The sequence below is a fragment of the Amblyomma americanum genome, chromosome 2 (genome assembly GCF_052857255.1).
Source record: "Amblyomma americanum isolate KBUSLIRL-KWMA chromosome 2, ASM5285725v1, whole genome shotgun sequence".
NCBI lineage: Eukaryota > Metazoa > Arthropoda > Arachnida > Ixodida > Ixodidae > Amblyomma > Amblyomma americanum.
Window position 1 is genome coordinate 205,755,114 of NC_135498.1, and position 71,820 is coordinate 205,826,933.

At 50.7% G+C, this 71,820-nt stretch overlaps 1 protein-coding gene across 1 annotated transcript; it reads right to left on the reverse strand.

Moving 5' to 3' along the window:
- Positions 1-19,426: 19,426 nt before the first annotated feature.
- Positions 19,427-58,523, reverse strand: LOC144120341 (uncharacterized). The gene is made up of 6 exons (XM_077652712.1): positions 58,492-58,523; positions 52,588-52,707; positions 52,240-52,517; positions 52,115-52,187; positions 39,148-41,603; positions 19,427-19,431 (listed from the first exon to the last, which is right to left on the reverse strand). Exons 1-6 carry the CDS (start codon positions 58,521-58,523, stop codon positions 19,427-19,429), a joined length of 2,964 nt encoding a protein of 987 aa, XP_077508838.1.
- Positions 58,524-71,820: the final 13,297 nt, after the last annotated feature.

Genomic DNA, 71,820 nt, shown 5'->3' on the forward strand with positions numbered 1-71,820 from the left:
CGTTTCTTCACACTTCTTTTTCCAGCTGGAATTCATATTGTCCTACAGTTTTCTTAACTGTACTACACACACACTACTTGTGCCAGCCAAGCTATTATAATCTTGCAAAGCTGAGACCAGGCTTCGTCTTTTGCCTTTTTTGACCTATTGTCCGTTCACTTGTTTTCAGTAACTTCACGATAATTCACCATAGTGTTTCTAAAAACGTGGCGTTCATCTTCGGTGAGGATGAACCGCGGAAATGCGGGTCGTTTCTTGGTGCGCTGGGACCCGTCCGAAGCTGATGCCGACGGTGTCGTGCTGAAGTGTGAAATGTCGTGGAGGTCGGACGGACATAGTGCACGCAAAAAAAAAAGGGTCAGACACGAAAACCCGCGCACACACACACACACACACACACACACACACACACACACACACACACACACACACACACACACACACACACACACACACACACACACACACACACACACACACACACACACACACACACACACACACACACACACACACACACACACACACACACACACACACACACACACACACACACACACACACACACACACACACACACACACACACACGAACAATCGAACACGAGCAAGCACGGAAACTACAACTGGGGAACAAAGCTGGACGAAGCGAGACAGGAGCGCAGCAAAAAGACGAGAAACACACGGCAAGGAAGCAGAAAAAGGAAAGAGGCACCGTGAAAAAAATGCCGCGCCGGTCAACTGCGACTGCTTCTGTTGCCAGACGGGAAAGAAAACTGGTTACTTCTTCTTAAAGTACGCGTTTTTTATTGCGGAAAGCAAGAATGAGCATTTTAATTGCTTTTACCTCGCAGCTAACCGCTAAAATAGCGAAATTTTCCTATATTACCAAATCGGTGGTGTTTTAATTGCATGAATTTACGAAACTTGTCATAACCCCTTTATTTCTCTTCCTTGAAAGCATTGGAGTGAAGGAGGGCTATTCGGCCAGCTCCTCGGTGGTGTAATTTCCCCAGTGTGTTCAAGAAGCGCGATTGCTCCACGGGCCGAGGACGACTGCTCTCCTCCACTCCCAGGAGTGGAGCGCAGCATCGAGTGGAGATTTGTTTGTGAATACGGCGGTTACTAGGCCTCATTCTCAAAGCCGGCCTCCTCTACTGCGCGGCGGTGACGGAGGCGAAAACCCCGGCAGCAACGGAGCGGCGCGGTGTTCTAACCGAAAGAGGCACCGGACTAGAGTGTAGTAGAGTGTTTTGAGTGGCACGACCAGCCGCCGCGGAGAGGGCCGGTGAGCGGCGTGGAAGTTGGCGGTGGCGCTGCAGTCGACCGGACTTGAATGAGTCTACGCGGTTAGTCTGCCGCTTTTGCTGCGGCGCGCGGCAGTCGCTGCAAAGGCGCGGCAGTAGCTGCAAAGGCGCGCTCACATTAGCGGGAAAACGCGCAATGCAGGATGTTTTCCGCGTGCCGCTTCCCGCACAAGCGGGTTTTTCTCCCGCGGACAGCCTGCTGTGCCGTCCCGCAGAGCGATGGGTCCGGTACCTATTTTTCCCGTGCCGCTGACGAGAACAGCTAATGGGCGCCGACCGTGAACCGTGACGTCAGTCCCAGTTCAGTGACCCCGTCGGCGGAGGCTGCGCGCGTCCGGTCGGCCGGGCACTCGGCGGCTGCTTTGCCAGCATGGACATGCGACTTGAGACGGTGCAGAAGCAACGGTGCAGAAGCAGCGAACAAACAAGTATAAGTACGGTTACCGTAGCCAACAGCTCATCGTTCGAACCACTCATCCTCGAGACAAAAAGGGCGACGGGAGGAGAGCTAGCAGACGATCAAGACGACGACGCGAGAAAGGGGTGCGCTTTCCAGTCTTCTCTGGTTTCACGTGACTATCCCCTACTCTTTCGGCTCGCTCGGGTCCTCCCTCAGCGCCTCCTCTCTCTACATTCCAAGACAACCGCAGCGAGAAAACGCGCGCAGTGTGAGCGTCATTCCGAGGAGCTGCGAGGCAGTGTCGACGTTGACGCTTTGCCGCTGCGGGAAGCTTCCCGCTAGTGTGAGCGCGCCTTAATGCCCGAGTGATGTTCAAATTAATGTATCATTGGTCCTTAGTAAAATGAATTATGGAAATGCTCCGTGACCTCACGCACCCCATAAAAAATCCAAAACAATGCGTAGCAGTAAGTGAAATCCCATGAAATTTACACAAGAGCTCCCTCACCCGTGCACATCCGCGATCTTGTTTACTTTGCACGACGCTGCGGCGCGGGATTACGTAACAGCCTAGCGGAATGCAGTGACTGCGATGGTGTTGCCTTAATGACATGAAACACACCCACGACGGGGTTCGGAGAGGAGCGTGACGCGGTCGCATGGAACGCTTCAGTCATCGTCTTTTAGCGCACGCAGTTCTTTAGAAAGGCGAGCTAGTGGACTTGCTTGCAGCATCAGTGCAACTGGAGCCTTTGTAAAAAATTTAGTGCCGACGGGGTTCGCTTCCGAGGCACACCGCATAGCGCGTAATTCTTTTCCAGAGTTCCATATCTCCTGAAGGTAAGATTTTTGGTCCCGTTACCTCCAATGGGCTGATCGGCCAAAAGTGCTACAGGAACCCCACTATACGTCCTAGAAGCAAACCCCGTGAGCTCTGAGTTCTTGACAGAGGCTGTACCTAGTAAAAGTGCAGTTCTAGTTCATGTATGTAATACCAACTTTCCACGAACTTGAGTGAAGCGCCAAAAATAGGTCATGCAAACTTTGTGCACGACAACCCAGTCTTTGGGCAGCAGTAGCCACCCCCCTCCTCCGCCCGCTTAAAGAAATACACGAATATTGCCACCTAGTGTTGCCAGGTGGCGCAAGCTGTCCGCGAAGACGATGAGGTTGCGATCGTGCTATCGCGGATCGGCCGCCATTACCGTCTCCTCTTGCCGACTCCAGCTGTTGAAGCGTCTCTCCGTGAGAACTCCGTGACAATTTGGTGGAGGTGCTGGGTACGAGTATCCCATGCAAGAAACCCCTCCAGGGAGCCGTGCCGCCAGCCCTGCGCCGATTGCCACCCCGGTACACCGCTTCAGCCGGAGGCTGCAGGGACTTTCACCGGAGCTTGGACCACTCGCGACAGTCATGATACCAGCCACCGGTATTCTCACGCAAGCTGCCGGTGCTACACCTGCCCACTATACCTTGCAGACCCCGCGGGTTCCCAAGGCCTTCCACGGGGACCTTTTCGAAGACGTGGAGGACTGGTTCCTTCACTTCGAGCGTGTGGCTGCTTATAACCAGTGGGACGACGCCGCGAAACTAAGAAACGTCTACTTTAGCCTAGAGGATGGCGCCCGCACGTGGTTTGAGAACCGTGAGGAAGTTCTAACTTCCTGGCGAGAGTTTCGCCGTCGCCTGCTGGAGGCCTACACCAGCGCGGATCGCCGCGAAAGAGCGGAGCGGGCAATCCAGTCCCGCGTCCAGCTACCGAACGAAAGCGTACAAATGTACGTCGAGGACATGACGCGGCTCTTCAGGAGAGCTGATCCTGCCATGCCTGAAGAGAAGAAACTTCGGCACTTAATGAGAGGCGTCAAAGAGCAGCTGTTCGCAGGCCTCGTGCGCAGCCCACCATCTACAGTTGCTGCATTTCTTTCGGAAGCCACAACGATGGAGAAGGTCCTGCAACAGCGTTGCGCCAGTTACGACCGGCCCGTGCATGCTGCTGCAGTCACATCATCGTTTGCCACCATCGGACAGCATCCTGATGATTTGCGGGAACTTATTCGCACAATCGTGCGTGAGGAGCTTCACAAATTTTGTAGCCCGTCGCAGCCTGCGCTCGGTTCCATCTCCGCTCTTGTACGAGAGGAGGTGCAACAGGCGTTCCGGGGCCCTGTTCCTGTGGTCGACGTACCACCTCTGCCTGGGGACTACCACCGTCCGACGTACGCCGAAGTTGCAAGGCGTCCGGCTCCCGCTTCGCCGCCACCAATTCACGCCACGCCTCAAGCCCCGCGGCCCTCTGTGCAACCGGTGCAGTACTTCGAGGATCGTCGAGCACCCCTCCGAAAGGCCGACGTTTGGCGTACACCTAACCGACGACCGCTCTGTTTTCACTGCGGAGAGCCAGGTCATCTTTATCGAAATTGTTATTACCGACGCATCGGCATCCAAGGCTTTCGCACCGACTCACCGAGACCCCGTCAAGGTGAACGACCCCCTGAAATTGAAGAATTCCTTGCGGACCAGCGCAATCCATTCCGAGCGCAGCGGCAGTCGCGCTCACCCTCACCGAGGCGCTCTTCCCCGACACCTCCCGGCTTCTCGCGAGCGGCACCGGGCCGATCGCCAAGTCCTCGTCGGGAAAACTGAAACCCGCGACCTTCGGGGGCGAGGTCGCTGGGGGGCGCTGTGCTGAAGACCTCCCGTCGTCGCCGCTACAATCCGACAAAAACCCGCCGACGCCATCACCAGAGTTAAAAAACCGCGTTTCTTTAGAAATACCCGTTCTTATCGATGGTCGCAGAGTAAGCGCATTAGTTGATACCGGGGCCGATTATTCGATCTTAAGTGGACAACTGGCGACCATTCTGAAAAAAGTGATTACCCCTTGACCTGGCGCGCACCTTCGAACTGCCGGCGGTCATCTGGTTACGCCCAAGGGTATGTGCACTGCTCGCGTTCAGATCAGCAAGTCCACGTTCGTCGTCAGCTGCATCGTCCTGGGCGAGTGTTCTCGGGACCTAATCCTCGGCATCGACTTTCTGCGGGAGTATGGAGCAATTATCGATCTGCGCAACCGAATCGTCATGTTTTCCACAGGGCAAGCCGCCGAACTCGACAACTCCTGCCAACGCAGTGCCGCACTTCGCGTTTTCGCCGACAGCGTCACACTTCCGCCCCGTAGCAGTGTTTTGATTGAAGTCGCCTGTGCTGAGTTGCACGACGCTGAAGCAGTCGCCGAGGCTAATCATTCGCTCCTCCTGACTCAAGGCATCTGCGCCGCTCGAAGCTTACTAACAATTCGCGCTGGCCGGTCTGCGATCCTTGTTACAAATTTTTCTCCAGAGCACCGGCACCTTTTCTCTGGAACTGCGATCGCTACCGCTGAAGCGGTTGTGGATGTTCCGGTCTGCTTTGCGTTCGCGGCAGCGGCCCCTGACGACCAATCATCGCGCGCCACTGACGACCAATCTGTTCCGAATGTCGACATCAACTGCAACCTCCCCGAAGGAAAGCGCCTGGCCTTAGAGCACTTGCTATTGGAGTATAAACAGTGTTTCGCTTCTTCGTCGAAAGTTCGTCAAACGCCCCTAACGCAACACCGGATCATTACGTATGACGACGCTCGCCCTATCCGCCAGCAGCCTTATCGTGTTTCCGCCAAAGAACGGGAAGTAATCCAAAAGCAAGTTCAGGAGATGATTGACGACGGTGTAGTTCAACCTTCCCAAAGCCCGTGGTCTTCGCCTGTTGTCCTTGTTAAAAAGAAGGATGGAACACTTCGATTCTGCGTGGACTACCGTAAATTAAACAATGTGACTAAAAAGGACGTCTACCCGTTGCCCCGCATTGATGACTCCCTGGACAGATTACGGCGTGCTAAGTACTTTTCATCCATTGACCTGAAGAGCGGTTATTGGCAAATTGAAGTGGACGAACGGGACCGCGAAAAAACTGCCTTCGTTACACCAGATGGCCTCTATGAATTCAAAGTGCTGCCTTTTGGCTTGTGCTCTGCGCCAGCGACGTTTCAACGGATGATGGACACTGTCCTCACCGGCCTCAAGTGGCAAAGTTGTCTTGTATACCTGGACGACGTTGTCGTTTTTTCAGAAACTTTTGAACAGCATCTCGTGCGCCTGCGAACTGTCCTCAGAGCCCTCCATTCCGCTGACCTTACGCTGAAGCCCCAGAAGTGCCACTTCGGTTACACAGAGCTCAGGTTCCTCGGTCACGTTGTGAGCGCCGACGGAGTTCGACCCGACCCCGACAAGACAGCCGCCGTCGCCAATTTTCCTACTCCGACTGACAAGAAAACTGTCCAGCGTTTTCTGGGTCTCTGTGCATATTACCGACGGTTTATTGCGGACTTCGCAAAGATTGCAGAGCCGTTGACGCGCCTCACCAGGAGCAACACCTCCTTCGTTTGGACAATAGACAAAGAGACGGCTTTCTCTTCGCTCCGCCAACGCCTTCAGACATCTCCCGTTCTTGCACACTTCGACGAAGAGGCCGACACCGAGATCCACACCGACGCCAGCAATATCGGTCTTGGAGCTGTCCTTGTCCAACACCAAGAGGGCATTGAGAGAGTTATAGCCTATGCTAGCCGTACTCTCTCCCGCGCCGAACGCAATTACTCTACGTCAGAGAAGGAATGCCTTGCTGTCGTATGGGCCACCATGAAATTTCGCCCTTACCTTTACGGCCGCGCATTCAAAGTCGTAACCGACCACCACTGCCTATGCTGGCTGGCTAATTTGCGAGACCCGTCTGGACGATTGGCCCGCTGGAGTTTACGGCTCCAAGAATTCGACATTACCATCGTATATAAGTCGGGCCGTAAACACGAAGACGCCGACACGCTGTCGCGTGCACCACTCGACTCTTCCGGTCCCGAAATCGACGACGACAGCGGTTTCCTCGGTATACTTAATGCATCGGACATAATAGCCCGGCAGCGGGCTGACACGGACCTCCGACCGCTGATTGACAACCTTGAAGGTCACGCCATGCCTCTACCACGACACTTCGCTCGACGTCTCGGCTCTTTCTGTTTGCGCGAAGGTATCTTATACAAGAAGAACTCGAGAGGCCAAGAAAGAGCTTACCTTCTGGTACTTCCGGCCGATCTTCGCGCCGACATTTTATTGGCATGCCACGACGAGCCCACTTCAGGCCATCTGGGTTTTTCCCGGACGCTCGCCAGGATACGCAACATGTACTACTGGCCCGGACTCTCGGACGATGTCCAAAGGTACGTAAAAAGCTGCCGTGAATGCCAGCGCCGGAAGACGCCACCGCTTAAGCCGGCGGGTTTTCTCAAGCCCGTTACTACACCCCGCTCTCCGTTCGATCAAATAGGAATGGACCTTCTCGGTCCTTTTCCGTTGTCACTCTCAGGAAACAAGTGGATCATAGTCGCTACTGACTATTTGACTCGCTACGCCGAGACCAAGGCGATACCCTGTGCCACAGCTTCAGAGGACGCCGACTTTTTCATGCAAAACATCGTCTTGCGGCACGGAGCCCCTTCGTGCGTTATTACCGACAGAGGCACAGCGTTTACAGCGCAGCTAATCGACCATATATTTACGTTGAGCTGCACTAGCCATCGCAAGACCACAGCTTATCATCCGCAGAGCAATGGGCTAACCGAACGCTTAAACAAGACCATTGCGGACATGCTGTCAATGTACGTAGACGTTCAGCACAAAACTTGGGATGAGGTGCTACCGTACGTCACATTTGCGTACAACACGGCCCTCCAGGAGACTACACGCTTTACTCCCTTTCGTCTTGTATATGGACGTGAAGTCCAGAGCATGCTTGACGCGATGCTACCATGCCTCGATGACGACCAACTCGCACCCGATGTTCATGAAATTGCCCAACGCGCTGAAGAAGCCCGTCAGCTTGCCCGCGTACACATCGGCCAGCAGCAGGGCACTGATGCGCGCCGTTACAACCTTCGACACCGACAGGTCGACTACAATCCCGGTGAACAAGATTGGGTGTGGACACCTGTCCGCCGCCAGGGCTTGTCCGAGAAACTACTCTGCCGGTACTTTGGCCCCTATAAAGTGCTACGGCGTATCAGTGATGTTACCTATGAAGTGGTTCCCGACGGTGCCGCGCAACCGAGACGTCGACAGCCCAACAGCTCTGACATTGTGCACGTTATGCGGCTTAAGCCGTACTATGCCCGATAACGGCTTAGCGGCCCTCCGTTGTGACTCTGTGTGTGCTCCGTTTTCCTCGCGTTCTTCTCTGTTTCCCTTCTGAACCTTAGCGCGCCTACGCTGCTGGCGGCACCACTGCGATGCCCTTCTTTTTCGGAGGAGGGAATAATGCCACCTAGTGTTGCCAGGTGGCGCAAGCCGTCCGCGAAGACGATGAGGTTGCGATCGTGCTATCGCGGATCGGCCGCCATTACCGTCTCCTCTTGCCGACTCCAGCTGTTGAAGCGTCTCTCCGTGAGAACTCCGTGACAATATGCATGACAACTAATTTTATATACATGTACTGCGCGCACTCAGTCCTCAACAAAATCTTGCGTCTTAATTTTCTACACAAAACTCAACTTTAAATGCTGCTGTGCTTTCCTTCGGGCGAAATCACGATACTTGTTCAGACCTTTGACAAAAAAAATGCATTCTGGTCACAAGATAAAACCCAGTCAAATTTGAGCTGAGGTTCTTGAAGTGCTGATCGCATCCAATACCGCTCATGCCTATCTCGTTCAGAAGAGCAAGCACATTCCATGGTGCGGTCTTGATGTAGTTCTCTAGAGCTAAAACATCGTTTGAAAACATCCTCAAGCTGACTGATAGACTTGAAGAGGCTCAATGCGGGGTACAGCAAGCCACCTAAGTCGCATGCTTTTGTAAATGTGGCAGTATTCAAATTTTCGCATCAGGAGTTGGTAACAGAAGCTGATCCATGCACGCGCGACATATTGTCTTCAAGAGACACACGCCCACCACTACGGCACCTCTTTCTTCCTGTCTTCTTTCACTTCCTACTTATCCTTTCCCTTAAGGCGCGCTCACACTAGCGGGAAGCTTCCCACAGCGGCACAGCGTCAACGTCGACGTTGCCTCGCATCTCCTCGGAATGACGCTCACACTGCGCGCGTTTTCTGGCTGCGGTTGTCTTGGAATGTAGAGAGAGGAGGCGCTGAGGGAGGACCCGAACGAGCAGAAAGAGAAGGGGATAGTCACGTGACACCAGAGAAGACTGGAAAGCGCGCCCTTTTCTCGCGTCGTCATCTTGATCGTCTGCTAGCTCTCCTCCCGTCGCCCTTTTTGTCTCGAGGATGAGTGGTTCGAACGTTGAGCTGTTGGCTACGGTAACCGTACTTATACTTGTTTGTTCGCTGCTTCTGCACCGTTGCTTCTGCACCGTTTTAAGTCGCATGTCCATGCTGACAAAGCAGACGCCGAGTGCCCGGCCGACCGGACGCGCGCAGCCTCCGCCGACGGGGTCACTGAACTGGGACTGACGTCACGGTTCACGGTCGGCGCCCATTGGCTGTTCTCGTCAGCGGCACGGGAAAAATAGGTACCGGACCCATCGCTCTGCGGGACGGCACAGCAGGCAGTCCGCGGGAGAAAAACCCGCTTTTGCGGGAAGCGGCACGCGGAAAACGTCTTGCGTTGCACGTTTTCCCGCTAATGTGAGTGCGCCTTTACGGCGCGGTTCAGGTCTCTGCCGATATGTGAGACAGATACTGTGCCATTTCCTTTCAGCAAAAACCAATTTTCAGGCTAATTCAATGTGCTCGATTCGATGGTAGTCAAAATTTTTACCCGGGCCAGCCCCGGAATTTCACCTCTGTCGATTTGGACCAACCATAACTGAGCGTCCAACTATAATGAGTGTGCAAGTATAAATGAGCGTGCCCGACACGATGACAACCTCCAAATTTGGTCCGGACGATTGGTAAAATGTTTTCGCTCGACATTTGGTATAACCATGGTGAAACCCAGCCTAAAATTCTTTTTCGCACTGCAGAGTCGAATAATTAGCTTAGAATGACTAGCTATAGATTTTAAATATTAACTTTTTTTCCGCAACACGGTACCGTCCGAGTAATTATTTCTTCAAGCTATAAAAGATAGCGCGAGAAATCCAAATACATAAGAGTGCTACTACTTCAGCATCCCATATAAAAATTCACTAATCCTACATCGCACGTCGAGTGCCAACACAATGCTAAGCCGCAGACTCGGTTAGCTTGAACACTTGTTATTGTAATATGAAATAAAACCCTCCTTTGCACTTTGTTGCTTGGCACGGGATGCTTTTCGGGGCGCAAAGCGCGTGCATCTCCCGCAGGGAAAAAAGAAGGGGGGGGGGGGGGGCTTTTTTATCTAGCGCCCGCGCACCCTAATGCCACGTTCTCACAGCCGGTTTTTTCCATGCTCCGTCGCCTCCATCGTGCCAGCAGGTGACGGAGGGGGTTGTGTTTGCACCGGTTACTTCCCGAGATGGGGCGGCCCTGCTCTACGTTTCCGTGAAGCAGCGGCGATGGAGCCCCGCCATCAGAAAACGCGCCAGTCACAGCGCAAGCTCCCCTCACGTGACCCACAGCTTGCTCGCTGCGAGCTTGCTTGCTTGCTAGCCAGCGTCGCTGTTTTGGCGGTGGTGCCGAAGAGCAGCTGCGTGGGTGCGCGGGCACGAAATAAATTTTTTTTCCATCGTGAAATGCACTTCACTCATGCGCTCCGAAATGCGCCCGCTGCCAAGGTACAGAGAGCGGACGACGGTTTTATTTCACTTGGCAATATACGAGGTGTTCCAGCTGAACGAGTCCCCGACTGAGTTTGGTGTTTGCACTGGGCGCGGGATATACGATAAGCAAATTTTCATCTCGTGCGCTACAAAGGGCCGTCGATACCATAGAAGCCTACGTTAAAACGTTAGGACTAGAATGTTCTTATCCCAAATCGGAACTCCTAAATAAAAGAGAGATTCCGAGAGGACAGAAATCCGGCCTCCCACCAGCCAACATAAGCATACAAGTGCAAGGAAAAGTAATTAGACAAGTGAGTTCCATCCGAAATAATCGAAAAATTAAACGCCTCAGTTCACCAATCCATTAGACTGATCCGACGCATAGCGAACAGAAGAACAGGAGTTAATAAAAAAAATATATGTCGGTTGGTGCAAGCATTTGTCATGAGCAGGATGAATTACGCCCTCCCCTATCTACAGTTATACAACGCTGTGAAACTCAAAATTGAAGGACTCATCAGGCAGGCCTACAAGGCAGCCCTAGGTCTACCAGTACACACTTCCACTGCGAAGTTACTGCAACTCGACCTACACAACACGCTAGACGAATTGACTGAGGCCCATCGTAGAATGCAAGAGCTCATGCTCTCTAGAACCAATGCCGGTAGAGCAATCCTAGAAAGGCTCAGAATAAATGCGGAACCGCTCAACGCGGATACTCGAAAAATTCCGTCCAACCTCCGAAGGACAATCACGGTAAAACCATTACCGAAAAATATGCACCCCGTCTAACACGAAGGAAGACGCAAGGCCAGAGCAAAAGCCCCAGCTAAGAAACTTGAGGGCCGACAGGACGTAGTCTACGTAGACGCGGCAGCTTACCCTACACCCGAGAAAGCATTCACGATAGCTGCGGTGACCTAGGAAGGCCAACTCATAGCGAACGCGACAGTACGCACCAACTCTTCAGAAATAGCCGAAGAAGCGGCAATCGCATTGGCGTTGACAAACCCGCGAGCAGAAGTGATTTTCAGCTATTCAAAAGCAGCCATTGGCAATTTCGCCAAGGGCAGAATATCTCCAACCAGCTTGGGAATTCTCAGGAATTACCCGAAAGACAGGACAGACGTGGAATTGGTTTGGGTACCGGATCACTCGTCAAACCCGGGGAACGAGGCAGCCCACGATAAAGCTCGAGGATCTCTCGGCCGAGCTGTGGACGCTAACTCGGACGTCGAAATGACGAGAGATGGCCTTAATACCTACCATGAGATTACTCAGCATTATAGGCTGGAAAGGCTAACCTTCCCTGCTCCGCATAAAAGCCTAAACAAAGAGCAGGAGGTATTGTGGAGACAACTTCAAACAAAAACTCTCCCTAATCCAGCTGACCTAAGCCATGTGTACCCGGTCCGATTTAAGCCGGAGTGCAGCAAATGCGGCGGCAAAGCCACCGTAGAGCACATCTGGGACTGTCCGAGAGATCCCCCACCAATATCGCTCAAGCGGCTCGCGCACCCGGGCCCGTGGGAGAACTTGTTCCTCAGCTCCAACCTAGAAAACCAAGTACAGGTGGTGACGAGAGCCGAAGAGGTCGCCGCCAGTCTCCACTGACGGCCACCAAACAAGATCAACAAACCCATTTATAACTCAAGCCGATAATAAACGTTTTCCAATCCAAAAATCTGGTGCGCTCAAGTAGCACTACAGTTACGCAGTATATTTTGAATTGTGGGCGTTTTCTTTTAGACTCCTTAAAGAAAGCTGCTCAGACGATATTTAAAAAAAAAATTGGCGGTGGTATAGCTCTGAATAAACCTAGAGTGACAAGATAGCTACAGTTGGCCGAGTGGAACTTGTTCAGTTGAATTGCAAAGTCAGTCTTTCGCCGCTCCGTTTCGCTGGGCGTTCCTTCTTCATCTTTATCCCACTTGGCACGACGCATGCGCAAAGCTGTAGCATCTCGGTTTCGCCGGCGCGCCGCGCCGCAGGCAGCAGCAGCTACTCTGCAGCACGTGGCCGGTCACGTGACCAACCACGTGACGAACCACGTGATCAGCACGGCGCCGCGCCGCCGGCGGCTCCTTCGCACCATATGTCCAACCACGTGACAGCATGCTGGCGCAGCCACGGCGTGGCGGTGCCGCCACACTGAAGGCTCGAAATGCTACCATAATGTAGCCCTCGCTACAAAATACTTTAGCCGGTTGTAGGTAACCTACAACATTTGAAATCGACTTTTTCCCGAAGCAAATATTTAAATAGCTAGCTAGATAACTCAAACTAATTATTCACCTATCCAGTACAAAAAATACCACAGAATATGCGATACGATCCTCAGCAGCACTAAGTTTGTTTTGGACACCCAGGAGAGACTTTCCTTTTTAAAAGCATGGTTACGTTTGAACACCTGGTGTGTGTGTGTGTGTGTGTGTGTGTGTGTGTGTGTGTGTGTGTGTGTGTGTGTGTGTGTGTGTGTGTGTGTGTGTGTGTGTGTGTGTGTGTGTGTGTGTGTGTGTGTGTGTGTGTGTGTGCGCGCGTGTGCGTGTGTGTGTGTGTGTGTGTGTGTGTGTACGTGTGTGTGTACGTGTGTGTGTGTAAGAAAAGAGTTGAAGTACACTTGAAGAAACTTTTATGTACCAACAGTTTCGAACGGTGGACCGTTCTTCATCAAAAGCACAAAGGTCCGTGTTTCGGAGCAGCGAATGCACGAGAAGAGGAGAAAAACGCTCTCCTTTGTGCAAACAAGCAGATCAAGCAAGAGACAAACTGCGAGTGACCAGACTCCCCCTTCGACTGAGGGAAAGGAGGAGGGTGGTCAGAGGAACGGACGAAAAATGGAAAAAATTAAAGGGGAGAAAGAAAGGAGAAAGAGACAGCGTGGGCAGAGGGCGAGTTGTCCGCAAGGAAAAAAGTGGGGTGTGGTGTTGGTAGTGGTTTTCTTTATTAATATAATAGTAAAAAGGAAGGAAAAGATTGCTGCTAGCCCCGGCATCTGCCATCGGTACTGAAGCACCTGAGCTGGGCCAGTGGAAATAAAGGATAGCAGACCGAATGGAGAAATGAAATGAAACAAGTGAGAGGACAGGATAGGGGAGAAGTAATATATGAAAACTATTTACACAATAAGAAATGTGTCCAGGTTTTGCGCGTGATTAGTTCATTTAAGAGGAATTAAAATAAACGCGCACAGCACTGTGTTGGCTACTACTGGAGTGGGGCGTCCAGCTATTTAATCGTTCAAGGCAGAACTCGCGGAGCGTTTAGTCACTGCGTGTAACTACCTGACGGAGAACAGAGGCTCACCAATGTGCGCTCACGAGTGCGCGCACTGCCCTGCGGCCAAAACAGCGTCTTGATGGAGTCTAGTAGTATGCCCTGCGCCCTATAGGCGGCGAGCATATTGCGACGAGCATCGGCGAACGCGGCACAGTGAAGGAGCAGATGTTCTAGTGTTTCCACTGCACCGCATCCGTCACACACATCACTCGTCGCGATTCCGTGACGCCCCCGTCGTTCCCCGGGCCACACGCAGCCAATGCGCGCGCGGAGGATCATTGCACGTTGTGACCGTGTCAGTCCGCGACAGCCGGTAATACTGTCGATGCGCTCACCTCCTGCGATGCGTGGGTCGGGGTGCTGCTTTCGTAGATGGTCGTGGATGGCCGCACGCACGTCTTCCAGCGCAAGGGGCAGATCGCTGGCTGGTAGCTGCTTTGCAGCGGTCGCGAGGTCGACAGCTTCTTCGTTGCCGGCGATGCCGCTGTAAGCGGGCGCCCACTGTGCACGCACGGCACATCCTCTCTGCGCGAGGCGCTCGATGCGCGAGCGAATTTCTCGCACTAGTGGAGTACCGCGGCCGTTAAGATTGCAGGCGGCTGAGGGCGGCGCGGGAGTCGCACAGCAGAGCACTCCTGGGCGGCGGAGGGCCGAGGGTGAGCAGCAGGTCCAGCTCGAGCCCGATCCCCATCAACTCTGCCGGGGTGAAGGAGCCCAGGAAGGTTGCGTGTTGCTGGCTGTGTAGTCACAGGGCGGGGATGGTACCCGCCGCAGCAAGGGAGCAGCTGTCGCGGGCCACTGAGCCGCCGGTGTACACGAGGAGATGGTCCTGCAGCTCCTCGTGTGTGACGGCTCTGGCCAGCTGCTGCACAGCACAGAGGGGTGTGCTCCGCTTTCCCGCAATGCCGACGATCACTCGTTGACCTCCGAGGCAGCAGGCCAGGGCTCGCAGGACACGTAGGGGGGTGGGCCTTATGTCAATGGACCTTTTTCATGGTAGCACTCTGCGCATGCTCGGGCAATGCATTGCGGGAAGCGCGCGACCGCCATGTTTTTTGGTGGTTCGTCGGCCAGTTGAGCTAGCTGAGCGGTGCGGCCGGTCGCGTCTTCGCTGCTGCGTAGCTGTGGCGAACTCTGCGCTTTGCGTGCCTGCTGAAATCGCCGGCGAGATGCCTCAGCGATGCGCCGCCGTGGGGTGCTTCAGTTCTAGCAAAAAACCAGGAAATGTACGATTTTTTAGATTTCCTGCGGCATCACTGCATGCAGCCAAAAGGGCAAAGTGGGTGCAGGCAATGTGCCGTGTGAATGTGGATGGAACTCCGTGGCAGCCAACAGCCAACTCGCGTGTCTGCAGCGACCACTTTGCGACAGGTAAAAGCTTTTCTTCTTTCTTGCACTCTATTCTCTGAGACGCTGTAGCGCGAAACACAGGGTGCGACGCTTCTGTTGTTCATATGCTAGTGTAGCAGAAGTGCCTGCATAAAAATATAAGCGGAAACTGCGCGAGCCTGTCTGCTAGCGCACCTGGGATAACTTACTTGTCAGGCTAGCTGGTTGATATAGGCACAAAAAACTGCGCGAACGAGGAACGGACGGCGAAGAGGCAGAGACTGAGCCAGGTTTATGTGCGTCATTGCCTCTTCGCCGTCCGTGACTTGTTCGCGCAGATCTTCCTTTGCAACTGTAATGTCAGTGCCGCATACGAATAGAAGGGAGCCTAAAAGATAGGGTGAAAGGTAAAAGGAATGTAGCATGCCTGCGGGAATGTGCGCGCGCCGTGGCACAGCTTGTTTCGAGGGGAGGACGCGGCCGCGGCTACAGCGTTCGCCGAAACGACGACGATGGCTCCAGAACGCTGGATACCTTCAGCTTAGGAGCAACTCCTCTGCGAAAGCAGTCGCCTCGACATCTTTTGCCGCATTGGATTGTGCCCATTTCAGACCATCGCAATGGAGTGGGGCTGTGCGACGGCTTCCTCAGCGGAACTCTCATGCCCTCGCGAACCAGCTGAATATGCCTGTCAGTAAGCGCTTACACAGCCCTGTGTCACATTGCGAGACCGTCATGAACAGCCCTGGCACAACTTGTTATCAGATAACGAGCACGCTAGACTAGGTGCTATTTGTTTCCCATTTGTTATTCCTGGAACTGCAATGATTTGAGTAACGAGTGTGCAGAGTTCTGAAAAAGGCCAGGTTGACGTGCATTTCCCTTACGTTTAATATTTTTTGCAGGGGTGCCTTCTCGTTTCGTGGACCATCCAGATTACGTGCCATCGCTCTTCAAACACAACAAGAATGCTAGCCGCGTCGGTGCTGTCGCTCGCTTCGAAAGGTCGAAAAAAAGAAACACCGTAGCCGCGAGTTGTGGTCCGAGTGATGGGGCACCTTCACTGAACACTCCACTGCACGACAGCGATCAGACGCAAGCTATGGCTGAAGATGGTATCACTGGAGATAACACAACAGATGCTGTCCTGACTGATGATTCCTCAACAGACAAGTGCCAGAATGAAGATCTGCTTCAACAGACTGAAGAACTGGAGTCGCTTTTAGCTAAAGAAAAAGAGAAGAACGGTAAAGTTCATTCACAGCTGAAAACAGCAGAAGAAAGTATTGGTCACTGGCAGACATGTTATTATGAACTGAAGTCAAGAATGTTGTGCCTTGAGAACATGAAAACGCCACTGGACATGCTGTATTATACGGGGCTGCCATCTGTACCTGTTTTTAATCATATTCTCAGTTTTGTAGTAGAAAGAAACCCAAAGCTTGCCAGAAGAGAAAAGCAAAATTTGCGTTCCCTGGAAGAACAGATGTTTATGGTTCTAGTACATCTGCGAACAGGCATGGAAACAAAGGAAATTTCACGAAATTTTGCTGTTTCCATGACTACCTGTAGTCGCGTTTTCACAGAATGGATACTCATGCTGGACAAAGATCTGGCTGCTATAACAACCTTTCCATCATTGCCGAGGTGCAGCAACTTATGGCATCCCATTTTAAGCAGTATCCGAACACACGGATTATTCTGGATACAACTGAAGTGCGCATCCAGAAGCCCTCGGGTTTAAATGCGCAAAGATATACCTTTTCAAACTACAAATTTACAAACACTATGAAGTGTTTGGTGGGGGCCACACCAGACTGTTACATCAGCTTTGTGTCACCCCTATTTGGTGGAGGTACGGGTGACAGATGTATTGTTGAGGAGACTGGAGTTCTAGATCTGTTAGAGCCAGGTGATGGTGTAATGGCTGACAAAGTGTTCAAAGTTACTGACCTGCTTCCTCCTCATGTTGACCTCTATATGCCCCGATTTCGCATCCCTGGGATGCGTCAGATGAGTGCCAATGATGTCCGAGGAACAAAACAAGTGGCAAGTGCAAGAGTGCACATTGAGAGAGTGGTACGGAGAATAAAAGAGTATCACATACTGGACAAGCCATTCCCCATCAACATGCTGGATATAGCAAACCAAATTTTTGCTACCTGTGCTCGGCTGTCAAACTTCCGAAGACCATTGTTGAATACCAAAAGGGATGAAGAACAGTCAGAATCTGAGTAGATCACCAGTACACTATAGGCTGTTCGCAAAGACATCAGTTTAACTTTTCATTTTGGTGGTTACCTAACGCTTGTGTTCATGTTGATGTTTTTGAAGTGGCACATGAAAGATGCAACCGCTTATATCACTTCCGTATGTTGGCCCTGTACAATGAAGCGAGTCATTTGTGTGTGAAGATTTGCTATCAAGAAGGAGTTTAAATGCACTTTGTAGGCAAAAATATGATTGTGCACTTTTTGTAATGTCATGCCTATTGCAAATGTAATATTTGAAAGTATAGGTGGCGAGTGATCTTCAGTACACCCTGGCATGTCATTTACCACCGCACGATGAAGGCAGCAAAAATATTTATTTCAGCTTTGTAAGTTTCAACTTCAGTGGCTCGTTCTGCTCATCAACAATGTAAAACCCTTCCCTGAACTTATGAAATGGCACATAGCCAGCGCCTGTTCTGTACAAAAATCCTAGGCGTTTCACACGGCGTGTTATTAGCTCTGGTATCACTGCAGCCCTGTAAAAATAAAGTAGTCCTTGCAGAATTTTATCCCACACTTGATTATCGAAATAAATCCTCTGAACTGATAAAGAGTGCTCCAGTTCAGGGTGGCCAGTCCACACCACAAAATCGCACCATGGTTTGCTGGTGACACCAAGTTGTCCCTGTATTTGATAAAAGTATGCATGTGAATGCTTTAGATGCATTTCCCCTTCAATAATTTCAGCACAGAATGCTTTATCAGTGCATGCATTGTGCACTTTTTGTCCAGCTTTTGATGAAGGGCATTTCACCTCGAGAAGGCCACCTATGCCTCCATCCATCACAAGACGGTCTGGCGATGCAGCGATGAAAGAATATTTTTCATGGACATGGAGGCCCGTCTTGCTCACTTTGACGTCTTTGTCGTATAGTCGCATTATCTGAATGTACTGCAGTACAGCTGCTTCTTCATTCTGCAGTCCATACATTCTTGGGTCTTCATGTCGGAGTGCTTTTCTTCTTGGATACAGAATATCCTTAACAACTCCTTCAGGTTTTCGGCAGCAGAGAATTCTTTTGAAATTTGATGCCGTTAGCCTACCAGTCCTTTCAGCGGCCCATAATGCATTTTCGTCTTGGCCAAGCGTTTTCACGCAAATCTCATCTCTCTCAGCTCTTGTTAGCGGGACAAGCCGCTCAAATTGGCTTCTTGTTTCTGCCAAGAATTTCTCTGAATGTAATCTTCAGTGTCCGCAATCACACTCATGTTGCAGGATGGCGCTGGCTTGCTGGTCGAGTACCTGTTCCGCACTAAGTGCGGTGCGTCTTCAGCAATTTTCTTCGCGAAGCCTGCGTAGTCTGAGTGGTCTGCCGTTGAATTAGCAGGTGGCAGCCGTCGCTTCCGCTTTGCTGGCACTATTTTGTTGACGATATGTTTTTTGAAGGTTATATCAGCCAGCGGTTTTGTCAGCAGACGGCTGTGACCTGCAAGTGAAAAAAATCACCACTTGTAGAAAACGCTAGCGTTATGTGTATTTTAACTCCTTGGCATTAATTTGCTCAAGTCAGTCCACTTAGTGAAAATATATATTTTGGTCCCTTATGATCTCTCTCGGCAACTCCACACACGAGGCTCGATCATTTCAAAGCTGCATAACCAATAAGTTCAACAAATAAAGTACAGCTGTTCGATGCAAAATGCAAAGCTGGTCTGAAGATGCTCTTTAAATACAGCGCTGTATTCAAAGAGATTCTGTCAGTAACAATACGCTGGATACCCATAAGTCAGACTTTATTAAGCAGCACAACAAAATGATGGGCAAGAAACATGCAAGGAACCAAGCAAAGACTGCTGCATTAGACAAAACAAAAACAATAAATATTGATCTCGATCCAGTTTTAGGTGTGTGTCCTTTTTTTTCTGTCGTGTTACTGCACAGCAACATTGCATATATATCAGCTACCATGTCCAAAGTGATTTTTCTCAATGTAAAAGTAGGTGTCATAACACGTAAGTCAATGCACTTAAAATGCTGAGTGAAATGTAGAATAGTCTTGCCTTGTGTTGGTGCCATCCATCGGCATGGCATATCGGTACATGAAGGTGTCTGAATGCTGCGTAGAGCAAAAAGGAGGGCAGCGATGTGCTGGCACCTCTGGCTCAGTCTGCAAAAGAACGCATTGAAAAGAGTCGCAAAAACATCCTTTGTTGGAATGCATGCAAACCGCTTCTATGTACGCACTTCTGCATGTTGCTTTAGCAGGCATCCATTACCATTCTTAGTGCATGTTTAGAACCCAGCAGTTGCGCAGTTAAAAATCTACACTGCTTATTAACAGGGCGGTCAAGGCGATCATACGGGAACCAAAGTAACACGTGTACGTAACTGATTTGGTGCCGTGTACTTAAAGAACTCCAGCGCTAAATAGGTCTTTGAAACCGGCCTTACCTACGCTTAAAGTATTTACGACTTAAGATGGCGTCATAAATAAACGCCGGACAGATTGCGAGAACAGTATACATCGCACCATTGGTTATATAGCAGTATCGACAGATTGATTCAAGACTAAGCGAATGGCAGGACAGTACATATGAGAACACCTTTCAATATTCAAAGGAATGTGTACTAACCCAGCAACGCAGTCACAGTATGTTTGCGCTACCTTTGTCTGTCCGTCATCACGTAGTGCTGCGACTTGTCTGTAATGTCCGGGTTTCATTGAGCAAAGGCAGATGCTTCTCAGTATCAGCAACTTGCCGTCGGACGAGTGCTGATGAACACAACATTCAATGCGGCGAATGTATTTCTCCTCTTTGAAAGCGCATCCTCTCCGCAGTTGCCGGTTCGATGCGCGAAAGTGCATGTCAATCACACTGTCACTAATCGGCGGCACAAATGTCAAATCGTTGGTACACTGCTTGCTGGCGTCAAAAAATTGCGCGAAATCCATCGGCGAAAACATAAACAGCTCAACAGGAAGAAAATGTTCACAGCACTAAAGGCAAAAGCCGATGGTCGGATGAGCATGAAAACTTCAGCAACCGAACAGCGCACGGACGGGACAACAAACTGACCGCTGCTGACTGCGCGACGCGAAACGGCCGGCCCACCAGTTGTGATTCGGTGGCCCCCGCTTGGGGCGCTCACCCAACATGAAAAAGGCGTATTGCTTATACTCGAGCAGCATTGCGCCCATTCGTGAGCGTGGGTGCGAGCGCATACGCTGCAGCAGCGAGCCGCCGTCCGGTGCCCGTTGAAGCCGGTCGATGTGGTTCAGTGCCCTGCGCGCTGCTTGGAGCTGAAGTGGCCTCGTTCCTGCCTCGGCCAACGTTGCGGCGCACTGCGAGTTTTTGGGCAGGCCTAGGCACACGCGCAGGGACTTAAGGAGCTGGAGCTCGAGTTTCTTCCAGCACGGCTTGCGCACCGTGACGAGCGGCAGCGCATAGAGCACCGCCGCCAAAGCTGCGGCACGGAGAGCAGCTACCATGTGGCTGCTGCTAAGAACTTCTTTCTGCTTTCTTGTGCAGTTTGCTGTTCTCGGCTCATAGCTTTCACCGTCTCGCACGTGTGTCACGTCTACATCGGCATCGTATATCCTACTGCATCTACCGCCCCCAACAGCCAACATGAGCCTTCGTTATCTCACCACCGAAGACGTCATCTTCACTCCCCTGCCTAGTGGGACATCGACATTGCCGCCAGTGGCAGCACTGCAGCGGCCAGATTTAAGCAACTAGTCCCTCCAAGGCGCTTCCAGTGGGCACGGGAGAGCAGCTACCATGCGGTTGCTGCTAAGAACTCCTTTCTGCTTTCTTGTGCAGTTTGCTGTTCTCGGCTCATGGCTTTCACCGTCTGACACGTGTGTCACGTCTACATCGGCATCGCATTTCCTGCTGCATCTACCGCCCCCAACAGCCAACAACAGCCTTCGTTATCTCATCACCGAAGACGTCATCTTCACGCCCCTGCCTAGTGGGACATCGACACTGCCGCCATTGGCAACACTGTAGCGGCCAGATTTAAGCAACTGGTCCCTCCAAGGCGCTTCCAGTGGGCACGGGAGAGCAGCTACCATGCGGTTGCTGCTAAGAACTCCTTTCTGCTTTCTTGTGCAGTTTGCTGTTCTCGGCTCATGGCTTTCACCGTCTGACACGTGTGTCACGTCTACATCGGCATCGTATTTCCTGCTGCATCTACCGCCCCCAACAGACAACAACAGCCTTCGTTATCTCACCACCGAAGACGTCATCTTCACGCCCCTGCCTAGTGGGACATCGACACTGCCGCCATCGGCAACGCTGCAGCGGCCAGATTTAAGCAACTGGTCTCTCCAAGGCGCTTCCAGTGGGCACGGGAGAGCAGCTACCATGCGGTTGCTGCTAAAAACTCCTTTCTGCTTTCTTGTGCAGTTTGCTGTTCTCGGCTCATGGCTTTCACCGTCTGACACGTGTGTCACGTCTACATCGGCATCGTATTTCCTGCTGCATCTACCGCCCCCAACAGACAACAACAGCCTTCGTTATCTCACCACCGAAGACGTCATCTTCACGCCCCTGCCTAGTGGGACATCGACACTGCCGCCATCGGCAATACTGCAGCGGCCAGATTTAAGCAACTGGTCCCTCCAAGGCGCTTCCAGTGGGCACGGGAGAGCAGCTACCATGCGGTTGCTGCTAAGAACTCCTTTCTGCTTTCTTGTGCAGTTTGCTGTTCTCGGCTCATGGCTTTCACCGTCTGATACGTGTGTCACGTCTACATCGGCATCGTATTTCCTGCTGCATCTACCGCCCCCAACAGACAACAACAGCCTTCGTTATCTCACCACCAAAGACGTCATCTTCACGCCCCTGCCTAGTGGGACATCGACACTGCCGCCATCGGCAACACTGCAGCGGCCAGATTTAAGCAACTGGTCCCTCCAAGGCGCTTCCAGTGGGCACGGGAGAGCAGCTACCATGCGGTTGCTGCTAAGAACTCCTTTCTGCTTTCTTGTGCAGTTTGCTGTTCTCGGCTCATGGCTTTCACCGTCTGACACGTGTGTCACGTCTACATCGGCATCGTATTTCCTGCTGCATCTACCGCCCCCAACAGCCAACAGCCTTCGTTATCTCGTCACCGAAGACGTCATCTTCACGCCCCTGTGTAGTGGGACATCGACACTGCCGCCAGCGGCAGCACTGCAGCGGCCAGATTTAAGCAACTGGTCCCTCCAAGGCGCTTCCAGTGGGCACAGAAGAGCAGCTACCATGCGCTTGCTGCTAAGAACTCCTTTCTGCTTTTTTGTGCAGGTTAGTCAATCTGAATCGCTACTTTGCAAACGTACAAACAATGTCTGTATGTTGCTCTTCCCTTGCCCACAAGTGCTGGTTGCCACTCTGAACGATTGTGTATTTGTTGCTAAGTTGCTATTACTTTCCGGGGACGTGGAGTTAAATCCAGGTCCTGGAAACGCTGATCATCAGCACAGTGAAGTTATGGCCGCTTTAGCTGCTTTGTCGTCCTTGTTTGACGCGCGTCATAATGAAATGATGAATGCCATAGCAGAACTTAAGGTCAACCATGAAACCCTTACTGAAACTGTTTCCGACCTATCCAATAGAGTGGCTGCTGTGGAGGCCGCGGTCGAGTCCTTTGAAAATACGCCTTCAGGAACATATATTACTAGCGCAGTCCAAGAAGCAATTTCAAATGAAAACGTAGTGCTCGCGTCAAGGCTCGGAGTTCTGGAAGACCAATCAAGCCGCGATAATTTAATTTTCTATGTTATCTCAGACAATTTATCAGAGACGTGGGTACAATCAGAAGCCCAGATACATCATTTTCTTTACAAGTGTCTCAACATGACTTCCTCGGAAGTCTCAATTCATAGAGCTCATAGATTAGGAACATTTAATGCCGGTAAGACACGGCCTGTTATCGCCAAGTTTGCCTTTTCTAAAATGAGAGATTGCACACTTTCCCAAAAAGCAAAGTTTAAAGGGGAGGGTGTTTCAATCGGCGAAGATTTTTGCAAAGCTACCCGTCGATCGAGGAAAGCACTAAATGACTTTGGAAAGGCTAGCGGTCAGTCTTATTCTTTGCGACATAACAATATAATCATAGGTAATAAATGCTACGTGTATAGCGCAACCATAGACGAAGTATGCGAGATTAGACCAGCTAGGAGCTCAATTCAACCCAAAAGAGTCAACGCATCACCGGTTTAACCCTCTCCACATTCAGGTTCAGCATAACTATCTCATGCTCGAAGACATACAAACTGCATATCGCTTCTTTTCACGAATGTTCAAAGGATCGCCAACAAACGCACATCACTGTCATCCCGTATCGACGCATGCTCAGCTGATATAGTTGTCCTTACTGAAACGTGGCTCTCAGCAAAAATAAAAAAATAGTGAGATATTAGACTGTGAAAAAATATATACCTTTTACAGATTCGATCGCGATTTCCGTGCTGGCGGAGGTGTACTCATTGCCGTGAACTCTCTTATCAATTCCTTCGCAATCCCCAATGATTCACCGCTAGAAATAGTTTGCACTCATGTAGCTTTTCCAACAGGCGACCTTATCTTTCCAGGAGGAGGCGACCTTATCTTTCCAGTCGCCAAGAGGGCCCCACCAGAAGAGAGGACCCACTGTGTGTCGGAAGGCGTTGGATGCCTGGAGAAGACATAGGGAAGCAAAAAGACGAGTGAAGACCTGCGACCCTTGATTGCCAACTTCAAACAGAACAACCTCAGTCTTCTACAAGCGGATAAGGAAGGTGGGTTTGTCGTGCTTCCTTCTTCATTGTGTGAAAAGAAGGCGAATGAAGCGATCGAGAAAAACTTTAAGCCAACGGATTAAAAACCTCGTAAAGCGAAGGCTCTAGCCCTCCGTCTGCTCAACCAGGTAAATTTGTCTAGATTGGAAAATGAGATCCGCAAATGTGAACAAAATGTCTTGCGTGTGTTTTTCACGGCAAAGACTCATAAGCTGGGAAATCCTTTTAGAGCCATCGTGACTGAAGAATGCTCTCGGCAGAAGATGGTGTCATTGTTTTTGCAACGCGCCTTAGAACTTGTTCCGCAGGATCCCTTTGCAGTTCGTAGCTCAACATCCCTGGTGGAAAGCCTCAGCGACAATTTTCCCAGCACCAATGCTGCTTTCTCGATTGACATAGAGGACTTGTTTTATTCAATAGCGCACGACGAGATTCTACAAGCAGTGCGCGATGTGATTGAGACCAGCGGGATTGTTGCATTCCAGAACAAATGCGGAATAGCACTCGACTCTTTCCTGGAATGGCTGAGCGTGTACCTAAGGTCCACTATCATACAGCACGGTGACAACTACATTGTACAGAGGCAAGGCATCTGCATAGGATCGAGTGTAGCGCCTGTACTGTGTAACGTTTTTTTTTTGGCCAAGTTCGATTCGTCGCTGCAGAAAGCACTTCAAGACAAGCGTGTTGTACAAATTTTTCGATATGAGGATGACTTTTTAACCATTTTAAACTTATCATCAACTGACCAGCTAACCTCTGTGGCGGACCGGATTTTAAATGTTTTTAGTGCCTGTTCAAAGAACATGGTCTTCACCAAAGTTTTACCCTCTGACAATACCATTAGGTTTCTAGATTCAGAACTCAAGTTTTTAGCTGACGAACACGTTTGCTGGAAGTATGCCCCTCGGACAAGCCAGAAATACAGACTAACAGTGAATGAATAAAAATATCTAAGAAAGAGTGGCTATAATCACATTAAAGTTTAAATAAGCAATAAAGGTCATATATAAATAACCAGTAAGCGCAAGACTATCACGGATTGACTTTTTAAGTAAAGCAAAAAATTGATTCAGATGTTAGAAAAAACAAACGCCGTACAGGTGGAGGCAGTACAGATACAGCGGGGCATACGGTGAATTGTGCCCTAGACAGAATAATATGGACATACCGCACGCATCTACAGTTAAACTAATATGACGGGTTTACTCGTGAAAAGTACCGTATTTTGACATTTATGGAAAAATACGGTTGTTGGGCTTGTGCCTAAATTAAGGCAGAAGCTTTTTTGTACGCTATGCCAGGGAAGAATAGATTGGAACCAGCAGGGGTCTGTAACGAGGATTTTTAAAAAGAAGTGCCTTATATAGGGGTGTGAAAATGACTAGCTGGGTGCTGCTAAAAGTTGTGTGGCCTGTATAATCTCAAATTTTAGTTAGTTTTTGAAGACTAATATCGTTTTATATTGGCCTAGAGAAAATCGCGTGAGATCATGCAGCGTCTCAAGACGGGCGCTCTCTAAAAACAAAACCCGTGCATATCACTGTTCGTGTATCGTGTTTGCGCTTGGAGTGGCCGAATCCAGCAATCTTCTAACCGGTTGGTGGGATACTTCTTTCAGGGCGGTAAGAAAGCTACGTAAATGGTTCCTTAATTGTTAAAAAACTTTCACTCTGCTTCCGAATTTACGCACTTCTGGATTTACTATCTTCCTCCTAGCCAAGATTTAGGAACTACTTTTAAACTAATTTTTTAGGACAAACTGTAGACTATACCAAACAGTTCCCAAATGCACTCAGTTTTCCTTGACTAAGACAACGCCATTTTTTAAGAAGAACTTGGCTCATATTTGTATACTTCCACCCGAGGTTTGCAAAAATTCCTAGACTTCAGAAGTTCCCGGCGGGTGCACGGTTATTGTAATATACCTATCGCTCATCCGGTCATGCTAATATGATACAATGACTTTTTGATCAAGCATGCTGATGCCGCGTTTAGACGGCATATGCGGGCTAAACGGATGAGCATATATGCGATCGCTGCAAAGGTGCACAAATTGCACCAGTGGTCGTATACAAGTAAATCATGACTATATAGCGTAAGACGAGGTGAAGCAAAATGACTTATGTAGCATACAGTAGCGCGAATACTTTACACGAAGCAATTAAATAAAAACTCTCACGACAGTGTAATGTGTAACACAATCGAACGATCGGGCGTTCGCTGCAGAGAGGGGAAACAATTTTTCAGACATCTTATTCTGTTTTGGCAGTTTTAATTTTTAGCGTAGCGGTGACAGCCTTGTGATCATTAAGGGAGGTGGTGTGCTGAATATGGTGAATTATATCATTTGTTAACCCTGTCGCCCAGACTACCTGAATGGTGTCCTAACTTTGTGTGTGCGGATTGAATTAACCGCAATGTGCGCGCGCGTGTGTGTGTTTGTGGACTGATGGAACAGCCGAGCATACATGGGTGCGCGTGTGTAACTTTGTTCCGGGAAACTGTGGCTGGACTTTTATGTCACACTGACATCAAGTGTCCGCGTGACTAGAGTCACTAAATAAAGACTTAGAGTACCGTCACTGCAGCACGGCGGTAAGCAGGGGCGGCCATTTTGTTGTTTATCATTGTTGCCAGATTGCCGCTTCGGCGACCTCGCCGCTAACTTTGGCCCGGCCATTTTGTAAACAACGCTGTTAGCCACCCTGCGCTGCGGCGGGGATCGTAGCCGTACGGCATGGAGCCGCTCAGATGCAAACGGTAAGCGTTTTCCATCATTTTGCGAGTTGAAACAGCCAACAACGCAGCAAAACGGCATCCTCGTATGCTCTTGTGCAGCTGAAATGCTGCGAGGCGCGGAATCCCTGGTCACCGAGTCGGTCACCGGCAGCACTCGCAGCGTCGCAGCACTAGGACTACCACAGTTGCCCGACTGAAAACGCATAAGCCACAAAATGGCAGCCCCCATGAACCGTCGCAGTGTAAACAAATATCACGTGATGCAAACTGACCAATGATCGTGGCGGCGGCACAGAACAACAGGAGAAAAGAGTCCCGGTACTCTAAGTCTTTATTTAGTGACTCTACGCGTGACATTCTTGGTTGGGAGGTGTGGAGTTCGCTGACCTTTTCGCGAACTCGTTGGTGTTGTGTTCGCAAGGAAGGCCGCTCGAGTGGGGTCGGAAGTCGCCAACAAAGGGACCCGTCCCGTCCTGGCCTCCCGCTCGTGCAGCGGACGTCTTTGTTTACTCCGCGCCGTCACGGGCATAGCCCGTCTTAAGAGGCCTGAAGCCAACTAGGATTCGAGGGCGCACGAGATACGGCTGAGTGTTAGCCGGGTGACCGGAAACCCATTATTCCCTTCACGACTGTGTTCTCTTTGTTGCTGCCAACAACCTGAGTCATCGCCTCGTCGGCACATGTTTCTAGCATCTGTGGTGCCGTGGGTGGCGTGGGGAACGGAAGTCGCATTTGTGTTGTTTGTGTGGTTATTTGAAACCTCCTTCTCAAATGTTTTAATCAGAATATTTTCCCCAATCTCTGATCAGTGGGCGGACCTTATTTTCCTTTCCCTAACCACTCATTGGCGAGATGGGTCGTTTGTTATCTTATTGGTTGCTGTCCCCGCTAAGGGCGGAGACAGAGGGTTTAAAACCAAGCGCTCTGGGTTGAGCGGGGGCTGAATTCGTCTGATTCACGATTTAGTCATGTAAATAGTTTTTTCCTTGCTTTGTTTCTTCTCGTTTTTTTTACCTATGTTGTAAATAAATAGTTAACCTTCTCTTTTCCTTGAGTAATGTGAATGTTTGCGAGTAGAACCACCGGGTCATCAGAAACCCCGATTTCATCATCAAGTAGTTTCCTCTCATCGCCACCGGAAGGGGAAACTCAACTACGCATTTGTACCATCTTTCATCGAATCGGTCACACGATGCTTGCTTCAAACGCGGCATTTATTTTCATTAATTCAATTTAATTAACTAGTTACAATTCATCACCCAAGCTTTTCCCACTTCAAAATCTACTCGCGAACCTCCTAAGTCCCTCTTTTGCACATTTTTCTCCACAGAACGACATAATTGCGCGGAAAAAAAATTGCGTACACTTTTTGCTAACGCGGCATAATCATATAATGCATTCGCATTAATAAGGAATTACGCCAAATTCTTAGGTATAAAATGATTTCTGAAGATGAAACGTGGGAACATGCAGAAAAATTTATGAGACAGTTTTTGAATGTAAAACTGTCTCGCTCACCTGTCCGAAAGAGTTCCCTCGTTTCTTCACACTTCTTTTTCCAGCTGGAATTCATATTGTCCTACAGTTTTCTTAACTGTACTACACACACACTACTTGTGCCAGCCAAGCTATTATAATCTTGCAAAGCTGAGACCAGGCTTCGCCTTTTGCCTTTTTTGACCTATTGTCCGTTCGCTTGTTTTCAGTAACTTCACGATAATTCACCATAGTGTTTCTAAAAACGTGACGTTCATCTTCGGTGAGGATGAACCGCGGAAATGCGGGTCGTTTCTTGGTGCGCTGGGACCCGTCCGAAGCTGATGCCGACGGTGTCGTGCTGAAGTCTGAAATGTCGTGGAGGTCGGACGGACATAGTGCACGCAAAAAAAAAGGGGTCAGACACGAAAACCCGCGCGCGCACACACACACACACACACGAACAATCGAACACGAGCAAGCACGGAAACTACAACTGGGGAACAAAGCTGGACGAAGCGAGACAGGAGCGCAGCAAAAAGACGAGAAACACGCGGCAAGGAAGCAGAAAAAGGAAAGAGGCACCGTGACAAAAATGCCGCGCCGGTCAACTGCGACTGCTTCTCTTGCCAGACGGGAAAGAAAACTGGTTACTTCTTCTTAAAGTACGCGTTTTTTATTGCGGAAAGCAAGAATGAGCATTTTAATTGCTTTTACCTCGCAGCTAACCGCTAAAATAGCGAAATTTTCCTATATTACCAAATCGGTGGTGTTTTAATTGCATGAATTTACGACACTTGTCATCACCCCTTTATTTCTCTTCCTTGAAAGCACTGGAGTGAAGGAGGGCTATTCGGCCAGCTCATCGGTTGTGTAATTTCCCCAGTGTGTTCAAGAAGCGCGATTGCTCCACGGGCCGAGGACGACTGCTCTCCTCCACTCCCAGGAGTGGAGGCGCCGCATCGAGTGGAGATTTGTTTGTGAATACGGCGGTTACTAGGCCTCATTCTCAAAGCCGGCCTCCTCTACTGCGCGGCGGTGACGGAGGCGAAAACCCCGGCAGCAACGGAGCGGCGCGGTGTTCTAACCGAAAGAGGCACCGGACTAGAGTGTAGTAGAGTGTTTTGAGTGGCACGACCAGCCGCCGCGGAGAGGGCCGGTGAGCGGCGTGGAAGTTGGCTGTGGCGCTGCAGTCGACCGGACTTGAATGAGTCTACGCGGTTAGTCTGCCGCTTTTGCTGCGGCGCGCGGAAGTCGCTCCAAAGGCGCGCTCACATTAGCGGGAAAACGCGCAACGCAGGATGTTTTCCGCGTGCCGCTTCCCGCACAAGCGGGTTTTTCTCCCGCGGACAGCCTGCTGTGCCGTCCCGCAGAGCGATGGGTCCGGTACCTATTTTTCCCGTGCCGCTGACGAGAACAGCCAATGGGCGCCGACCGTGAACCGTGACGTCAGTCCCAGTTCAGTGACCCCGTCGGCGGAGGCTGCGCGCGTGCGGTCGGCCGGGCACTCGGCGGCTGCTTTGCCAGCATGGACATGCGACTTGAGACGGTGCAGAAGCAACGGTGCAGAAGCAGCGAACAAACAAGTATAAGTACGGTTACCGTAGCCAACAGCTCATCGTTCGAACCACTCATCCTCGAGACAAAAAGGGCGACGGGAGGAGAGCTAGCAGACGATCAAGACGACGACGCGAGAAAGGGGTGCGCTTTCCAGACTTCTCTGGTTTCACGTGACTATCCCCTACTCTTTCGGCTCGTTCGGGTCCTCCCTCAGCGCCTCCTCTCTCTACATTCCAAGACAACCGCAGCGAGAAAACGCGCGCAGTGTGAGGGTCATTCCGAGGAGCTGCGATGCAGTGTCGACGTTGACGCTTTGCCGCTGCGGGAAGCGTCCCGCTAGTGTGAGCGCGCCTTAATGCCCGAGTGATGTTCAAATTAATGTATCATTGGTCCTTAGTAAAATGAATTATGGAAATGCTCCGTGACCTCACGCACCCCATAAAAAATCTAAAACAATGCGTAGCAGTAAGTGAAATCCCATGAAATTTACACAAGAGCTCCCTCATCCGTGCACATCCGCGATCTTGTTTACTTTGCACGACGCTGCGGCGCGGGATTACGTAACAGCCTAGCGGAATGCAGTGACTGCGATGGTGTTGCCTTAATGACATGAAACACACCCACGACGGGGTTCGGAGAGGAGCGTGACGCGGTCGCATGGAACGCTTCAGTCATCGTCTTTTAGCGCACGCAGTTCTTTAGAAAGGCGAGCTAGTGGACTTGCTTGCAGCATCAGTGCAACTGGAGCCTTTGTAAAAAATTTAGTGCCGACGGGGTTCGCTTCCGAGGCACACCGCATAGCGCGTAATTCTTTTCCAGAGTTCCATATCTCCTGAAGGTAAGATTTTTGGTCCCGTTAACTCCAATGGGCTGATCGGCCAAAAGTGCTACAGGAACCCCACTATACGTCCTAGAAGCAAACCACGTGAGCTCTGAGTTCTTGACAGAGGCTGTACCTAGTAAAAGAGCAGTTCTAGTTCATGTATGCAATACCAACTTTCCACGAACTTGAGTGAAGCGCCAAAAATAGGTCATGCAAACTTTGTGCACGACAACCCAGTCTTTGGGCAGCAGTAGCCACCCCCCTCCTCCGCCCGCTTAAAGAAATACACGAATATGCATGACACAACTAATTTTATATACATGTACTGCGCGCACTCAGTCCTCAACAAAATCTTGCGTCTTAATTTTCTACACAAGACTCAACTTTAAATGCCGCTGTGCTTTCCTTCGGGCGAAATCACGATACTTGTTCAGACCTTTGACAAAGAAAATGCATTCTGGTCACAAGATAAAACCCAGTCAAATTTGAGCTGAGGTTTTCGAAGTGCTGATCGCATCCAATACCGCTCATGCCTATCTCGTTCAGAAGAGCAAGCACATTCCATGGTGCGGCCTTGATGTAGTTCTCTAGAGCTAAAACATCGTTTGAAAACATCCTCAAGCTGACTGATAGACTTGAAGAGGCTCAATGCGGGGTACAGCAAGCCACCTAAATCGCATGCTTTTGTAAATGTGGCAGTATTCAAATTTTCGCATCAGGAGTTGGTAACAGAAGCTGATCCATGCACACGCGACATATTGTCTTCAAGAGACACACGCCCACCACTACGGCACCTCTTTCTTCCTGTCTTCTTTCACTTCCTACTTATCCTTTCCCTTAAGGGCACAGGGTAAGCCCTATACTTCCCATGCATTTTAGGCCATGTTGAGGTACATGTTTCTCACTAATACCAGTAGCCTAATAATACATATATCATTGTTTGCCAAATTTTGTTCTCTTTTTACTCAACTAGAATATTTGAAATGTGTTGAAAATTCGATTTTCAATAAAACTTTTTCCGGTAGTACACAAATCTGGCCTTTCTTTGCGCATTTCAAAATTCATAACAAAATAACTGCTCAGTGAAATTGCTTAATTCTAGTTTAGTAGTTGGCAACACTTATGTAGATGATTGCAAAAAAAATCAGCCGTCTGTCTTGAAAGGCATTGGAAATAATGGTACCTTTGTAAGAAAAAACACTGTTTTGAGATAATAGAGCGTAAAGAGAAAAAAGATGTGAAAAACTATTTTTTATTCGCAGAAACGCCTCCATAGTAATTGGTTTAATAGCCCCCTGCTTCGTAGTCACTGTCGCCGTCATTTTTTCGCTTTTCGGCTTGTCGTTTTGACTGTCGGGCCTCTTTTGTAAGCTGTCGTGTTGCTCGGTCCGCAAAGTACATGCGCTTATGGTCAGCTTCCCTCAGCCACTTGATGGTGTTGCTCCCTGGGTTCAATCCACACGCCTTCAAAACGTTGGCCCGTGCGATGCCACCATCATTAAATGAAAGAACAGCATCCAGTGTTGCCATCCGTAGAGTCCGAAGCCTAACAAACACATTCTTTGGCGCGCGTTCCCAAACAACATGGTTGAACGACTCATTTGCATTTTGAGTTCGCCCATGCAGGCACTTCTCTAGGAGCTCAGCCTTCGATAGCTCCCTATAAATGGGTTTGATAGCCTCCAAGACAGATGCAGGCAAACTCTCCTTGTGGAAAAATGGCTTGCCCTCTGACTGACTTCTGTTGAAGGCACACCACGTATCAGGTCCCTTTGGGCAAAGTCCATGGCATGGGTCATCGTCTGTGGCCGATAAGTGGAAGAAGGTTGCCCAAACGGCCTTTCGCATTTCATCCAGGTTTCCTACATTTCTTCTGATGGCCAAACCATAGTACGTCTGGAGCTTGTCTATTACTGCATCAGTCAGTCGGCCTCGGCCCGAGAGGCTCTTTCCATCAGAAAGTTTTCCTGCTTTGTTTCCTTTTTTAGCCTTCGTAACCTTGTGCCCATCCTTTTTTGCACGTGCCCTATGCACTGTTGCAAATGGGTTGCAAGCCCCAAGGGTAGCGTTGGCCTGGCGGCCTGGGGCAAACCTGGAAACATCCGAAGGTCCCGGCAAAGGATGAGTCGACTGGCAACAGAACAACTTGTTTATTCTGGCATCGCAAAAGAGCAGCCGGTCAGGGCGACCACGTTACTCGCAGGAAGAAATCGAAGTCCCTCTGGCGTCCGGGGCAGCGGCTTTTTTATACCCTCGGAGTCGAGGGCAAGAAGGAACCGCTCGGGATGAGTCGCACTAGACGGCGACGCACGGACATGTCGAGACGTGGAGAGACGCGTCCGCCGTGCCGGCGCCGGTCAGACCTCCTCGCCACCCAGTTGGGGAGCTCCTCTCCCCGGCTGCCGCGCTTTGACAAGCGTGGGCACCAACATGCACACACACACACACGCACGCACGACGACACGTGGCACTGAAACCTGCCTGGACGCGCTTGGCGGGAGGCGTTGCGGCAGCGATGAACGGGCCCAAAATGACCGCCACTTTGAACGAAGCCGCGGCGTCCGTTGCATCCGCGCCGGCTATACCGCGCGTCGTAGCCGAAACGTAACAGACCGCCCCGCCGGGGGAAGGAGATCCCGATGGTCAGGGGACTGCATCCGCTGTCCGGAGGGATGTCGCTCGATGATGCTCGAAATCGAAAGCGGTCGTCCCTCGACGTTGCTTGAGCGCAGCGCACAGAGAAGGCCTCGTTCTCAGGTTCAGGGTCACACAGGACACTGCAAAATCACTTCGGGAGAGTTGCCATTTTTGTGCTCGTTCCCAGCAAGCGTTAGAACTACGCCGAAACGCAACCGCTCAGTCAGCAAGCACGAGACAACCCTCACTAAGCTCTGCCAGGCTCTTTCCCCTTTTATACTACTGCCTAGTTCCTTACAGTAGTCAAGCAGCACTCAGAACGCGTCCACAAATTGGAAAATTTCACTAGAAAGCACATAATCACTTTGAAACACTAAACAAAAGCAATATGTTAAAAATCCTGCCTCAGGAAGAAAACATCAGTAACAAACAACTTTGAGGCGGATTCCCACGTTAGGGGCTTCGACTTAAGCCATCGGCGTTACCGTTGAGACTCCCCTTTTTGTAACGCACCTCAAAGGAATATTGTTGCAAAGCGAGGCTCCAGCGCAGGAGGCGGCCATTTTTGGGAGAGATGGTCTGCAGCCATTGGAGAGGGCAGTGATCCGTCTCAATGATAAACCTCGAGCCGGCTAGGTAGCATGACAATTTCTGAACGGCCCACACGAGACACGCACACTCTTTCTCGGTGGCGCTGTACGCCTGCTCACGACAGGTCAGCTTACGACTAGCATACAGGACGGGGTGTTCCACTTCTCCATTGTCCCTTTGGCACAGTACAACGCCCATGCCTCGCTCACTAGCATCGCACTGAACAACGAACCCTTTTGTGTAGTCTGGCGATCGTAGCACAGGCTGGCTTGTTAGGGCGCTCTTTAAGGCGCTAAAAGCTCTTTCCTTTGTCTCGCTCCAGACGACTGTTTGGGGCTCTGTTTTTCTTAGAGCATCCGTCAGGGGAGCCGCGATATCGGAGTACCTGGGGATGTACCTCTGATAGTAGCCGGCGACACCTAAGAACGACCGAATATCGGTCTTCGTGCGCGGTTGCGGGAAGTCTCGCACAGCGGCCACCTTAATTTCAGAGGGGTGGCGACGACCCTGTCCAATCACGTGACCGAGGTAGACAACCTCGGCCTGTGCCAATTGGCACTTGGGAGCCTTCACTGTCAAGGCCGCTTCGCGCAGGCGGGTTAGCACTGCCCGCAAGTGTGCCATATGCTCAGACCAGGATGCGGAAAATATCGCTACGTCGTCTAAATACGGTAAAGCGAATTCTTCCTGTCCCCGCAACACTTTGTCCATGAGGCTTGAAAAGCAGTATGGCGCGTTCTTCAAACCAAAACTCAAAACTTTAGGACGGAATGTTCCCATTGGTGAAATGAACGCCGCATACCTACTAGCCTCTTCTGTAAGTGGAACCTGCCAATAACCCCTGACAAGATCTAGGGTGGAAATAAACTGAGCGCTACTAACTTTCTCAAGGCGCTCCTCGATGTTAGGGATCGGATAAATTTGATCCTTAGTGATAGAATTAAGCCTGCGGTAGTCGACGCAAGGACGAGGTTCCTTGCCCGGTACCTCAACTAAAATCAAAGGGGAGGTATAATCACTCTCACCCGCCTCAATAACACTGAGCTGTAGCATTTTCTTTACCTCAGCCTCCATAATATCGCGCTGGCGGGGTGACACCCGGTACGCCTTGGATCGTACTGGCTCTGGGGAGGTAAGTTCTATAGCATGAGTAAGGACAGAAGTCCTACCAGGCCTCTCAGAGAACTGACCTTGAAACTCTTGCAAGAGTTGGTGTAGTTCGGTTTTCTGCTCAGCCGACAGCGGTGCATTAATGATTAAGTCACTAATGACCTGATCAGTGTCTTCCCTGTTCGTCACTGAGCCTAGTCCCGGAAGCTCGACCGGAAGCTCTTCGGGAACGTTTACCATCATACACACCACTGCTTCCCGTTGTCTATAGGGTTTGAGCAGATTACAGTGGTAAACCTGCTGTGCTTTCCGCTTTCCTGGCAGACTCACCACGTAGTTAACATCCGACAGTTTTTGAACAATCCGTGCTGGGCCCTCCCACTGCACGTCGAGTTTGTTTTTTAGCGATGTGCGCAATACCATTACCTCATCGCCCACCTCAAAACGACGGGCCCTGGCTGTCCGATCATAATAAACCTTGGCCCTCTGCTGGGCCTTTGCCATTGCTTCACCTGACAACTCCTGTGCCCTTCTTAAGCGTTCGAGGAGACTAAGCACGTACTCGACCACGACTGGGTCGTCGCCCCTGCCTTCCCACGAGTCTCGAAGCATGCGAAGCGGAGACCGCAGCGAGCGACCGTACACCAGCTCAGCTGGCGAAAACCCCGTAGCCGCATGCGGCGCGGTCCTTAATGCAAACATCACCCCAGGCAGACAGAGCTCCCAATCACTTTGTTGCTCAAAACACAATGCTCTCAACACGCGCTTCATGACGGAGTGGAGCTTCTCAACGGAATTCGACTGTGGGTGGTACACTGAGCTGTGTAACAGCTTTACCCCACACCTTTCGAGAAAGGCTGTCGTCAAAGCGCTAGTAAACACTGTGCCCTGATCTGACTGGATTTCCGCAGGAAAACCAACTCGCGCAAATATGGACAGTAGTGCATTGACTATCTCAACTGAGCTGAGTTCTTTAAGCGGCACTGCTTCAGGGAACTTTGTCGCTGGGCAGATCACAGTCAAAATGTGTCTGTACCCCGTGGCTGTTACCGGCAGAGGTCCCACTGTATCAATAACGAGCCGTCTAAAAGGCTCCGTAATGATAGGTACCAACTTCAACGGCGCCCTCGATTTGCCCTCAACGGCGCCCTGGTTTGCCAACCCGCTGACAGGTGTCACATGTCCTCACAAAGTGTTCTACGTCACGAAAACACCCTGGCCAATAGTACTCTTGCAAGAGACGGTCCTTAGTCTTCTTAACTCCTAGGTGTCCGGACCACGAACCGCCATGCGACAAGCGCAACAGATCCTGACGGTAGCACTGAGGCACGATCAGCTGATCGAACTCGACTCCCCTGCGGTCTGGATACTTCCGGTACAAGACCCCACCTCTTTCCACAAAACGAACATTTTTCTTGGCGATACCTTCCTTGACATTGCAGCGCATGTTTTCTAGGCTGCCATCCTTTTTTTGCTCGGCTATCAAAGCCGACCGGCTGACTTTTGCAACCTATTAAGTCCATCGGACGTAGGCGCGATGAGCAAATCTGCAGATAGCTCTTCTAACTTTCCCGTGTCGGGCATTTCCTCTCCAGTACCTGGTGCCTTCAACGCTACAGGCTCAATTTTATTCAGTTCGGACGTGCTCTGAGTATCAGCTTGCTGCGCCTCCGACCCTTTTTCATTGTTCGACAATGTTGGCCCCACAACTACCGCCTTTGCAGCGAGCTCCCGAACTCTCGGTCTGGTTAAGGCCTGAACGCTAGCCTCACCAAACAAAAGCCCCTTCTCGCGCAGGAGGTGATCGGACCTGTTCGAAAATAGGTACGGGTACTGGGGGGGGGGGGGGGCAGCATAGATGACACTACGGCCTCCGTCTCAAGTGCTCCGAAAGGTCCTTCAATAAGCACTTTTGCTACGGGCAGACACACGCTATGAGCTTCCAAGGCTTGCTTGATCCATGCGCACTCGCCTGTGAACATATCGGGTTCTACGTAAGAGGGGTGAACTACATCCATTGTAGCTGCGGAATCACGAAGCACTCGGCACTCTTTCCCGTTCACGATGAAGTCTCGCATGTAAGGCTCGAGAAGCTTCATGTTCTCGTCAGTGCTACATAATGACAAACACACGACTTCTCTTTTTGTTTCTGGACACTGCGCCGAAAAGTGACCCGGCTTCTGGCACGTATAACACACGCGCGCTTGCCTCCTCTCGAACCGCTTTCTGCGTTCGGCTTCGGCTGCCGCCGTCTCCTTACGCTCGGTCGGACTGCTTTCACTCGCATCCGCACTACGTGTGTCCCCCCTTGCTCTCATGGGTGTGAACTTCGGCCTCTCAGACTTGGAGCCAAATTCACCCTTTTGACCGTCCTTAGCTCCGCGAGCCCGACGCGTCACAAACTCATCGGCTAGCTCGGCGGCTTTAGCCACTCTACTAACGTCTGGCCTATCCAAGACCCAGTACCGCACGTTCTCAGGTAACCGACTATAAAACTGTTCCAGCCCGAAACACTGCAGAATTTTCTCGTGGTCACCAAACGCTTTCTCTTCTTTGAGCCACTCCTGCATGTTTGACATAAGCCTGTAGGCAAACTCTGTATATGACTCATTTCTGCCTTTTTCATTTTCCCGAAACTTCCGACGGAACGCCTCCGCTGACAGCCTGTACTTTTTAGCAGACTCGATTTCACTTGGTCGAAATCCTCTGCCTCCTCTCTCTTCAAGCGAGCGACTACGTCGGCCGCCTCGGCGGGTAACAAAGTGAGCAAGCGCTGTGGCCACGTTTCCCGAGAGAACCCCTGCTTCTCGCACGTTCGCTCAAAGTTAACCAGGAACAAACCAATGTCCTCTCCAAGCTTAAACGGCCGCATCAGGTCAGTCATTTTGAACGATACCCGTTCTCCTGCACCGTGTGCCTGACTTCCATTACGAGCGCGTTCCATCTCTACCTCGAGACGCTTCATTTCCAAAGCGTGTTGACGGTCGCGCTCTTCTTTCTCTTTTTGTTCTTTACGTTCGCGCTCGTCTTTCTCTTTTTGCTCTTTACGTTCGCGCTCGTCTTTCTCTTTTTGCTCCCTCTCCTCAATGGTCTCGAGGCATTCCGACAGCTCGTCATCCTCAGCCTCCAACTCAAGAATCGCCCTTAGCAGTTCTGGTTTTCTGAGTTTGTCTGAGACATCAAGACCCAACTCTCTTGCAAGCTCCAGCAATTTCGGTTTGCGCAACGACTTCAAATCCATGGCTGCTCCGAATGCTGCTTTCTCTACTGCCTACTATTGTCTTGCCGCAAACTAACCCGGCAGCAACGACAACACAATTACCAGCTCTGTTTCTGACACTAACAAAAGCCTGGCAAAACTCAGAAGAAGAAAGTCCCGCACTCACCAAACCTCGCAGCCAAGAATTCAGCGCAGTCGTTCCGCTGCAGGCAACCAGTCATCACACAGGGCTCGTTGCACTGCTCCCGGATGGTCGTTGTGCTGCTCAGCATACAGTTGAACGCATATCTTCGCTGCTGGCCTCCGTTGTCGGGATCCCACCGCTGGCAACCAGTTGTTGCAAATGGGTTGCAAGCCCCAAGGGTAGCGTTGGCCTGGCGGCCTGGGGCAAAGCTGGAAACATCCGAAGGTCCCGGCAAAGGATGAGTCGACTGGCAACAGAACAACTTTTTTATTCTGGCATCGCAAAAGAGCAGCCGGTCAGGGCGACCACGTTACTCGCAGGAAGAAATCGAAGTCCCTCTGGCGTAGTAGTAAGTGGATGAAAGGGGAAGAGGAAAGGAAAATGCACGGGCCTGTGACTGGTGTTAAAGCACCACCACCACTGCCGGCGTGCAGATAGAGAGAAGGATAGGTAGTGTTTCAGAGGAAGAAGGAAAAAGGGGGGAGTATACAGATGCGGGAGACGCCGTCAACTGTCAGTCAGCTGCCTTGGGCTAGCAATAGCCGTCCAGACCCGTCTCCTCCAGGAAGGCAAGGAGAGACCGGAACGCCTTGGAAGCGTTGGGGCCGGTGGGGAAGAGGAGGGCACTGGCCGAGTTTGATGGAAGGCTCAGGTCCCTGTAGCAGGCAGCCAGCTTTGCCTGGTGGGTGGCCAAGGCAGGGCAATCGAGGAGGAGGTGGTCGATGGTCTCCTCCGAATGGCCACAGCGGGAGCAGTCCGCCGTGGGGGCCAAACCCTTGCGGTGGAGCCTAGCCCCGGTCCAGGAGCATCCGATGCGGAGCCGGAGCAGGAGGGACCTCTGCCGTCTTGTGATCCCCTTGTCTGGCAGGCGTTGTGGGGGTTTCCCTTGGGCAACCCTGGGGTCGGGGTGCTCCATTAGGAGCTGCCGCTCCGCGATGCCTCTGGCCACATCCAGGGGCACCACAGCAGTAGAGCAGGGGGTAGGGTGTCCATGCGCAGCCTTGGCCAGGGCATCTGCCTCCTCATTCCCTGGGACTCCAACGTGGCTGGGGATCCAGGCCAGGGAGATAGAGCAGCCATGGGAACAGATTCTGTCCAGTCTGGCTGCCAGCTTGCGCACGATGGGCAGCCGGCTCCGTGGCTCTTGCAGAAGCTGAAGGGCCACCCTGGAGTCGCTCAGAATGGCCACAGTCTGCAGCGCGGGGTGGGACTCCAGGATGTCGGCAGCCAGGTGGAGGGCCGCCAGCTCTGCTGTGGTCGAGCTGGCCACGAACGGAAGCCTGGCCTGCCGGCTTTCTCCCAACGAAGGAGCGGTGCAAGCAGCTGCGGCAGACGGGCAAGCACCCATGAGGACCGACCCGTCCGTGTAGAGCTGTGTGCAGCCGGCCAGGTCCTCCTCCAGGGTCGCTGCTGCTTCCTGCCGGAGGCCAACTGCAGGGGTGAGGCGCTTCGGCCTGGTGCCCCGTGGTGGCATGAGCACCCGGAACTGATGGCCCAGGTCCGGTCGTGGAGGGGAAGGAAGGTGCTCCGGCTGCCCACCCACCAGCTGTTCGAACTCCTGGGCAACCTTCCCCATTCGAGAATGAGGGTGGCCGAGGAGGCGCTGCAGGAGGGGACGCCCGTCCGGGGCGAGGTGGAGACGCTCAGCATGGCGGAGCGCAGTCCGCTGGGCCTGCAGCATCATGGGCCACACGCCAGCCTCTGCAAGTGTGGCCGAGATATGGGAGCCACGGGGAAGTCCCAGACAGAGACGGACTGCAGCCCTCTGAGATCGCTCGATGGCCAGCTGCTGTTGTATGGTCATCTGGACCAGAGGGAGGGCGTACAGGAACTGGGCCCCTGCCATGGCCTGGAAGAACCGGAGCCCCATTTGTGGGGTGATACCGTTTCCCCCAGCCAGGAGACTCCGGATGGCGCCACGGACCCTGGTTGCCTGTCGGCAGAATGCCTTGACGGCTGGGCGCCAGGTGAGGTGGCGGTCGATCAGGAGGCCCAGGTAGCGGCAGGAATGCCGCCATGGGAGCTCCCGTCCTGCGACGCTGAGGTAGGTCTTCCCTGGGCGTGCTCCTGGCCGGATGTTGAGCAGCATGGCCTCAGACTTGGTGGGGGAGAGCTGCAGACCAACCCGTTCCAGGTAGGAGCCGACCCTGGTGATGGCCCGCTGTACGTTCTTGATGACCTGAACCCTCTGGCGCCGTGGTCCGCGACACCATAGGGCAATGTCGTCCGCGTAGATAGCAATGCGGACGGGTAGTTTCAGGCCATCTGGGAGGCAGGTGGGCAGCTGGGCCATCACCAAGTTGAACAGCATGGGGCTCAGCACGCTGCCCTGGGGAACCCCTCTGGTGAGGGCCTGGGGAGTGCTGGTAGCGCCTCCAGCTCGAACACAGCTTGTGCGGTCCCGAAGGAAGCCCTGGATGTAGCCACGAAGGTTGCCGGTGACGCCAAGGCAGTCCACGGCCTCGAGGATCGCCTCATGGTAGACATTGTCAAATGCCCCCTTCACATCTAGGAGTGTGAGGCAGACGACGTGGTGGGAGTGCCTTGCATCCTCGAGGCTGGACACGATGTCGGCTATGGCGTCAGCAGTACAGCGGTGCCTCCGGAACCCAGACTGCTGCTCGGGCAGGAAGCGTGTGGCCGCAGCGATCCACTCTAGCCTCCCCAAGGCCATGGACTCCATGAGCTTCCCTGGGGCCGAGGTCAAGGACACCGGCCTGTAGGACAGCAGGTCAGCAGGTGGCTTGCCCGCCTTGAGGACCGGGACCACCAGGGCTGTGCGCCAGGCCTCAGGCAGGCGGCCTGTGGACCAGACCTGGTTGTACGTCTGGAGCAGGCTCGTCTGCATGGCGTCGTCCAGGTTCCGCAGCATCTGGTACGTGACGCCATCTGGTCCAGGGGCACTACGGCGCTTGGAGTGCAGCAGGGCAGAAGAGAGCTCCCCTTTCGTGAGGGCCCTGGAGCAGACGGCCGTGATGTCCACCGAATGGCTGCAGGCTGGCTGGACGCAGGGGCGCCTTGGGTGGAGTCCTGCTGGAGGAGGTTCCCGGGGAAGGAGGGCCTCTGCCAGTTTGTCCGCCAGCTGCTGGTAGGTGAGTCCCCCTGCCACTGCGATGGCCAGGTAGGGGGCCCTCTGGATGGAAGGCTCCAGCAGCGAACGGAACAGACGCCACGCCCTGGCACTCCCCCTGGCGGCCACCAGGGAAGCACAGATGCCCTCCCACGACTCTCTGCGACGTCGGTTGTGAGACCGGCGGCACTTCGCATCGAGCCGGTTGTGGAGGGTCCGGGGCAGCGGCTTTTTTATACCCTCGGAGTCGAGGGCAAGAAGGAACCGCTCGGGATGAGTCGCACTAGACGGCGACGCACGGACATGTCGAGACGTGGAGAGGACGCGTCCGCCGGGCCGGCGCCGGTCAGACCTCCTCGCCTCCCAGTTGGGGAGCTCCTCTCCCCGGCTGCCGCGCTTTGACAAGCGTGGGCACCAACATGCACACACACACACACGCACGCACGACGACACGTGGCACTGAAACCTGCCTGGACGCGCTTGGCGGGAGGCGTTGCGGCAGCGCTGAACGGGTCCAAATGACCGCCGCTTTGAACGAAGCCCCGGCGTCCGTTGCATCCGCGCCGGCTATACCGCGCGTCGTAGCCGAAACGTAACAGCACTCAACCTTGGATATTTCAACGGAATCACCATATGGCATTTGTGCCTTCACAGCCATAAAAGCCTTGCTGTCACCATCCCCAAGGTATTTGACCTATCGAACGCCGTGAAGCTCCTCACTCCTGCCGAAAATTTTCAGTGCTCCTGCGACTTCCATTCCACTGCTGGTGCCTTGGTAGTTGCTTTGGCACACCTCTCTATGAAGGGGGTCACTGTTTGTACCCTTGATGCTGCACTTTGGACAACGTTTAGACAAAACCTCCACATCCAGCACTTTCCCAGAGTCTACACTGGTCGCAGAGACTATGCCGTTATTGGAAGTATGGCCTCGCTTCTGCCAGCTTCCATCAAGAGCAACTGCGATGTCTTTATCCCCCTCATTCAGCTGCACAGCTTCGTCAGCTGCCCTTTTCATCGACTCTTGAGCAGCAGCTTCGATGTGACCTAGAAGCTCTTGATTGTATTTCGCAAACTTTGTCGGCGGCTTAGGAAGGTTTAGCATAGCACAGAGTATATTTCCTGCAGCCATTCCCTTACCAATGGACCTCAAGGCATACACTAACCTGAGATTGGCTTCATAGAGGCCAGAAGTAGTTTTCTTCGACGTCTCAAATCGTTGTGCGGCACTACACACTTCACAGTTCAAACTGTAAACGCTTGCAACACCTACCCGTTTTGTCACAATTTCGATGAGCTCAACACTTCCACCGCACTCTCTGCACACACAAATCTGTGTAATTGCGGCACAAATGCCGTCCATGTCCATTAAGGCATATTGGCTGCTGCTCTGTAGCACATCCTCTTCCTGGAAGCACAGAGAAAATCTTGAAAGCTTCGATGTCGAGGAGCTGGCGCGTTCGGCGTTCGGGATCTCATTCGGTCGTGGACATCCTTTTGCTTTTTCAGGATGAGCGTAGCGGTTGCCGTGAAATTCACGCCTGACGAAGGCTTTCTTTGCCCTGGGCATCTCAACTTATCAGCAGCAACCAACACCGGCACAATTTACAATACTGATCGAAAGGGATAGCACTCGGACGCAGCTGCATGAAGGTTGCAGAAACGTGGAAAAAACGTGCAAAGCGTCTCAGGATTGTCTTGGCTAAAAAAGAGGAGCTGTACAATAGTTGCCAGACAATTTTTTATATGTGGCTGATTTTAGACAAGTTTTGAAATCAGGTGGTGGACTTTTTGGTTGAAAAAATTGACGTTAATCCTGAAAGGGGGCGTGGCCGCTCACTACTTGGTTTCGGAAAAAGCGTTTTTCAGCCGTAAATATGGCTTTCTGAGGAAAGTGCGATCATGGAACATGTGTAGAAAGAATTGAACTTCTAAAATTAAAAAAAAAAAGATTTTTTTCTAATTTTACGTTACCCTGTGCCCTTAAGGCGCGCTCACACAAGCGGGAAGCTTCCCACAGCGGCACAGCGTCAACGTCGACGCTGCCTCGCATCTACTCGGAATGACGCTGACACTGCGCGCGTTTTCTGGCTGCGGTTGTCTTGGAATGTAGAGAGAGGAGGCGCTGAGGGAGGACCTGAACGAGCAGAAAGAGAAGGGGATAGTCACGTGAAACCAGAGAAGACTGGAAAGCGCACCCCTTTCTCGCGTCGCCGTCTTGATCGTCTGCTAGCTCTCCTCCCGTCGCCCTTTTTGTCTCGAGGATGAGTGGTTCGAACCATGAGCTGTTGGCTACGGTAACCGTACTTATACTTGTTTGTTCGCTGCTTCTGCACCGTTTTAAGTCGCATGTCCATGCTGGCAAAGCAGCCGCCGAGTGTCCGGCCGACCGGACGCGCGCAGCCTCCGCCGACGGGGTCACTGAACTGGGACTGACGTCACGGTTCATGGTCGGCGCCCATTGGCTGTTCTCGTCAGCGGCACGGGAAAAATAGGTACCGGACCCATCGCTCTGCGGGACGGCACAGCAGGCTGTCCGCGGGAGAAAAACCCGCTTGTGCGGGAAGCGACACGCGGAAAACGTCCTGCGTTGCGCGTTTTCCCGCTAATGTGAGTGCGCCTTTACGGCGCGGTTCAGGTCTCTGCCGATATGTGAGACAGATACTGTGCCATTTCCTTTCAGCAAAAACCAATTTTCAGGCTAATTCAATGTGCTCGATTCGATGGTAGTCAAAATTTTTACCCGGGCCAGCCCCGGAATTTCACCTCTGTCGATTTGGACCAACCATAACTGAGCGTCCAACTATAATGAGTGTGCAACCATAAATGAGCGTGCCCGACAAGATGACAACCTCCAAATTTGGTCCGGACGATTGCTAAAATGTTTTCGCTCGACATTTGGTATAACCATGGTGAAACCCTGCCTAAAATTCTTTTTCGCACTGCCGAGTCGAATAATTAGCTTAGAATGACTAGCTATAGCATTTTAAATATTAACTTTTTTTCCGCAACACGGTACCGTCCGAGTAATTATTTCTTCAAGCTATAAAAGATAGCGCGAGAAATCCAAATACATAAGAGTCCTACTACTTCAGCATCCCATATAAAAATTCACTAATCCTATATCGCACGTCAAGTGCCAACACAATGCTAAGCCGCAGACTCTGTTAGCTGGAACACTTGTTATTGTAATATGAAATAAAACCCTCCTTTGCACTTTGTTGCTTGGCACGGGATGCTTTTCGGGGCGCAAAGCGCGTGCATCTCCCGCAGGGAAAAAAGAAGGGGGGGGGGGGGGGGCTTTTTTATCTAGCGCCCGCGCACCCTAATGCCACGTTCTCACAGCCGGTTTTTTCCATGCTCCGTCGCCTCCATCGTGCCAGCAGCTGACGGAGGGGGTTGTGTTTGCACCGGTTACTTCCCGAGATGGGGCGGCCCTGCTCTACGTTTCCGTGAAGCGGCGGCGATGGAGCCCCGCCATCAGAAAACGCGCCAGTCACAGCGCAAGCTCCCCTCACGTGACCCACAGCTTGCTCGCTGCGAGCGAGAGATGGCGCTAGCCAGCGTCGCTGTTTTGGCGGTGGTGCCGAAGAGCGGCTGCGTGGGTGCGCGGGCACGAAATAAATTTTTTTTCCATCGTGAAATGCACTTCACTCATGCGCTCCGAAATGCGCCCGCTGCCAAGGTACAGAGAGCGGACGACGGTTTTATTTCACTTGGCAATATACGAGGTGTTCCAGCTGAACGAGTCCCCGACTGAGTTTGGTGTTTGCACTGGGCGCGGGATATACGGTAAGCAAATTTTCATCTCGTGCGCTACAAAGGGCCGTCGATACCATAGAAGCCTACGTTAAAACGTTAGGACTAGAATGTTCTTATCCCAAATCGGAACTCCTAAATGAAAGAGAGATTCCGAGAGGACAGAAATCCAGCCTCCCGCCAGCCAACATAAGCATACAAGTGCAAGGAAAAGTAATTAGACAAGTGAGTTCCATCCGAAATAATCGAAAAATTAAACGCCTCAGTTCACTAATCCATTAGACTGATCCGACGCATAGCGAACAGAAGAACAGGAGTTAATAAAAAAAAATGTATGTTGGTTGGTGCAAGCATTTGTCATGAGCAGGATGAATTACGCCCTCCCCTATCTACAGTTATACAACGCTGTGAAACTCAAAATTGACGGACTCATCAGGCAGGCCTACAAGGCAGCCCTAGGTCTACCAGTACACACTTCCACTGCGAAGTTACTGCAACTCGGCCTACACAACACGCTAGACGAATTGACTGAGGCCCATCGTAGAATGCAAGAGCTCAGGCTCTCTAGAACCAATGCCGGTAGAGCAATCCTAGAAAGGCTCAGAATAAATGCGGAACCGCTCAACGCGGATACTCGAAAAATTCCGTCCAACCTCCGAAGGACAATCACGGTAAAACCATTACCGAAAAATATGCACCCCGTCCAACACGAAGGAAGACGCAAGGCCAGAGCAAAAGCCCTAGCTAAGAAACTTGAGGGCCGACAGGACGTAGTCTACGTAGACGCGGCAGCTTACCCTACACCCGAGAAAGCATTCACGATAGCCGCGGTGACCTAGGAAGGCCAACTCATAGCGAACGCGACAGTACGCACCAACTCTTCAGAAATAGCCGAAGAAGCGGCAATCGCATTGGCGTTGACAAACCCGCGAGCAGAAGTGATTTTCAGCTATTCAAAAGCAGCCATTGGCAATTTCGCCAAGGGCAGAATATCTCCAACCAGCTTGGGAATTCTCAGGAATTACCCGAAAGACAGGACAGACGTGGAATTGGTTTGGGTACCGGATCACTCGTCAAACCCGGGGAACGAGGCAGCCCACGATAAAGCTCGAGGATCTCTCGGCCGAGCTGTGGACGCTAACTCGGACGTCGAAATGACGAGAGATGGCCTTAATACCTACCATGAGATTACTCAGCCTTATAGGCTGGAAAGGCTAACCTTCCCTGCTCCGCATAAAAGCCTAAACAAAGAGCAGGAGGTATTGTGGAGACAACTTCAAACAAAAACTCTCCCTAATCCAGCTGACCTAAGCCATGTGTACCCGGTCAGATTTAAGCCGGAGTGCAGCAAATGCGGCGGCAAAGCCACCGTAGAGCACATCTGGGACTGTCCGAGAGATCCCCCACCAATATCGCTCAAGCGGCTCGCGCACCCGGGCCCGTGGGAGAACTTGTTGCTCAGCTCCAACCTAGAAAACCAAGTACAGGTGGTGACGAGAGCCGAAGAGGTCGCCGCCAGTCTCCACTGACGGCCACCAAACAAGATCAACAAACCCATTTATAACTCAAGCCGATAATAAACGTTTTCCAATCCAAAAATCTGGTGCGCTCAAGTAGCACCACAGTTACGCAGTATATTTTGAATTGTGCGCGTTTTCTTTTAGACTCCTTAAAGAAAGCTGCTCAGACGGTATTTAAAAAAAAATTGGCGGTGGTATAGCTCTGAATAAACCTAGAGTGACAAGATAGCTACAGTTGGCCGAGTGGAACTTGCTCAGTTGAATTGCAAAGTCAGTCTTTCGCCGCTCCGTTTCGCTGGGCGTTCCTTCTTCATCTTTATCCCACTTGGCACGACGCATGCGCACAGCTGTAGCATCTCGGTTTCGCCGGCGCGCCGCGCCGCAGGCAGCAGCAGTTACTCTGCAACACGTGGCTGGTCACGTGACCAACCACGTGACGAACCACGTGATCAGCACAGCGCCGCGCCGCCAGAAGCGTTTGCGGGTCGGTAGGCTGGAAACGCCGATTGGTCGGTGGGATGCGTGTCTGCGTGACGTTTTTTCGCTTCGCCCTCGTTCTCAACCGGATGTGGGGTACCCACGCCTCTCTCTCGGCCTGTCCCTAGAGTGCCTATGGAATCGCTAGGGTCGGCCGGCCGGCCGCCGGGCGTGCGTGGTCTGCGGGCATTCTCTTCGTGAGCGTAGGCGGCGACGCGGGCGTTTTGGGAGCTGTCCGGGTATGGCTTTTTTGCGTGGTGCGCTCGTCGGCGACAGCCAGCTGAAATTTCTGTTCAGTTCTTGCTTCCACGACATTGCGACGAACCCCAAAAGGCGCTGACCAGCGAGAAATCGCCAGCGACATAAAGGTACGCATTTTATCTCAAATTTCGCTTCATGAAGTGCTGTACCGCTTACTTACATGCCTTGCGCATTCCAGGACCTCGTTTTCCTGCTGCAGGAGCACGTGGCTAGTGTCGTGCTGGTGTTCAAACTTTTACAACTCCATTACGACGACCCACATAAGGTGTGGTTTGAGGACCGCCGGCATCGCCATCTGAACCGCCGTCTGACAGCCAAGATGAAGCGCTTGTCGCGCGTGCACGTTCTCGATCACGAGGTAAGGGTTGAACAACGTTTTCGCAAGTTTTCTCGTGCGGAACTCGCCAAATTGCGGCGCTTGTAGCGTAACTTTTATTGCAGCATCGTTTCCTGGATGCTTCTGGCGAGCCGATGCTGTCCTTATTTGCCGCGGACCGATACCACGTGGCGAGACGCCAGGGCATCGACCCCAGTGCGCCTTTGTTCCTTTGCAGTGGCAAGTCCAGGGTAAAAGTGGCCACGATAATTCTGCCACTACAATCTGCCCTTTAGGATCGCTGTCAGCTGCAACGGTAAGTCCAGAAGTTCCGACTCGCGCATTGCGGAAATCGCGCCTTGCCTAAGTGTCCAGCATTCAGCCAGTGCAGTGCAGCTTTGTTTAATTCCTTAGAGACTTTTCGCGCTGTGTCGAAATCGACGGCAGCCGTGAAAATTTACATATTAGACCTCGCTACGGCTTTATCCTAGCGCAGCGCGCCTTTGTTTCTTTGCGTCGGCAAGCGTTAGAACCGCGCGCCGTCTCGCGCTTTGTCCAAGTCGGCTCTAAAACTCGCGCTAGGCCTCGTTGCCTGGTTGACAAAGTGCACGGCTTTGTTCCTTTCAATAGCAAGCCTCTGTCACTACAGTCGGCGGCCTTAATTTTTATGATCGCTGTCAGCTTCAACAGCAAGTCCAAGAAAAGTTATGACGATCGCGCGGTGTGGAAATCGGCGGTAAAGACAAAAAACTCGTGCTTTAGCTGCAGACTTACCCAGGTCCAGTGCGCCTTTATTTCCGTAGCGACTACCCGCGCTTTGTAGAAATCGACGCCAGCCGTGAAATTTTACATATTAGACCTCGCTACAGCATTAGCGCAGAGCGCCTTCGTTTCTTTGCGTTCTAACTTGTTTGCTCGTTACTTTTGTTCTTTTCAGTCGTTTCCTGAATCTGTCCAAAGAGCCGGGCTAGGTGGATGATTGTTCGCCGTCAGTGGAACCACATGGCGATCGCACTTGCATACAGCACGACTTTGGTCCATGTGTTTTTTAAATAAAAACATCAGATGTCGAAGGTCGTGCCCGAGGATTGCTTCGACAGCTGGGGCAAAACCATGGGGACCGCACACGCCGTGTCGTCGCTGCCAAGTGAAGAAGCACAAAACGGCTGTCAACCTTAATAAAGGCCCTTCTCGGGGTCGCCTCAGTGTTTCCTGGCAGATCACACGCTTTCCACCCTGTGCACGTGTTCTCCTCATTTCCAATTAAATAGGTCCTTCAAACCCTGCTGAAGGCTTGAATTAGGAACTGCTAATATCAAGATGGTACTTGAGAAACAATAGCGGCTACAATAACAAAGATGAAGAGGGGCTGGAGATACACGCAAATAAAAAAGGTTGGAGGTACCCAGATAAGCTGAAATGGTTTTGGGCGGGAGTCCTAGTTATTATATATAAGACTCAAATAATGCATATTCAGCGTTTATCAAGGTTTTTGTAGAAATATATAAAGAACATTAAGCAGTCTAAACGAATAAGAGAACCATGGATCACGCCAGAGCTCAAAGAATGATAAAGAGCAAAAACAAGTACCATGCCTTTTTAAATAATCGCTCTCTAGAATCTCTTACTAAAAAAAAAACAAGAAATAATCTAAATGCTGAGCTTAAGCATGCTAAGATTCTGTATCATCAAAAACTGTTCTCTGATGTTAGAAAGGAAAATTCAGACACTGTGTGGAAAGTTGAAGATAACTTGTTACGTCGCAATACGAAAAATGCGCCAGCTCAACGAATAATCTATAAGGGCTCTGAATTATCCGGTCAGGGTCTTGCTGGCCATTTAAACAGCAATTTTTTAACTACCCATTTACCTATGATGCATCTACCTGAAGTTCCTTCATCTTGTAGCCCTTTCGAAAACCTTTTCCTTGAGCCCGCCAATGAGACCTTTATGAATTTGAATAATAGCAAAGCCTTAGATGTTGACAATATTCAAATAAAACCAGTCAAATATGTACTATCATATATTGCACCTGTGCTTGCATACATCTTCAATTTGTTAATTGAAACGGGAGTTTACCCGGAATAAATGAAGAAAGCAAGAGTGACAGTTGTGTTTAAAGGGGGAGATAAAGATGTAGTGTCCAATTATAGACCAATATCTGTGATTCCAGTCTTTTCAAAGGGCTTGGAAAAAGTAATCTGTTCCCGTGTAGTGAACTTTTTTAATGCAAATCAAATCCTGTCTGATGCTCAATTTGGCTTCCGAAGGGGAAAGTCGACGGAAACGGCTTTGTTATCACTTAAGAAATGTATCCTGCAAAACACTGAAGCAGGTATTCTCACTGTCGGACTCTTCATTGACTTTAGTAAGGCTTTCGATTCCCTAAACGAATAAATTTTAACTCATAAAATTTCTCAAAACGGAGATCGTGGAACACCTTTAGACCTCATGAAATCATACCTGCAAAATCGAAAACAATCTGTCTATATCCACAACCATCAGTGTTCTTTTCTGGCGGTACGAAATGGTGTGCCTCAAGGCAGCATTCTGGGCCATATGCTTTTTAACATCTATATAAATGACATTGTGCATATTTATGACAAAGCGAAATTAATTATATACGCCGTGATAGCAGTTTACTAATCCCTGGTCACGACATAAACAAGTTAATTGAAGAGTGCAACGTAATCCTTACGAAACTAGAGAACTGGTCTTCTCTTAATTGCCTCCAAATAAACCCTACAAAGACTAAGGTAATAATTTTCCGTGCAAGGAACAAGCCAGTCGAACTACATTGCGCTCCTAAATACGCAGGTCAAGAAATTCAAATTGTATACAGCCACAAAATCCTTGAAGTTACTTTCTCGTCGCATCTCAGGTGGGATCGACATGTGGAAAATATTTGCAAAAAGCTGTCTTCAGTAGCAGGTGTTCTAACACGATGTCGATGGCTCCTTCCCACTCACGTGAAAATTCAAATTTATCATGCTCTTTTCGGTTCCGTAACTCTGTTTGGGCAACAACCACAAAAACAAATGTGATAAAAATACAGGTTCTGCAGAAGAAAATGATCCGCTACAATGCAAACCTTCCTTATCTGTCTCTCCAACGCAAACTGCTTTTAGAAATTATAACATAATTCGTTTTGAACATATATATATTTTTCGCATTTTGAGGTTCTTTTACTATTTTTCTCCTGCTTATAGAGATTTTTTAATACGTACTACACATTTAAGGACCGCTTCGAATCGACTCTACACCTGAAATACCGATCTCTGGTATATTCAATATTTTCGAATTAATCATAAACTACAAACGCTGAACATAATTTACCGACCACTCTTAATAAGTACAACGTTTTGGATAGTGTTAAACCAAGCGAGTTAAAAATGTATTTTGTTAATATATAGCCAGGTTGCATTTTATGTTCCTCTGTTGTCTGCCGGTGCCATGTATGCCTATTGAGTGTTTCTTTTCTCTTTATTTTTCTCGGGTCTTCTCTTTGTTTTCATGCGTCTGTAAACTATTGTTAGTGAACATACACGCTCATTGTTTTCATTGCATTCAATCGATATGTCACTAGCTTCGTTGTTTCTGTGTTTGTTCTAATATATATATATATATATATATATATATATATATATATATATATAGAGAGAGAGAGAGAGAGAGAGAGAGAGATTTAAGAGATGTGGGCACTCCTACAGCGACACATTTATCAACGTTTAGACCGCGGTGCGGTCTTCTTCAGGACTGTAGTGGTCTCGCATCAAATCAACGTTTTAAGTTTGTGAGCTGCAAAGGAGGGCAAAAGGAGTGTAACAAGCAAATAGCAACAACAGTTCAAAAAATTGAACAAAAAAGTAAAAAAAATAAAGATAGGGGTGTGGGGAGCAGACAGGGACAAGATTGGGGAGGAAGCAAAAAATAGAAAGAAAAGAAAAAAGGGGGGGGGGAACTATTATAGTAAGGAAGGACGGGGTAAAAAAAGGAGATGGCGAAACGAGAGAAAGGGAGAGGAAGACGGTGCGGGGGACATGGGCAGCGCGGCAACCACAGGCGTACGAAAGCAAAACGTGCAAACAAGAGGCTTCCCGTCTGGACCTTCGAGGAGTGTGGATATCTCCTGCCTCTCCTCTCGAGACGTGTTCGTTCCCTTCGACGACGACGTCTCGCCTCCGCCGCGCCCGGCGCACCCTCCTGCCCGCCCTTTGGACGACCGCAAGGAGCACCGAGCGCGGCCAGCGCCGTACGGGGCACATCCCAAGGAGCTACTAGGCCGCCCCGCCGACCCGTCGCCCGCGTAGGGTCCCGTCGCCCTACTCCTCGTAGGCCTACTTGCCCGGCGGCCGCTTCGGCGGCCGGGTAACCCTCGCCCGCCGGAAGAGCCTCTTCGGGCCGTCGTCGTCAGCTGCAGCGGCGGCGGCCCATATTTCCTGTAAACCCCCCAGCAGCCGGCGCACCTGATGACGTTGGCGGCGGCTTGTTCGCCACCTTGACGCCTGCTGTGTTGCCCTGGACGTGAGCGCGGTTTCCCTGCTGCCCTCCGCCCTCCCCGCGCGCACTGGTGCGTGTGGGGCCCCGACGCGCCGTCTTCATGGCGGTATCCAGCGTTTTTTCCCCCTGCTGCTGTCCTGACGCAGCCCTCGGCGGTACGGCCAGGCCCGCATCCCGAGATCCTGTACACGGCCGCCGGTCCTTGTGCGCCAGCCCGCTGACGCCCCAGCTGTAACCACAGCTCCTGCGCGCCGCCGGACACGGCGGTTATTCCTCAGCGCACCCCGCCGCGCTGCTACCCTGTAGCAGTTTACCCCGCGGTCCTCTTCGGCCGCCACGTGGTGGCCTCCTGCAGCCAACCCCGGCTGAGCTGCAGTCGTCGCCCACCTCCGCCCAGCCTTTCGGCCGGACCGGGGTAATGGGCCGCTTGCCTCCTGCAAGCCCCCGACGTGCACTCGCCACTCCCAGTGCGAGCCGTTCACCCTCCCCTCCCCAGTTGTGGCTGCTGCTGCTGCTGCGGGGACCTGCCTTCCTGGACAGCACGGACAGAGCGCGTTGCAAGCGGACATCCCCCTCCCCACACCCCCTTTCCCCATCCCCCGCTCCAAGCTGTGCCCCCGCGATATGGGTGGCAGAAATCGAGCACATTCCCCCCCCACGTAGCCACAAGAAGAAGAAACAAGACACAAACAAAATGCACAAACACAAAGCTGGGCGCCGCTGCAGATGCGTGGCCAAAGAGGCGCCACTGCGCAAATGACGCTGGGCCCTGAGAGGGAGAAGCGTTTGCGGGTCGGTAGGCTGGAAACGTCGATTGGTCGGTGGGATGCGTGTCTGCGAAAAACCGGCTATGAGAATGTGGCCTCACACAGCACGCACATAAAATGAAGTTCTCCGCTATCCACGTCACTTGCTTAGGGCGGTAAAGCTCTGAGGAAGGCTTGCCGCGCTGGTTCAATGCTGACCGCCCGACTGCAGTGTCGGGGCACCCGAGATCGATCTCAGCTGCGGAGACCCCGTTTGAGTGGAAGACAAACGCGAAGCAGCTGTTTAATGCGTGATATCAGTACCAGTTACCCCCGTCCCCATGGACGTCATCGTTCGGGGCAGTATTGATGTCCCAAGAAGCCCGATACGCTTTGGTAAGCTGCATAACCGAACACTAGCAGGGCTTATAAATTTCCAGTAATACATATTGTGACGAAGAAGGCGACGAACTGCGCAGTGGCGCGGGCAGGAGCGCTCGCGCTAGGCCGGCAGCCATTAAATCATCTCATTTCCATCGATCATCGTGTCTCTTTCTTCGGCTGGCCGCCACGTAACAATATATTTAACCGGCATCGTGGTACTAAGAAAACAGGCACTCAGTTGCAAGCCGAAGCAAAGACAAAACGCTACAATGAGACATATGCGCTTTCCCGAAACACCGTATTAGTGGGCTCGGACGCTATCGGCACACAATCTGGCGCGCTTGCCTGCAATGCAAGCACAGTGCATGTGCGCTCGTGCACTGTAGCAGACGACACGAATCCCCGCCTCCGGGCCCCTGCGCACCTGCGGCGCTCAGTTTCGATGTGCACCCGCGCCGGATGCGCTCCGCAGAGCGCGACCACGCTGAGCCCTGTTCGCACATATTCTGAGCGACCCCATACACTGGTTCGTGTTCTTTCATCTAGCACTTACTGCGCTTTTACAGTTTCTCTCAGCGCAGTTGACAGTCACGCGCTCAAAAACACAGAAGGACAAACCCGCAGACATGTACACATGTGTAGGTTTGCTTTCCAAGAAATGCTGGTGGGTTTTCGGGTCCCTGCCGCGGATATCTATTGAGGTCTGACAATAGGCAATGGGGCCTGTTAGGGCCCTGTCACACTAGCCCGACACACCGCCGACGCCGTCCCGACAAAGACACCAAAGATCGGCCAACCCGGTCGGCAGACCTTGTCTGTGGCAGACCAAGCTGTCACACTAGGCCGACAACGACACCAACTCGTCCGACGACCAGATGTCTTCGTAGTGTGACATGCTTTGACGCCCGCGACGCCGACAAAACCGGTCTGCCGACCGTGTCGTCGCGAGATCGGTCGCCGAGCAAAAACATTCACGAGACACGAACACGATTTCGCTATAGTACTGTTTGTTTATGTTCATAACAAGCTCTGTGATAAATGAATGTCCAAAAACGTATCATTACTGAGGATCGTTGGGCAATGCCAAGGTGCTGGTTGAAGTGATAACTACGATACAAGCAAATTTCATCCTATAGCCGCCTGCTGCTGCTGCTGCTGCTGCTGCTGCTGCTGCTGCTGCTGCTGCTGCTGCTGCTGCTGCTGCTTCTGCTTCGTGCGGCTCGCCTGACGTCTGCTAGATCCGCTGCTGAAGCCGTCGCGGAAATCGAGCATAACTTTATTTTATTATGGGACAGGTTGGTGTGACTATAGGAGTACCTTTATTACTGCGCTGGCTAGTTCCAAAGCTCCCTGAGCTGCGGCATCGATGCGAAACCAGCTCGGCTTAGCGACGAGTACGGCAGCCGGGAAGCAGCGCAGTTCGTCGCCCTGGCGCTCTCGCAGGCGTCGTCGTTGCCGAAAGCGCGGCTGTTGCGCAGGCATGGTGTCGTTGCTCGAACATAGCATGCGGCCTCTCTGATAGCATGGCTGTTCCGTTTTTTTTTTCTTGTGCGAACGTGAAGTAAACCGAGCGTGCTCGCCGGCAGGCCAGCATGGATCCCGTCCGCCGCCGTAATAAAAATCAGCTTAAGATTATTTTTGACGTAAGCAATAAACGCTGAGACTGAAAATTGTGACAAATGCATCATTTATGAGGATCGCTGATCAACACCGAGTTGCTGGTAAAAGCAACAACTTTGATAAGAGCAAAATTTCTCGCCAGAATCGCCCCGCAAGCTGCCGCTGGCCCGCCGTTGTGGTCCTGCTAGCCTGTCGCCCGCAGCGGTCCGCTAGCTCCGCAGCCGAAGGTGTCGCGGAAATTGACCATAATTTTAGTTCATGGTGTGATTATACTGTTAACAGCCAAGCGATATTAAGAGATATAGCGCAGGCTACTTGCGAAGCGGCGTCCGCTGCGCCAGGCAGCAGCACAGTTCGTCGCCTGGCGGGACCGCGGGCGGTGCCGTTGCCGAAAGCTCGCTACTAGCGGAAGCATGCTTTGTGGCTGCTCGTGTATAGCAGGCAGTCTTTCTGATAATATGGCTATTTTGTCTTTTCTGGTGCGAACTTCAACACGCAGTAATCAGACCGCTGCGGGTGGCAAAGCGTACACTTTGAGCTCGAGTGCTTGAGTCGAGCGGCGCAACGATGCTTGCTGCTCCGTGTGTCCCTGCTTGCAGTGGGGCTGCAATGCGCAAGCAGCGACCGGTGCATCGCGCCGGCCAAGTTTTCGCACATGGGTCGCCTGCTTTACTTCTGTAGCGAGTGTAACACTGCGGAGTGCTTCTTATCAGCACCTCTGAAGGAGGAAAATAACTCTGTTCTCCATGGCGTCGTGGGCATGGCAGTAGCTTCGCATTCCAGAGGTTCCTAGCTCGAATCCGCGTGGCCGTAATTTTTTTCTTTTTATTATTTTAGCCTTAAATAATCTCTCCCGTCCTGTTTACCCGCGAGCGACTGAATTTATTTTTCGAGCCATGCATTTCTGATCAAGAAATAAGTGCCGCTCAGTACTGGGCAGCCCTCAACCTAGGTTCACAATCACGATTGTTTAAGAGTTTGTTTTACTATCGTGGGATTTATTTAAAAGAGTTAAAAATGAAGCGTCCCGGCCCATGAATTTCGCATAGCAGGAAATGACAGAAGAGTGAGAACGAGAAAGGGCCAAGTCGGCGGGAGGTCTCGCACGCTGTCTCGCTAGTGTGACATGAGAGTTGGCGGACCATCGGCCAACTGCCGTCTTGTGGGAGACATAGCGCCGACGCCGACAGTCGGCCGACTGTTTTCGTCGGCGCAGTGTGACATAGAGCCAGACATCACGACGACATTGTTTTGGCAGACCGAATCGGCTGACTGTTGGCCTAGTGTGACAGGCCCATTATGGGTCGGGTAGCAGCATCGCACCGCTGCCACCACTTGTTACGATGCAGGGTAGCGTGGTTGGGCCGGAGAAGGGGTGAGGAACGATGGAAGCTTGACATTTGGGAAACACATAAAAAGTGGGTTTTCTGGCACTTTGAAGAAACTTATTTACATAATTTAGAAAAGAGCAAACTGTCAAAATTTAAAAGTTCATAGCGTTGAGCCAAATTGATGAGCCTTGTCGCCTGCGCCCAGAGCGTTCGTTCTCACTCAGGGCGCTTGTTAAATACCCTAAAGTTCCGCCCCTTCACCAGGCGGGGGCCAATACAGTACGTGGCACATTTCTTCACGATGAGAAAATTTGCACACAGCACTTAGCAAGCGGATGCACTCGTGGGAATGGGTGAGGAGGATTCACAGGTGCGCTGCTCTATCGCACCGTGGTGCAACCGTATTGCATGCGGCACGTGTCTATCGAAAACACCGGTGCCTAGCTGTGGGCAACAACTGCGGCGGGCTCTCTCCGGTCGGGGCGGCTCTTGGCACACAGGATTAATTACTGCAAGGCACCGTTCCCCTCTTCTCGTCGTCTGTTCATCGCCGGTCGCTTTTGCAGGGAACCAGTCAATTGAGGAAGGTCATTCGCATCGAGCCGAGCGTGGAAAGAATCCCACAGGCTCCTTCCCAGCCAGTCATCCTTTCTTTTTTTCGTGCAGTCGTCAGCCACCTGACGCTGTCAAAATTGCCACGGCTGTTGCTGCGCAACCGTGGTCATCCCTGTCCGTGTGATCTGCCCCTTAATCCTCCTCGGATGGTGTCCATTCCGTTCATAACAGCCCCAACGCGGACGCCACCGAAAGCTCCCCACTTGACTTTCCAACAAAAGGGGTGCTTTCTACTCTTGTAAACGGAAGGGCAGCCACACACAACAAGTAGGGAAGGAGGACTGAAGCTAGTAGACCAAGCAAAAGGGAGAAAAACCTCTGATAGGGAATGGAAGGAGAGGAGCATGGTGAAGTAGCTTGTTTGCCATATATGTAACTCCATTATAATAGGATTTTATTAAAGAATTGTTTGCGGTTATGTGTTGCGGGGATGGCGCCTCACAACAACCTTGGTAGAGGACATTTTCAGTCAGAAGGTGGTCGGGGCCCTTTAAGTAGTGGCTGCCGGCTGGCGTCCTCTGCAAATTTTGTTGTTCAAAATTTTTATTTTCTTCGAAGGTCATTTTCATTTGACAGCTGAAGATGGAGCTTAACCTTGTATGTGCCGATTCGGTCGTTGCCATGAAGCTTGGTGCTCGGGCCTTCTGCCACAAGGGCTTAAAACACCTGAGAAATACCGCATGCATATTTCACCTTGCATTTGACTCATTGAAAAGAAAAAAAAATTCCCCTGTGGATCATCATTCCTGCACACACAGTGCGGTGCCGACATGCAAGCCCACAATGTAATGCCTTTCATTCGAGTGCTAGCTCTACGAAAAAGCGATAGCATAGAGACACGACGTGCAGCTAAATTTGTGCAGTACACGCACTTCAAAAAAGTGTTCAACCAGCTGATATGCACGCTTGTCAAAATTATGCGTGCATTACTTGCTGGCAGCAATATTAACAGCTGGTGGGCGGCAGACTACAGTTGAGCGGAACATATCCTGATCGTTTTCTGCTTACAGCCCACAGGAATTAGTTCACAAACAAAAATCGCAACTACCACTGGAGAGTCTGTATAGGCAGGGTGGATCATTTTCGCCTAAGTAATTAGTGTGTAGTTAACAAATATGCAATAATCTGAGATTGCGCAAGTTGTTTGAGCAGTGCATGCGCAGTTTTTCTCTCCTTCTCCTCATCATCAGCCTCACTCCGCCCACTGCAGTTTAAAAGCCTCTCCCATGTCTCTCCAATTAACCCTCCAATGTGGTGAAAAATGCAAGTCTTTAGAGTGAAACTGCCCGTCACTATGTTTTTGAGGTTGTCTCAAAGCTTACATGGAGACTTCACGACAGCACAAAACGCACTAAAGGACATATATTTGTGTTGTCGCCGCTGATGTATGCGTTTGAGCGCAAGATTCCGCGGCTGCCCTCAATAACTAACGTCCTTGCTTTCGCTCCTAAGGATCAGATTTCTAACGTACGCATGCGAGCAATGAGACGCAACAGCACGCGAAGCAGCAGAGAGCACTCGCCTTCCGTGATCCTTGGATGGCCTTCGCGCCATGATTGCCAGTGGGCTGGTTTTGGCGGCGACCAGTTCATGTGAGCATGATGCACCTTCCTGTCAAGAGTGAATTTTCAGGCAGCGAACAGGCGCGCTCCGGGTGCGGCAATTTGAAGAAGCCCAATAATAATAATTTAAGTATGTATAGACACCTAATTTTGGTGGCATGTTTTCTTCTCTACAATGAAGCAAAAGACACTACTTTGAATGAATAATCATGTGGTGTTTCCCTGCGACCTATAAATAATTTATAATCGAATTATTCTGTCATGCTGTCTCGGTTTCAACAGCCGAGCGAAGACTGAGACATCAGAGAGGTTATATGAAACGTGATACATGAAAAAAATGCGATATAATTGCTGCTTGATCGTTTTAATTCACTACAGTGCGAAAGCCAGCCTTCCTCAATAGTCGGAATAACAAATGTAGATGCACCGACTATATTGCAGTTTTTCATGCCTCACGTGACCTATAAGCGCACTTTGACGTCATTGTCCCCGTTCAGCTCTTTAAACTGCAACAGCGCGAGAAAGAAATTCGATTATAAATTATTTAGCAGTCATAGGAGAATCATCATCATCATCATCATCATCTTCAGCGTGATTACACCCACTGCAAGGCGAAGGCCTCTCCCATGTCTCTTCAATTAACCATGTCTTTTGATAGCTGCTCCTACCTTATGCCTGCAAACTTCTTAATTTCATACGCCCACCTAACCTTCTGCCGCCCCCTGCTATGCTTTCGTTCTCTTGGAATTCACTCCGTTATCCTTAATGACCAGCAGTTATCTTACCTTCGCATTACATGCTCTGCTCAAGCCAATTTCTTCATCTTGACTTTGTCTAGGATGTCAATAACCCGCGTTTCTTCCCTCAACCACTCTTCCTGCTTCCGGTCTCTTAACGGAGATAGATACCTAATTTTGGTGGCATGTTTTCTTTTCTTCAAAGATGTAGAAGACATACTATGCAAGAATCACCACGTGATGTTTGCCTACGACCGCCCAATAATTTATAATCGCTTTCTCCTGTCATGCTCTTTCAGTTTCGCTTTCAACAGCCTAACGATGGCTGTGACGTCAACGAGGGCTTTTCCTTCACGTGAGGCATTAAAAAATGTCCATATAATCGCTGCTTCATTGTTATAATTTAATGCAGTGTTGCAATCAGCCTTCCTCAATTGCCGGAATGACAACGAATGTGCAAGCAGCGATTATATTTCTCTTTTTTCAAGTCTCATGTTACGTGTAAGAACACGTTGACGTCCCTGTCCTCGTTCAAGTGTTGAAGCCAAAACTGGACGAAAAAGAAATGTGATTAAAATTATTTAGTGGTCGTAAGAGAATACTAGGTGGCACTCCATGTATAATAGTGCCTTACGCATCATTACAAACAAGAAAACACGCATCCACAAGGTAGGTGTTATACTCCTTCAACGTTACGTCTATCATTTTTTCTTTCCATGGCTCACTGCGTTGTCCTCAACTTAAGCTGCACCCTTTTTGTTAGGCTCCACGTTTCTGCCCCATAGGTGGCTACTGGTAAGATACAGCTGTTGTACACATTTCTCTGGAGGGATCTATTGGTAAACTGCCATTCATGACCTGAGAGACCCTGCCATATGCGCTCCATCGCATTCTTATCCTTCTAGTTGTTCCCTCATGATCCGGATCAGTTGTCACAATAGATACCTGCCTTAAATAGACGTGTTACTTTACCATTTCCCTTACCTCGCTACCAATTGTGAACTGCTGTTTCCTTGCTAGACTGTTGAGAATAGGAGAATACCAGAAGGTAATCCATGTATAATAATGCTTGATGCCTCATTAGAAAGCAAAAAACACACACACAAACCCAAAAGATAGGTGTTTATACTCCTTCAAAGCTAGTTTTTGCATTACAGATTGTGACAGCCACCAGTAACCAGTGTTACCAATCAAACCATTCAACATCATATTTTGATCTATTGGTTGAAATCTTTTTATATTATGTTCTAGTTAATAATAATATTTGTTTTTTTTTGGGGAAAGAAAATGGCGCAGTATCTGTCTCATATATCGCTGGACACCTGAACCACGCCGTAAGGGAAGGGACAAAGGAGGGAGTGAAAGAAGAAAGGAAGAAGAGGTGCCGTAGTGGAGGGATCCGGAAGAATTTCGACCACCTGGGGATCTTTAATGTGCACTGACATCGCACAGCACACGGGCGCCTTAGCGTCTGCGTTTTTATGGAGGAAAATGAGAAAAAACACAGACGGAAGGCGAGGCTGACAAAGTTCAGTTTGGCGCTCCGGAATGCTTGGCTACTGGGGTGAGCAGTGCTAACAAAGATTGTGGCCGTCCACACTTCTTGTTTGATTTGCGTCTTTACAGTTGGTGGAGGGGCTGGGTGCGCCGTGCTAACAAGAAGTGTCGACGGCCACAATCTTTGCTAGTACAGCGCACCTCTGCAACCAAGCTTTCCTGAGTGCCAAACTGAACTTTGTCAGCCTCATCTTTCGTCTGTCCTTTGCTCCTTCTTCAGCACTGGCCGCTGGAGCATCAAAGCCCAATTGTCGGCCTTACAAGAATGATTTTGTAAGCTCGAAATGCATTTAGCTCTCATCCCTAATAAATGCAGGTACGCAATGTAGAACCTGGAAACATGGGGATGAGCATCACTGCACAGCGCTCGGAAATGGAAAATTTTCCGTCCGAATGAAATGAAGCCGAAAAAAATTGCCTGCAGAGCGGCCCCAGGCATAATTTTAACCTGTGGCAGCTCCGAGCCGCTTTGCTTAGCAATGGCTTTGTGGTCGAAACATAGTATTTGTTCGTGTTCTAGTTGTTGACGTTTCATTATTTTGCAGAATGAGTTCTTGCAACAGAGACAAGGTTCAAGAAGTGCAATGTGATAGTGAACTAAAAATGTTTTAAAATCCCCTGGAGATGCTCATTAGAGGGCCACTGAGGAGAAATTCAAGTTGGCTTGTACCGATGAATATCAGCTCCTGATCACAAAAACGCCACTCTTACTGGAAACAAAGCTCTTGTAAGGTAGAAAACAGCAAGAACCTAAATTAAATACAGGTATCGCTGCCCAAGGCCAATGTCGCAAGTACAAGCGTGATGACGTTATAGGACAAGAGACGCCACCTTGGAGGAATCTTTATTTATACATGATACCGTGAATGTCTGAGGCTGACAAAGGAAGGTTGCGTGGTTCAAACATGAAGTAAGTTTTGTTTTCAAACCGATAGTGCACTTTTATCTCTCAAGGAAGACAGACAAAAGACAACCTGAATGTTGGAAGCAAATAAAGCCGATGCTTGGCGGCGCCCCAGGTGGCCAGGAGAGTGCCGGTTTGTTATAGCGCTTCGCGTCTATGAGCTTTGTGTGCCCAGTGGTTTTGTTTTTGACGCGCCTCAATATACAAGCGCCGAACAGCAGAGGAACTCAAAGTGCCACTTCAAGTGCTAGTTAACCTTTGAAGGAGCCTGTTAGGCTGGTCAGATCGCCACGTTCGATCAAAAACAATGATGGCACGATGGTCGGTGATCGTTCAAGGCAGTGCGCATTATAAAGAGCACTTGTGTCTTCGCACGCTCGCCCAGCGAAACATTCCTGGCTGTGCCAAACAACTACAAACTACTTAACGGAAATCGTTTGTTAGGGACGGGAGACATGGTAAAAGGTAGTAAACAAAAATATGCTGATGGCCTAGCTCTGTTAGGCCAGGATATACGTAGCGAAAGCGCGGAGACTTCTGCATCGGAAGAGTGAATTCACTGCATGCGCCGTCGTGGCGGAGTGGTAGCGTATCCGCCTCAAACGCCAATGGTCCAGGATCGATTCCGAGCCGTGCATATTTTTTTTTATTTAGTGAGTGAGTGAGTGGGCGGGGTGTTTCAGTGGCTCGCATATATGCCGCCACCGAATACGTTGCTTACCGGTTAAGCGCAGGCTGTGTTACAGAGACAGTGAGGAGAACTCTATCAATTGTTTTTCAGCGCAAAATCTGATAGTTCGGTATTTCACGGCTTTGTTGCCGCTTGCCCGGGAGCGAAAGATGCATTTATTTGAAAGAAATTTGTATTTGAAGTTGAAAAAGTTTTTCCCGCCGCCTCGATTTAAACTCAGGAACTCTTATGACGTCGCGGCGCACTCTTATGTTGTCATAGGACGGAGTGACGTGAAACATGACGTAAACGCAGATTCCGTGTTTCTGGCGGCTAGCGGTGCTGTCTAGCAGCAGCCAAAATGAAAGCTATCGCCGCCGCACGTAGAAGGCATCTATCAGGGGTCGCTACCGTCGCTTCGTTTACGTTTGCACCGGTGTCTTGCCAGTGTAACGATGGATCCGGTTCCCGAACCCGACGGCGAAGTTCTCGCAAGAGCTCCGGCCTGCATTTCAGCGACCTCAGCACCACAGAGCGTGCGATGCTTTCGAGGGGGCACGGTTAGGTTAGGCTCCGGCGGGTCGTTCCCATTCCGGCGTGAGCAGCCGTTGCAAATTAAATATCATAACCCCAGTGCGGGGAGTCGCGAGGGGCCAGGACAAGGTCGGCGCGTTGCGCCCATAGGAGGCTGGCGGGGGCGTTGGGGCCAACGGATTGTGATTCCTTGAACGGCGCGGTTGCACGCTGCACCAGGCGGCGTCGATGTCTCCCACGGTTGCAGGGCCAGGTTATTTATTTATCTTTTTGCCACAACAAACAGATGGGTGCACAAGGGCGCTCGCGTTTAAAGTTAGTTTAAAGTAAAGCCGACGCACGACGCTGCAACGGCTTCCGCGCGTTTCCGGAGGTACGCGGTCCACTGGATCGGGCTCTCTCGCCAACTTGCATTTACCTTCAGATGTGTACCGTGAATGATTAAATTAGCCGAGAGCTCGAAAAGAACAGCTCCTGCCAACTGCCGAAGCTATTGAATGACGTCACAACGCGCACCTCGCCGCGGAGCTGAATCGGTCTGGCCGGGCCGGCGGCGGCTGGCCCACTCGGCGAGAAACAGAGATACGCTCCAAGTCTTCGCCAGTGCGGTCAGAGTGAGCCGAAACCGCCGAACGCGTCGGCGGTCAAGCGCAGTTGAAGTATAGAGGGTCTCCCTTTGGGCGACGTGACGTCGGCGTGCAGCGCGCGCGCGCGCGTTATTGCGGAGTATAAACGCGCCTTAACAGAGTCTACGCTTAACCGCTAACCAACGTATTCAGTGGCGGCATCTATGGGAGCCACTGAAACCCCCCGCCCACTCATTGAATAAAAAAAAAACCTCTGCCGAGGCTTGGAATCGAACGAGGGCCTATGGCGTTTGAGGCGGAGACGCTGCTACTCCGCCAGGACGGCTCAATATTTAACCATGAATAAAGGCGCATCTAGTGAATGCACTCTTCCGATGCAAAAGTCACCGCGCTTTCGCTACGTATTTTCTGGCCTAACACAGCTAGGCCGCCGGCAATTTTTCTTAACTGCCTTGTACCTTGCATCTCTCCCTAATAAACGATTTCCGTCAGGTATTTTGAAGTTGACTGGCACAGCCGGGAATGTTTTGCCGGGCGAGCGTGCGAAGACACAAGTGCTCTTTATACTCCGAACTGCTTCGTACGATTACCGACCATTGTGCCGCCATAATTTCTCATCGACCGTGGCGATAATCTGTGCAGCCTTAACAGGCTCCTTCAAAGGTTAACTAGCACTTGAAGCGGCACTCGGAGTTCGTCTGCTGTTCGGCGCTTGTAAATCGAAGCGCGTCAAAGACAAAACCACGGGGAACGCAAAGCTCATAGACGCGAAGCGCCATAACAAATCGAAAGTCTTCTAGCCGCCTGTGGCGCCGCCAAGCAACGGTTTTCTTTGCTTCCAACATTCATGTTGTCATTTTTCTGGCTTCATTGTGTGATAAAAGCGCACATGTCGGTTTTAAAATAAAACTTACTTCAATATTGAACCGCGCAACCTTCTTTTGTCAGCCTCAGAGATTCGCGGCTATATGTAAAAAGGAACATTCCTCCAAGGTGGCGTCTGTTGTCCTATGATGTCATAACGCTTGTACTTGCGAGATTGTCCTGTGGCGGCGATACCTGTATTTTGGTTCTTGCTATTTTGTACCTTACAAGACCTTTGTTTTCAGTACGAGCGGCGTTTTTGTGATCAGGAGCTGGTATTTTATCCATACATGCAAAATTCAATTTCTCCTCAGTGTCCCTTTAAGGCGCGTTTATACTCCGGCGTAACGCGCGCGCGCGCGCTGCACGGTGACGTCAAGTCGGCCAAAGGGAGACGCTCTATACTCCAACTGCGCTTGACCGCCGACGCGTTCGGCGGATTCTGCACACTCTGGCCGCAATGGCAAAGAATTGGAGCATTTCTCTGTTTCGCGCCGAGTGCGCCAGCCGCGCCGGCTCGGCCAGACCGATTTGGCTACGCGGCGAGGTGCGCGTTGTGACGTCATTCGATAGCTTTGGTAGTTGGGCGGGGCAGCTGTTTTCAAGCTGTCGGCTAATTTAATCCATTCAAAGGACACATCTGAAGGTACATGCAAGAGGGTGAGAGAGCCCGATCCAGTGGACCCCGTACCTCCGGAAAAGCGCGGAAGCCGTTGAAGCGTCGGCTTTACTTTCAAGCCGCCAACTTTAAAAGCGAGCGCCCTTGAGCACTTATCCGTTCTTGTGGCAAAAAATTATATAAATAACCTGGCCCTTGCAACCGCGGGTGACATCGACGCCACCTGCTGCAGCGGGCAACCGCCCCGTTCAAGGAATCACAATCCGTTGGCCCCAAAGCCCCGGCCAGCCTCTGATGGGCTCGACGCGCCGAACTTGTCCTGGCCCCTCGCGACTCCCCGCACTGGGGTTATCATATTTAATTTGCAACGGCTGCTCACAGCAGAAGGGGGAATCGACCCGCTGGCGCCTAACCTAACCGTCTCTTAACGCTGGCAAGACGCCAGTGCAAACGTAAACGAAGCCATGGTAGCGACCCTCGATAGATGCCTTCAACGTGCGGTGGCGGTAGCTTTCATTTCAGCTAGTTCTAGACTTCATTGCTAGACGCCAGAAACACGGAGTCTGCGTTTACGTCACGTTTACCGTCACTTCGTCCTAGAACGTTATAATAGTGCGCCGTGATGTCATAAGCGTTCCCGAGTTTTAACCGGAGTGGCGGGAAAAACTTTTCCAACTTCGAATCCAAATTTCTTTGAAATAAACGCAACTTTCGCTCCCGGACAAGCGGCAACAAAGCCATGAAATGCCGAACTATAAGATTTTGCTAACAAAAGAAATTTGATAGAGTTCTCCTCACTGTCCCTTTAATGTACCTTGTACAGTCTTGGTCAAAAGTGTTAAGGCTGCAGCATCCAGCTGCAGTGAAATGAATGTTCCTAGAATGATCCGTGTAGCTGATCATTCAAAACAATAGTCAAGCAGGAAGCTTCTCTATCGCAAGAAGAAGACTTCAGCTAGCATTTCATGGTCACTCGGGCTTTAATGTTGCCGTAATGGCTCTGTTATGCGGCTGAAGCGAAAAGCATTTGGCCTCAAGACTTCATAAACACTGTACATTACTCTTGTCGCAAATGCGAACACTTTTCACACTTTCCAGGCTTCCACTGTCATGGGTCCTGCTGCACCACAAAATCGAGGTTTTCTTGCTGAGGTCAATGACCAGGTACAATGGCTTCTCATATTTAGAAATAGGTAGTAAGCTTGAAATGCTTTTAGCTTTCGTTCTTGGTAACTGCAGGCGAACAATCTAGAAACTGTGAAAATGTATACGCCTGGGGTTCAATGCACCCATCTTGGAAACGTGAAATTTTCCGTCTAAATGGCATGGAGCGCAAAAAAAATTGCCTGCACAGGAGCCCCAGGCACAATTTGAACCTGTGACAGCTCAGGGCAGCTTTGCTTAATGATGGCTTAGATCACTAGACCATGACCACAACCTCTCACCTTTCATGTTTTAATTAGCACAGCCTCTTGTGATAAGATTTAATTGCTGTGTTTTAAAAATTCAGAATCTTTCATCTGTTGTGTGCTTCCGAATATTTGGCAGCATTACTGTTGCCAGGGTGCAGTGGAGCCTGAAGCACAGATAAAAACGGCTCACCTGTGTTGTCAAAGGCAGATTTATATGATTGCACACAAACGTGACCTGGTGGCCCATCGCGCTGCTAACTCCAAAGAAGAGAGCGATGTGTCATGTTTTACCGTTAGTAGCGTTTGCAAGGAAGAATAACATTTTCGTAATGTTACATATCGCAGTCCTGGAGAATGGGATTTTAGCTGTTTTAATGTGGCATTATTAACTATCTCCCCAATCTGTTATAGGGCTTTATACAAAGCTTATGTGCAACTGTTTTATCGCAGGTACACCTCAGTAGCGGAAATTGTCAGTGCAGAGGGGTGGCGCTGGCTTCTGTCCCGAGGTCGAGACTCCTTGCTTTGCAAGGACGCCACAAAACTTTTGTGGTGTTCCCCACAAAAGTGACGCTCCTTCCTGGTGATGCTTCTTCCCCGAAGAGCCTTCGGGGAAGCAGCACCACCGGCTCAGTACACCGGTAATTCCTCAAGGCTGGTGCCATGCAGAAGCCTCGGATGAGCTCATAAAAACTAGCAGCTTTGGGCAGTAAGCCTTATTTGTTTAGGTATATTTCCTGACTGACAAAGGCATTCGTTTATTTAAATGTGCACGACTTAAATACCTTTATTTTACAGCAGCTGCATGTCTTGAATTTTGTCATGATTAATACTCTTTCAGATGCATTTGATGCATACATCGAAGCAGCAGCTGCATGTCTTGAGTTTTGTCATGATTAATACTCTTTCAGATGCATTTGATGCATACATCGAAGCTGCACGAGCTGCGAGGCTGAGAACATGCGGAGAGTAGTTGAATCGCTACTTGGCGGACATGCCGAGGGACATCAAGTAATCATCGCCTGCACCTGCCCCTGTCCCTGTAGTCAATCACTGTAGTCCGATAAAAATGATAAAATAAATGCAGCAAAAAAAATTTCATCGACTGCAGCCGGGTATTTAGTGCGGGGATGCTGCATTTGCTGCACTGAAGGGTTGCAAGTCCATTCAGGTAGCCTACATATTCAGAGCTATTAACTCTACACCAGAATACGAGTATTAAATCCATTGTATCCCTATGACGAGGCCCCTGTACCTGTACGAAGGTTACGTGGCCCTCTTATATACGAGGGATAGGTATGACACGGATCCATTAATTGCGTATGTACGGGACACGTATCACACGTATATGTGTTTCGCCATACTAGGGACGCGTATGCCATTCGAGTTCATATACATACGAGCACATATGTACACGAGCACTAATAGATACGAGCACATTTGTGGACACATCCAATAATTGCGTATATATGACACATAACGCATATATACCAGAATTTTCAATAGGGCGCACGCCTGCTGAGAGCGCAAAACGGCGTCCATCAAAGCGCGTAAGGCCCGTTTCAAATGCTGCGACTAGAACGAAAATAGTTGGTCTAGTCGGTGACTCCGCGGTGCAATTTTCGGTCACTGCTTTCACATGCAACGCGTACCCAGCGAATTCGAATGGAGGGAATCGCAAGGTAGCTTGATGTTTGCATAGGTAACCCATGATTAATAAACACGACAGAAACAGTACTCAAACTGTGTTGATGTTAAAAAACGCCGTATTTTTAGATGAAAGGCAATATATTGTACCTTTTGATTAGAATAAACAGCTTTGCTTCCGCCGCAGCAACAGCTCCCACGTGACCGCACATCGCATGCTGTCTCGGCGTTCCCCATTGGTCAGTCGCAGAGCGAACGCACCGACGCTGCGACTGAATGCCACCCGGACGGAACTCAATCCGCCTTTTTCAATTTCCTGTACTGCCATCTCGCCTACAACGCTGGAAGCTCACTGGTAAGGTACTGCGCGCCCAACCCGGCCGGACTGAGTGCCGCTGCGGAGCACGTTTTGTTGGAATCTGTCAACGATGGCGTGTCCTGGGCAGCACTTGGTACCTGGAGGATTTCTAGGGTTGATTGATGGCTTGGTGCGAAGTCCGAGGTAGGCTGTAGTGCCCACCGAAAAGCAAATTCTTCAGTATCTCCGATCATCCGGCATGCGATGGGAACACCAGCTAGCAAGGGCCGCCGCTTCAGAGATGAAGGCTACATTCGGAACATAATCTTCAATGAAATATCCCCGATCAGTGAAGTTGGCGTTTTCCGCTGTATATGCCTGCCATTCATGAAATGTGGATACTACATCGTGCACGCCGTGGTACAGAAAACGACTGGGGACCACAGTTTTCACAAGCAATCCTTGTGCTCAAGCGCTGCAGAATGGCTACACGAGCTATAAAAGCACAAGTGTACTCGCAACAAAGCAGCTCTGCTAGCATTTCACTGCATTTTCCCACAACACACCGCTGCATAGGTTAAACAAGCATGCGCGTCCATAAAGACGAGCGCGAGAGGCGCACATTAATCCATTCCGGCGATACCACGCAGAGCTCTTCATCATGGATATGATTCGAACACACGCATAACACACCTTCGTCTTCTTCTGCCGCTTAATACATGGCACATACCCGCACGGTGGGATTGGCCAGGGTGTAGTGGCATAAACAAGGAAATTTCCATAGGAGATTATGACAAAATTTTAGCACCATGCGTGAATGCTCTCGTAGCTTCTTTTTCGTTGCCCACTCCATCGCACGTTGAAAGCGATTCAGGTTGAGGTTGAGGTTTTGAATGCTACAAGTGGGGTTAGCCTTGCTTAATCTGCCGGCAATTGCTCCACCGCAGCGTCCCTTCGATATTAACAATGCCGCATCTACACCGCTAAGCGCACAGTCTCTTATAATAGCACACATTCTCTCCCGTAGTCACCATCTATGCACACAATCAATCCACACAGTTCACATCACATTCCACTCCAGAAGTCACCATCTATGCACATAGTCAGTCACAGTAGAACATAGGCCATTGTAGTGCCACACTCCATACACACATTCACTCACAATATAAAGTAGTCCACTCTGGAAGACACCATCTACGCACACATTCAATCACAGTAGGCCATAGTCCGTTCCTGCTGTCACCATTTAAAAACAAGATCAGTGTTCTGCAGTAATGTTAAAAGAAGGCGTGCAGCCTCCCTTCTGCATGTCTGGTTTCCACTCGGGTAGGCAATGTCCTGCACTGTGCTGTGACGGATTCCTATCTTCTTGAAGGAAGCGAACATCACATGCCTTTCCGCGTTGTACTCTGGGCACTACATAATATAATGTTCGATATCCCCCCACACACCACATAAAGAGCAGAGCGGAGACGATGCTATGCCGGTCTTATGCATTCATGCAGGAGTGCGAGCAGAGGCCGTGCGAAGTCGATGTAGAAGGGTCGCCTGAGATCTTCTCAGTCCGTTGGTCACACATGGCTTGTGGGACGCACTCCACAGGGTACTGAAGTGATCGAGCACTGTTTTCCTACAGAGACTTTTCCCATCTTGAGGTACTTTTTTTGATGTAATCCTTGAGAGAGCTTTATGGGCGAGACTGTCTGCCACCTCATTACCGTTGACTCCTATGTGAGAGGGCACCCACTGGAAATGTAGAGTAAAGCCTCTGCTGTGCAGATTCTGCACCAAGCGCAGAGAGCTTAGAGACAAGGCATCAGTAGAGAATCCGCGCTCTAACCTCTGAAGGGCAGATTTTGAATCAGTTAGGACGACAACAGGTTGAGCCGGACAAGACCCTAACTTCCGTAAAGCCGCCTCAATAGCAACACTTTCAGCCGTTGTGGAAGATACGACAGCAGTACAGCCTACGGACCACTTACAGTCCAAAGAAGGAATGTAAAAAGCCGCTGCGCTAGCTTGTTTAACCTTGTCCACAGAACCATCCCTGAAAATTTGAAGATGGCAGGCATACTCTGTTTCCAAGTATTCCAGTACAAGCGAACGCGTTGCTGCCAAAGGAGTGCTGCACTTGGCGCTCACAGGGGGATTGTGACCTTACAGTCGAGGGTCGGAAAAGACCAGGGGGGTTTCAACCGTTTCCTTTGCCTTCGGACATTAATGCCTAAAGAACTAAGAGTATTGAGTGCCAAGTAAGCATTCGTCTCATATATCTTGCAGAGCCGCTGGAGAAGGGATCGCCCAGCTACCGTCTCTCCTAAGCGGTCAAGATGCATTAATAGTCTCTGAGAAGCGATAAGGCTAAGAGGTTTCGATAGTAACTCATGAAGTACTGCCTTATTCGCAGCCGCCTGGGGAACTCCAATGCTCTTCTTAGGCCCTTTCTGTGGGCAACTTCGAGACGCTTAAGTTGTGATGCCGAGGGGGAAATTAAAGGTAATTGATACAGTATCCGGCTGACCACCAGCGCTTCATGAAGTTTGACCATTGAAGAAGGATGGTTTCCCCATTCCTCACGTGTAATTCTACGGATCACATTGAGACGAGAAGATATAGATGAAACAATCGCGTCTACAGCTTTTCGCCACTGTAGACGGGATTCAATAATGACGCCCAGGAAACGCGCGTGGTTTAATTGACGGATGCAAGAGTGACCGAGGTCTATCTTCAACCGCGCTTGACGTCTTCCTACACCTGGAAACAGAATAAAGCCGGATTTGTCCACTGACAGAGACAACCCCACACCTTGAATGTAAGCTTGTGCCAAAGTATAGCCTGTCGAGCTATCAGTGCTAATCGCTAGTGTTGGTAGCCAGTAATCCAAATACAGATGTCGTCAGCATAAAGTGACATACGCACTTGCCTGCAACTTTTTTTCAACGAATCGGGTAGGCCAGCCATTACGGCGTTAAAGAGAGTGGGGGAAAGAACACTTCCTTGAGGCACACCTCGTGATACAACCCTTTCGGTGCTTAACGTACTCCCTAACCGTACACGAACCGCGCGATCACTTATAAACTTGTAAATCAATCTTAACATATGGCCCTGTATGCCCATGCTTTGCAAACTGTTTAGAATTGAACTCTGAAGCACGCTGTCGTAAGCTTTCGCAACATCAAGAAAAATGGCTAAGGTGGAAAGGCCGAAAGCTCTCCGGTGTTCAATGTGACTGATCAAGTCTAAGACGGTATCTTGGGCACTAAGACCTCGGCGGAATCCTGTCATACATGATGGCAGTGCCTTGCTGTCCTCAAGCCACCATGATAAGCGTTTATTTACCAGCTTCTCCATCAACTTAGCTACACAGGAGGTCAATGACACAGGGCGATAAGAGGCAAGGTCTGTCATGTCTTTGCCAGGCTTCAGAACTGGAACTACATGTGCCACATTCCATGACGGA

What these genes read in the sequence shown, in the direction of transcription:
- LOC144120341 (XM_077652712.1), bottom strand. Translation starts at nt 58,523, where the DNA reads ATGGCGCGAAGGCCATCCAAGGATCACGGAAG. An exon ending in GCCGCCGCCAACGTCATCAG is followed by an intron (nt 52,188 to 52,239) that starts GTGCGCCGGCTG and finishes CCGCCGCTGCAG; the next exon opens with CTGACGACGACGGCCCGAAG. An exon ending in CCGAAGCGGCCGCCGGGCAA is followed by an intron (nt 41,604 to 52,114) that starts GTAGGCCTACGA and finishes CCGACGTCGCAG; the next exon opens with AGAGTCGTGGGAGGGCATCT.